Genomic DNA, 57877 nt, shown 5'->3' with positions numbered 1-57877 from the left:
CATGTGGCAGTCATAGCCAAGAGGGCTTTGGGCAGGAGGGGCATTTGGGTTGGCCTTTAAGAACTGAATAGGAGTTTGACAGATGGAGGGCAGTTTCTGCCTTAGCCTGTTTTCTGCTGCTATCCCAGAATACAACCGACTAAGTAAATTATAAAGAAAAGAAATTAAACCTTAGAGCTCTAGAGGCTGGAAGCTCAAGATCACGGTGCTGGCGTCCGCTGAGGCCTCCATGAGGCCTCCTCCGTCCATGTGAAGATGGTAGGGTGCACGCCTTTCTCTCCCTCTTGCATGGTGAGAGTGTGTGAGAGAGAACCTGCTTTTGCAGTCTGTCAGGCGCTGCATCCTGGGTGTCCCAGGTCTGTGGGGTGGATGAGCTCTGGTGGCCCTCGGCTTCCCATTGCCACAAACCCGAGTGGAGGTGGATTCTCAGAGGCCCTGCTCCTCTCTGCCTGGTGTGCGCTGTCTGTCCTGGCTCTGCTTGGCCTGTTGGTGGTGCAGCAGTCTGGGCTTCAGGTCACATGTCACTTTGCCCAAGCATCGGAAACCTCCACCTCGGCTGAATGACACGGCTCAGGTGCAATAGCCCTGTCAGCCACTGACTTGCCCAGCGGGACCATTTGGGTTCTCGCTCCCACCACTCTGGGGAGGAAGGACACCTGCACCAGGGCCCTGCCTTTGAGAAGGGTGTGCACAGGTATTGTAACTCAGGTCTTTGCTCTTTGTAAGTAAATTCGTGATTTTGTGGGTTTAGTGGACTCATTAGTTATGCTGCAAAACCTGCAGTGAGCAAAACCTGCTACTCCAGCACTGCTGGGCAGCAAGCCCGCCGCAGCCCCGCCAACCAGGCTGCTCAATGCAGACCTGGCGGGTTGGGTGCTGACCAGGTGAGGGTCCACTCTGCCTCTGTCCATGTGGAGATGTTAGAGCGCGCGCCTTTCTCTCCACTTGGCCCAGAAATTCCTCTTAAAGAACCAGAAGTGAAAATGAGAACGCAGACGTCCTTTTGGGCGAAGCCAAGAGGTTCAGAAAGAGAACAGAGAAGAAATTCTAGAAGAAATGGTGACAGAAACCTCAGGGCTCGGGACACAGTGTCAGGCGGAGAGGGCTGCCCCCAGGCTGCCCAGCGTGACGCTGAGGCCGACCTTCCAGGGTACTGTGGTGGAGTGGCACCTGGGGCCTCTGCCAGCCGCAAAGAGATCAGACTGGTGGCTGTGGGGACATCCAGAAGACGGACCTCCAGGTCCCTGTCAGCCAGGGAAGCTCCAGGGAGAATGTCCCCAGATCCAGGGAGTGGGCCCAGGAAAGGAGACCGTGGGCAGGAACAGGCCCACAGCTAGGAAGCTGCGGAGGATGTGGGAAGGCGGCCCTGCTGCCCCTGCTGCACAGCATCTGCAGGGCCTCTGCACACAGGCACAGCGTCCAGACCCACCCAGGCCCGCCGGCCGGCACAGGACGCAGGGCCCGCAGGAGACAGCTAAGCACACCCAGTACTGCGGCTTCCCTGTGCAGCAGGGCGTCATCGCATACGCACACCAGGCAGCATGCAGAACTATGCACCAGAACCAAGCCAGCCCGAAACAAGCAGCGGACTTCAGAGGTGGGCTGGAGACGTATGGCACACGTGTTGGTGCCCCAGAGGTTTTCAGAGTCACGCGTCCCACACTCTGACTTACCAGACCTGGGGGGATGCCAGGTGAGCATGCGAGCTCGTGTGTCCCGTGAACAAACGCTGGCTAAGGGGCAGCAGCAGAGGCCACAGGACAGCCAGAGAGCAGGCTGGAGATCTGACTGTGGGTCTGGGGGGGGAACAGGGGACCAAGCATCCCCAGCCCCATTCAGTTGAGTGTCAAGTCACCAAGAACCATGGGGGAATGGAGGCCTGAGGAGCAGTCTCGTCAAACTGGGGTCTGGCTGGTCACCATCTCCCAATGCTGTGAGGTCCTGGCATCGTTATTGCCCCAGGAGCCTCCAGTTCCCCTCGGGGGCCACCTGCCTGCAGGACTCACTCTTCCTCTTGCCATATGGTAGCTGCCGTTCCCTTGGTGTCCTCAGTCTTGAAGGGGGACAAGGTCAGTTAGGTCATCACTTAGGGTCAGTCCACCTGCAATGCCAGGTTTTAGACAGACCTCCGTAGTGGTGACCTCGTCTGTGTGCAGAGCTGAGCGGGCTCCGCCCCGCAGTTTGATGTGGGAGGACAGATACAAAAGGAAGGCACCTTGAGCAGTGTGCTGGGTGTCTGCAGGCCCAGCGAGGAGTCCACACCTTGAGCAGATGCAGTGCTCAGTCCCTGACTGTGGCAGAGGCCCACTGTCTGGTGCCCGCTGTAGTCTAGGACATGTGCAACAGGACTCTAGAGTGCCCACTCTGCTCTCCTGGGCCACCATGGTGACAGGGCCAGGTGGGGAAGCAGAGGCCAAGTAAGTGGTGTGCAGAGCGCTCTGTAGGCAGAGCGGCGCCCGACCTGCGGCCTGGGAACCTGTACCAGGCCTGCCACGCCCCTGGCAGCTGGGTCTGCCCTCCTCTGAAGCTGACGAGAAGGCCGGGGAAGAAAAGGTGAACCCCGGCCAAGAGCAGCGCAGGGCCGGGGCGACCCAGAAGTGAACCCTGTGAGGTGTGGGGAGCCCCTTCCTTTGGCGAGAAGAGGACACTGTGTGCCGGGGAATGAGGTCAGGAAGAGGGAAGCTACAGAATGGTCCATGCCAGGATCATGAGTTCCAGCTTCGTTGAGGGGGCAGCCAGGGTGATAGCTGGATTTTGCCCTGTGCCTACAGTGTTGAAAGTGTGCTGTCTACACCTGGACTGCCACAGTGGTTAGGTCGACCCAGGTGTGGCAGCACTGGAGGAGGAGGGAATATGGGGAGGAGGAGGCGGAGGACACCTGTGGCACTGATGGCCTAGAGTTTAAGCAGGGCCAAGGGACGCAGAGAGTCCAGTTAGCCTCTCGTGGTACAGAGGAGGAGACAGGCTGAGGGGGGCCATGACCAGCTCAGGTGCTTCACTTCTAGCACGTGGCAGTAGCAGGTGTGCCTGGGCTCTGGCCGCCAGTCCCCTTACAGCAGGACCCCAGAGCCCAGCTGAGGACTGTGGCTCCTCAGCTTGCCAGTCAGTGTGCCTGGGAAGTGCCCTCTGCCCGGGTATGTTCAGGGGCTGTCGTCCTGAGCAGAGTCTCTCAGATCTTGACCTTGGCCTGCAGCTATGCAGCACCCTCGGGACTGGGGTGTGCAGTGGCCTCTCAGAATGGCCGCAGAAGTCCTCTCTGCTTACCTGCTGACCTATCTCCTCTTTCAGAACTGTGTTGTGCATGTTTTTGAAGGTGGTTTGCTTGCTTCTTCCCTTAGTGATCCCTCCCTTCGTCTCTAGGCCTGTCACCACTGTGGGTGCCACGGAAGCTCCGGTGTGAGTAGTCACACAGGACATTTGCTTGAGGTCCACTCTTCCTGCCACACCAAGGGAGGCCCTGGTGTCCTGGCCTGTCCTGGTGCAGCGCACTTTAGACCTGGGCTGTAGGGGTCTCCCCTGGGGGCCGTGGGAGCCCTTGCTGGCCCCACGGAGTCCCATCAAAGTTCTGGATGGGGTCAGGGTTTACATTTCCAGGAAATTCCAGGCCACACTGGTCCTGCTGGCTCCTGGTTCGGGGTCCACACTGAGCACCGCTGGGGAGGCAGGACTGGTGGTCAGACGACAGACGCTCATGCTTTCCGTCTATTTTCCTCCCTTTTGTGTGCACCAGAGCATCCTGTGACCTCACTGTGGGGGTCCTGTGGGCCAGATGTGGGACTGGACTCCCCCTTCTCCATCGGCACGTGCGGGGCAGGGGAGGGTGCCATTTTCCTGAAGGCAGATGTGCTGTCCCTGCACGCTGCCCGGGGAGGCTGTGGTCTCTGTCTTGGGCTGCGAAGAGCTGTTCAGAGAGGCCACCCTTTGGGGACCAGGTTACTGAGAGTGTTGTCCCCAAAGCTGTTCGATGAGCGCCACATGAGAAGCGCCCGCCCTCCTGCTGTGTCTTGGAACTTCTCCTCCAGCAACTCAGCCAGGTGTCCTCTCCCTGCAGCTCTGCGGGGCACATGGAGGGCGGGGCTGTCTGAGGTGCAGGTCAGAGGCAGCTGCTGCCCCAGAAAGAGGCGGCCAGCCGGCCTCGGTGGACTCCGCGAGAACGAGTCCCTGCACTCTCTGCTCCAGTTCTCACATCATCAGGCTCTGTGCCCTGCTGGGGTCTGACTGCAACCCTGGGTGGCCTCCCGAGACCTGGTGTTCCCATTACAGAAGCTCCTGACCCAGGCAGAGCGGATGGGAGGGGAGGGTTCCTGTGGCAGGTGTGTGGGTCCTGAGGCCCAGTGCCACAGGGGCCGCCGTCAGAGCAGCCCCCAGCCCACCCGGCACATCTGCCTCCTTGTCTGTCATGGTTTGGATCTTAATGTCCCCTAAAACCTGTGTGTTAAAGGCGTGGTTCCAGCCAGCGGTGCTCATGCTTCACAGCTCTCTGTCGGTGTGCACATGCTCAGGGGGCCCTGTGCAGTGATGGGAGGGTACGCCGTGGCTGTCCCTGGCTTCTTACAGGAGACTTGGCAGCCCACCTCCTCAGCCTCATGTCCGTGTAGCTGATCCCTCTCATCATGGAGTGTTCTGCTCTGCTCCGTCCATGACCACACGTGTGCTCAGTGAACCCAAATGTGCGTCTGGGCTTCCTGTTGCCTGCTTTTCAATCTCCCAGCTGCTGGGGCCGGTGGGCGGAGGGAGAGTGGGGTCAGCATCGGGAACCAGCATGCACACTTTCCTGATAAGAGGCCCAGCAGAGGACCCAGAGGGAAGGTGGGAAGGGTGCAAGGCCATGGGGGGGGGCCTCACCCCGCTGCCCAGCATGGAGGTGGTTTTAAGGTGGCCCCCAAAGGATAGGTGGGAAACAGAAGGGGCCAATTTGACCAAGGTCTGTGTGGAGCAGGAGAGCCTCCACAATGTCATGTGTAGGGAGTTTATGGGACCCGAGGCACAAGGAGAGACAGGGAAACCAGCTGCATTAGACATGACTGCCCCTGGGAAGGAGGACGGAGGAGGGGCAGTGTGAAAGCTGGGAGCTGATGTCTGTGTCACCAGTGGACACTGAGGCCTAAGGTGACGAGGTGGAGTCTGAGTCACGAGGACTCCTAGTCACAGGCCCTTCCCATCCTCTGGGTTCATTAAAAACAGTGATATTTTAGTGAGGAAGTATCCCAGAGACCTCCCCTGAGCAGTGCTACCTGCTGTTCCTTGCAGCACACAGACGTCCCTGCATGGGTCAGGGGAGGCCTTGCTGGGCTCTGTGTTTAAAAACGCTCTTCTGGCTGGGCACAGTGGCACAGGCCTATAATCCCAGTGGCTTTGGAGGTGAGACAGGAGAGTTGCGTGTTCGAAGCCAGCCTCAGGAACTCAGTAAGCTGCTAAGCAGCTCAGTGAGACCCTGTCTCCAAATAAAGTACAAAATAGGGCTGGGATGGGGCTCAGTGGTCCAGTGCCCTGGGTTCAATCCATGAAACCAAAAAAAACCAAAACCAAAAATGCTGGGTGGGGGAGCACATCAGTAATTGGTTCTCTTGTGTCCTGACAGGTGTGGAGATGGCCGAAGATGGCAGCGAAGAGATCATGTTCATCTGTAAGTGACTCGCAGACCCATCTGGGCCAGGAACACAGAGGGCTGGACACTTGCTGTCTGGGCAAAACCACTTCCATTAAAAACAAAAACGCAGAAGTCTTTTCCTTTTAAACTGCTTGGAGGACGTGGCTCGCTGCACAGCAGTGCCCTGCCCGGGTGGGGTGTCCAGGGTCATCGTCCTCAGGACTCCTGGCAGGGTCGCGTTGCAGGGTAGCCCTCGATTCAGAAACAGAGTCCAGGGTTTAGAGGCAGGGACGCATGTTGGGTTGACAGGCAAGCTGGTGCTTGCCCGGCCTCCCACCATCCTCAGGACTTTCTGGCACCCTGCCCTTGGGAAGGTCCTGGTCTTGGCCTCCACGGAGGTGATGTGGGACTGGGATGCAGAGCTGGAGCTCTTCTGGGGAGGGGTGTGTCTGTGTAGGCTCTGTTTGGGGATTACAAAGGGGAGCCGTGCTCTGCAGGGTCCCTGCCTCCTGGGCTTGTGGCTTCAGATGTCTCCCTCCCTGTGCACTGTGCCCTCCGACACTCCGTGTCTATTTGCAGGGTGTGAAGACTGTAGCCAGTACCATGACTCCGAGTGTCCTGAGCTGGGCCCAGTGGTCATGGTCAAGGACTCCTTCGTGCTGAGCAGGGCAAGGTGAGTGATGGTCTTAAGTTGCCTCGTAGCCCTGTCTGTGGTGGGTCCTCTGTGGGGCGGATGTCTATAGATAGGAGTGGGGAGCCAGGGGAGTGAGTCTTGTGCAGTGTGAGCAGGGTGCTGGGCGAGCGCAGGAGATAGAGGCCACATCCCACGCAGTGGGAGGTTCTGGGGGCCGGGCCACCTCTGGGCAGGCTGCATTTTTTACGCCCCGAGCAGCAGTGGCCAAGCTGTGGGTCTGCTTCTGGCATTTCCCCCGGGTTCTGGATCCAGACCTGCCCATTGACAGGTGCACACCACAGGCAAGGTGGCTGGGTGGCGGCCCGGGCAGGGAGGCCAGGCAATGAGGCCAGGCCACGGCAGCCCCTGGAAAAGCACCTGCAGGTGTGTGGAGGTGTCTGTGGCCACGGCTGCTCCCCATCCCTCACTATGCAGGCCATGCCACGTGTAGCCCTGTGAACTTGGGCATGGTGTGTTCCTTCCCAAGACTCAGTCATCTCTGAAATGTAGAGAAGGTACTGCTAGGCTGTGGGCTTGTGGTCTCACCTGCGATGGTGCCAGGCACAGGTGAGGTTGAAACAATGGCTATTGGCACCTCAGTGCAGTTTCTGGAGCCCCCAGTAGCCCCACCCCAGCCCACTTATTTGTTTTGCTTCAGAGAGACTTAGTGTATTCAAAACAAAGAGGTGACTATTTTTTGCCCAAAGCAGAGAGCTGATCAACTCTCCTCTTCCCCAAACCCTCAGGGCATTGCCGGTTGTCCAGGAGCATCCATGGGGGACATTGGCCACACAGTCAGAGCCCCGGAGCTGGGCTCCTCATACCAGCGCAGTCCCCGCTTGCCCCCACGGGATCTGTGCTTCATTCACACCCTGACTCCACTTGTGCTTCTGGCCACATCTTGGTCCAACCCTGTCCCATGCCAAAGCCCCAGTTCATGTGGTCTTCTCCTCCAGCCCTGCCCTTGACCTTCTCGGTTAATTGAAAAGGCCACTTCAGTGTTCAGGAAGAGTACTGTTCTGTGGTGTGCATGTACCAATCCCGCCACCTCGTACAGCTGTGATGCACCAGTAAAAAACATGGTGGGGAAAAGGCCACATCTTCAGTGAGACAGCGGCCCGACCTCTTGGTACCCTATTCTGGTCCTTGGCATGCCCGACCCCTTTAAGTTCTTCCTCCCGTCCTTGAAGGCAACAACTCGTCTTAATTGGGCTCCCTGTCTTTGTGGGGTTCTTAACCATGTCCTTTGGTGAACATCATGGGCACGGGCACATCTGCCTGGCCTGGAGGTGGTCTCTGGGTGACCAGGCCTGGGGGTCATTACGATCTGGCCGCAGTGCTGTGGAGCGGCTGAGGAGAGCTCTCCTGCTGCTGTCTGGAGGGTCACCTCAGCGCCTGGTGGTGGTCAGGGAGGAGCTCCCAGGCCTGAGCTTGCTGCTGCCCGGGGGCAGGCAGGCAGAGCCTCCCAGGAGTCATGTCCTCTCGCTCCCAGGTCCTCCCTGCCTTCCAACCTGGAGATCCGACGTCTGGAAGATGGGGCGGAAGGCGTGTTCGCCGTCACGCAGCTGGTCAAGCGGACCCAGTTTGGCCCCTTCGAGTCCAGGAGGGTGGCCAAGTGGGAGAAGGAATCCGCGTTTCCCCTGAAGGTGAAGCTGCTGCAGGTTTCGGGACTGAGGGCTTGTGACCGTTCCTGAGGGCACGGCCAGCGAGGGCTGCTGAGTCCAGTGATTCCAGACCTTGGAAACAGCCGGGGGATGTTGTGTGGATTTGCAGGAAAAGCTCAGGCGAGGGGTGGGGTCTCCCTCAGTGAGGGACCATGGTCAACTAGAACGTAGGGGCCCTGCCCGTGGGATTGCCTGGAACCACAGAGCACGTGGGTTCCCCTGCCCGGCCTGCGTCCACTCACCAGGCTGTGGGCTGTTTCAGACCCGGGCCCTGAGCAGGAGGACCCTCGGGTCCCGAGTAGAACTCGGGTATCCTGATGACATAGGGGCCGCCCACTGTGTCTCCTGCTTCCTTTGCCTATGGCTGCCCATCCGCCCCTTCCACGCGGTCTCCCTTTGACTGCACACCTAGGCCCCTGCACGGGTCCTGTGGAGCCCCTAGGCCTTGGGCGCGATGCACCAGGCAGGCCCCTGAGAGCCGGCTCCTGGCCGCACCCCAGGTGTTCCAGCAGGACGGCCACCCTGTGTGCTTCGACACCTCCAACGAGGATGACTGCAACTGGATGATGCTGGTGCGGCCGGCAGTGGAGCCCGGGCACCAGAACCTGACGGCCTTCCAGCACGGCAGTGACGTGTACTTCACCACCTCGCGGGACATCCCTGCTGGCGCTGAGTTGCGCGTGTGGTATGCGGCCTTCTACGCCAAGAAGATGGACAAGCCCATGCTGAAGCAGGCCTGCTCCAGTGTCCACGGTGGGTCCCGTGACCGTCTCCCAGCTCCTATGGGCGGGGCGGGCCAGGCGGGTGGGGAGACAGAGGGCAGCACACACAGCGAGGCCTGCTCAGTGGGTCTGTGGTCCTGCTTGTTGAGCTCAGGTGACAGGCAGGTGGAAGCTTCCACTCCTTGGGATTCTTGCTGGTGAGGAGTGCCACCTCTGCCCCTCCAGGTAAATTGGGGCTCTTGGATAGGATAGGGGACAATGACCATGCGCTTGGACTCCCATGGTGACTTGTCCCCTTAGTGCTGTGTGGGGAATTTATCCCTGAGGTCAGAGTGGTTCAGGAACGGGCCCAAGGTCAGTGTAATAGGAAAGGAACCTCCACCGGAACCCCAAATTCAGCTGCAGTCTTGCTGCTCTGCCCCAAGTAGCAGCCTACACCCTGCCTCGGGGACTGTGTGTGTGCACATGCACATGTGTGTAGGTGTGAGTGCCATGCCTAGGCATGTGTCTTAGTGTGGGTGCATCTTAGGTGTGCGTGGTACACAGGCATGTGCACATCTGTGCAGGGGTGCCTAGGCATGAGCGTGTCTTAGTGTGTGTAGGTGCATAGGTGTGTGCATCTTAGGTGTACAGGGGTGCTTAGGCATGTATCTGTGTGTTGGTGCATACACAAGCATGTTTTGGTATTGTGCGTAGGTGCATAGGTACACAGGTGTGTGTACAAGTTTGTATGTGCAAGGAAAGACTCGGCAGGTGCCATGCAAGTAACCTGTCTGCCCCGTGTATCTGCTGGAGAAGCAGATCCACGGTTTTGGTGCTGGTCAGGTCTGGCACATCTCCACCCCAGAAGCAGGGTGGGTGGGATTCCAGGTTGTCCTCCCCACATTGTGGGCGTGGGACCTCGTCACGTAACTTTAAGAGACCGTGTGAGATTATGGGTATTGGACATTCTGACCTGCAAAGCAGTGGTCTCCTACGGCTCTCAGGACCCCTGCCCAGGGAGCTCAGGGTACCTGTTGTCATCGTGAGGAGTGGCTGCCCCCAGGAGTGGACGCCGACTCTCCTTCTTACTCTAAAGTGAAGGGAGTCTCACTTGAGAATGGTCTTTCTTAGCACAGTCATGGCGTGACATAAGCAGCCACATGGGACAGTCTTGTGCCCTGCTTGCTGGGGACGGCCGTGTGTCCTGCTGGCTGGCGTGGCAAAGGTTTCGTGGAATGTGGCCTGGCACACGGCAGAAGAGTCAGGAGAGGCCCATGGTTGTCCTGGGCTGCCCTGAGAGTGCCCATTCTGGGGAGCTGAAGGACGGAAGGGCACCCACTGCTCACTTTCTTCCTGAGGCCTCATAAGGGTGCGCCCGGTCCCACCAGCTGGCAGACCCTGCAGAGGGTGTCTGAGACTCTGCCTCTGCTCTCTGGTTCCTCACCTATGAAACGGGGTCTGTGTGCACAAAGCTGAGATTTGAGACTGCAGCCTGGGCTGCTGCTGCTGGCAAGTCACTGTCATGGTCACCCGCCAGGGTCTGTTCTCCCAGCTGGGGCTCCGTGGACCCTGGCCGCTCACCTCTGCTCCTCTGTCTCAGCTGCAGGCACCCCTGAGCACAGCGGCCCCGTGGAGTCGGAGCGCAGCCCGTGGGCTTGCAAGGTGTGCTCCAGCGCCTTCCTCGAGCTGCAGCTTCTCAACGGTAAGGGCAGCCGCTGGCGGGTGGGGGACGGCCGCCAGTGGGGGGGGGGGCATGTGCACACTACCTCTTCCCCGTGGCTCCCGGCCTGTCCCAGCTCTGTCCTGTCCGCCCCTCTTTCCCTCCTCAGGGCAGGTCAGCCCCCCACTGTCATGGCCACACAGCCGCCTGCTGAGGGGCTTGAGGTGGGCGTGGCCCCCCTGCTGTCCCTGCTCTGCTGCTTCCTCGCAGGGTGCTTGTCTGCTCAGGCTGCCTTACCCATCTAGTGGCCGTCCGGGGGCAGGATGGATTAGAGCCCACAGGATGGCTGTGCTTGCGCAGGTCATCTTCACTCTTCTGCTCGGGGAGGACTTTTCCCCTTGCCTCCCGGGGACTCTCAGGACCTTGTATTCTCTGTGGGATGTGGCCCAGGCGGCTGCTGGACTGGGGGTGCCGGATGACCCCTGCTCCATCACCTGTGGTTGGGACGTGCTGGAACCCGTGAGGGGCTTCCTCCCAGACCGGAAGGGGCCACTCTTTAGTGGCCATCTCTTAGAGACAGATGCTGCTGGCTTTGGTGCTCTGGTCCTGTGTCCTGGGATGGCCTTCTAACCGTGGCCATGGTGTATCGCACACTCGGCTTAGTGAGAAGCCTCTGTGTTTGTTGCAAGGTGGGAGCAGCCACTGCTTCTGAGCTTCCTAGGAGTGCCATCTGAGATGGACAAGGTCCAGCTGCAGGGACTCTAGCAAGCAGGGGCAGCGCACCTGAGTGGAATGTGGTCACTCAGTTCACGAGCACTTCTTGTTTTATGCCTCCACTTTGGCGGTAGAGTTCTACCAGCACGCATTGACTGAGGTCTCCAACAGTCTCTGTATGGCTCGGCACCCATTTGAGATGAGCATACTGAGGCCAGAGTGGACAGTGACCTGCCAGGTCATGCGTCAGCCCAGCCTGCCCCTGGCCCCTGCTGACCTCAGCCTACCCTACAGAACCCCCCACAGCATCACAGGCTTTCCTTTGTGCTGCAGCCTCTCTTGGGGTGTCCTGTGGACAACCTGATGGCCCAGGAGCTGAGGGTGGAGGGCCCTGTGTGTCACCGTGGACTGGCACTGAGGACAGGTCCAAGCCTGTGGTGAGCCAGTCTGCAGAGGATGGACCATGCGTTTGCAACAGCAGTGCTGCCTTCTTGTCACAAGGAGCACGAGGACTCCACGGTGCCACGTGGCACACGGCCACAGGGTGCCGAAGCTGCCCTCCACGGGGCAGTGTCTGGGAGGCTCACCTGTCTGACATGAGGAGGCTCAATTTCACAGCTTCAGGGTCCTGGAGGTTGGTTAACTTCCAAACCCACCTTGAACTTGAACTTCTGAGTTTCTCCTTCGCTGAACTTGGAGCAAGCGTGACTTCAGGCAGTTGGCTTGTGCACTGCAGGCCACCATGCAGAGGGCCGGGACCCAGAGGCAGTTGTTAACTGGGGAAGTAGATGCTCTCGTCCTTTCCCCTGAGGGCCAGCTGTCATGGGTGCCACGGAACCTGCTCATGCCTCAGAGTCCACCGAGGCCCTGGCTGGGTGGGAGCATCGGTGGGTGCACTAATTGAGTGCCCTCTGGAATCCTGCGGAAATGATGGGTCCATACAGAGTGGGGAGCGTGAGGCAGCAGGCCAGCCTGGAAGCTAGCAGGTGGGACGGTGACGACTACCAAGCCAGCAGGAGCCACTGACACCGGCCAGGACCCAGGAAGCACATCCATTCCTGCCACAGTGCTCCAGAAGTGTGGGCAGCTGGGAGTGCCACGTGCCTGGAGGAGAGGACAGGGCAGTCGCTGGGAGTCTGCCTGGCATGCTCAGGCCCTGGCTCGCTGCCCTATTCCTCAGCTGCATCACTGCCCTGTCGGCCCAGCAGAAGACCAAGGGTCCCCCTTCAGGAGGGGCCAGCACAGAGGAACAAAGACTGGGGACGCCAGGAGTGCAGCTGAGCCCCGGGGACTTGGCAGGTCTCAGTCCTGAAATGTGAGACCCTTTGCCTTCTCCCTCATGTCTTTCTCCAAAATAGAATCCTTCTCCCAGAACAGGGGCGGCCAGGGTTCATTCCAGGGAGGGAATCCCTAGGGAGAAACTGGCCAATCCGAAAGAAGAGATGGCGGTCCCCCACAACATGGCCACTCACCCCAACCATCCTGCAGGGAAGCGCAGCCACGCCCCCATGCACCCATCTGGAACATGAGTGTTGTGGACATTGAAGAAAGTCCAGTGCAAGAGAAGACCCCCCAACCACCCTTTGAGACAGCTTGTTCTGAGGAAACTGAAAACCCAGCCAAGCCCAGAACCCCCAGAGGTAGCAGTCGGTGAGTGCTGCACCTGGAAGCCAGGGCAGCATGCTGTCTCAGACTTCAGGACAGCAGGTAACAGGAGAGAACAGCTGTGGTGCAGAGGAGGCTTGATGGCCAGTGCTGGACAGCATGGGGAGTCTTCCAGGAGGAAGGGCATGAAGACAGCACGCCCTGAGAAGAGGTGAGAAGGCAGGAGGACCCTGAGCCGCCCTGCATGGCCAGGGGCGGTCAGGGGAAAGGGAGGGCAGAGGTCATGCCCAGAGCCTGAGGACTGGGTTCCACGCTGGAGGGGCCAGCGGCACCGGATGAATGAAAACTTGAGATGAGAAGAAGAGCCTAAGAGAGAGAGACAGAGGGCAAACGACACATGACACAAAATCCAAATGGCGTCACCCTGCTCTGCCCCAGATGAAAACACTTTCCTGGCCAGGTGTTGCTTACAGGTTAGGTTTGAACAAGGGCATTTTCACATGGGGCAGGGGCTTCAATTTGAGCCCCTATGTCATTTACCCCTGGAAGCTGGAGGATGGACCACTGGAAAAAGAGGGCCTCTGTCCAGACAGGAGGACACCTTCCCACGGGCTGCCGCTCCAGCAACAGACCTTGCTTGCGGGTGCTCGAATGGGAAGGGGCAGGTCCAGGCCGTTAAGGCAGCAGGGTCCCCAGGAAGGGTGAGAAGGAGTGACTCCAGCCAAACTCTGCAGCCCCGGACAGCAGACGCCTGCTCCGACCTGCCAGGAAACACGTCCCGGGGCTGCTGCTTCCTCACTGCCCTGGAGCAGGCCGCAGACCTGCAGAGGTCCGGGAGGGGGTTCCTGGGAAGGTGGGGCACAGATGGGGAGATGTAGCAGAGCATAGGGAAGGTGTCTGACAGATGGCCAGAAGATGTCACAAATGCCTCCCGCCCCTGGGTGCAAGGGGGAGAGGGAAGCCCTCATTTCCCAGCCCCCGGCCCTCTGCCAACTGAGCCTGCGTCTCCCAGTCCATGTGGAACTCATAGGTGCTTGACAATGAGCTTCACCCTCAGCCCTTTTTCATATTTTATCTAAAGACACGGTCTCACTGAATTGCTTAGGGCCTCACTAAGTTGCTAAGGTTGCCTTTGGACCCATGATCCTCCTGCCTCAGCCTCCTGAGTCACTGGGATCATAGGTGTGCCACGGTGCCCGTGTTACGGAGCTGAGTTCGCGTCTCCCGGCCCCTGGGCCGTGAGTGCACTCAGAGCCTGTCCCACAGCCACAGCCCGGCATGCCTCTGATTCAGCGTGTGTCCCCGCTCTGGCTGTCAGCTCCCTCTCTGTGTTGGGCAGAGGCCTCGTTTCCCTTGCTGGGCACCTGCCTCCCATGTTTTCAGTCAGGTGGGCTCGTCAACCACTTGTCCTGCTGGTTGGCTGTGTGACATTGGCTGTGTCTTTCTTATTGTCTTTCCTACACTGGACCCGGGTTTGGGGGCTGCTTCTCCCGCAAGGTTCCTCTAAATACTGAACCAATGAGGAGAAACAGCCTCTTGACGCCTGTGCCCATGGTGAATAGTTCAGGTTTTCCATGGGAAGAACTGGTCTTTGGCACGAGTTTGCAGAGGGGTCTCCATTCTGCATGTGCCTGGTCCCCTCGTCCCCTGGACACTCCCTCCTCCTCCTTTCTGTGCCCGGTAGCTCAGCTCCTCTGAGCCATTTGCCTTCCATTTGCCATGGTGACCGCCTTGGCCTTGAGTGCCATCCCTGCCTGCCGTTTCCTGTGCTCTCTGTGGTCTGCCCACTGCACTCTCCCAGGCTTTCCCAAGTTGAACACAGAGCAAAGCCCTTTTGCTTTGATGTAGTGTTTTTAAAGAAAATTTTATTATGGGTTGAGTTTTTCTTAATCGTCTTCTTCAGATGTTACCTTTTTAGTAAGTGCCACTTATTCACTGCAGAAAAACTAAAAATAAAAATAAGAAAATAAAACTAAAATAAATAGAAAATAAAAATGAGCTTAAAGGTGTCACCTGTAATTGCGTCACAGAAGAGGGCGCCCTGTGCGTGTGTTCTGTGCTGGTGTCTGCGTGTGCTTTCATGGTGTGCGAAGCTGCCTTTGTGGTGAACCTGCCCTGCCTTCCTCACGTGATTTATAAATTGGGCATCCCTCCTCTGAAAGGCTGTGAAGTCCTGAAACCCCAAGTCCACATCCTCCGGAGTCTGCAAAGCTCCGGCCGCGGGCACGTCGGAGAAGGGAGGCCTGGCTTGCTGTGTTGGGTGCAGTGGCGTGTGGTCTTTGTTTCCCGTGCGGAGGGCCCATTGTGGGAACAGGACGGGGCAGGGCGGGCACACTGCTCCTAACTGCTGCTCCCTCCTGCAGAGCATCTCCTGGGCCACCTGGAGCAAGCGAAAGGCCTTCCTGCTGGCAGCCAGCATGAGGCCGCCCCAGAGAAGGAGCCTCAGCCGCCCCGGGTGCAGCCCCCTGCAGTGCCGGAGAGTGCCAGTGTCCAGAGCAGGGCCACCAAAGAGCAGAAGAAAAAGCCTCGAAGGGGGAGAAAACCCAAAGCATCAAAGCCGGAGCAGCCTCTGGTCATCGTGGAGGACAAAGAGCCAGCAGGTGAGAACCATGCTGGCTGAGGGGTGGCCACGCTGGCCTGGGACCACTCACCTGTTCCCCTCTACACAGAGGCCACGAGGGGACTGCCATTGTGAGCCCGCCCTGACCCCTCAGCCCTGTGAAATGCAGTTTCTCCGTGACACATGGTACACAAAAGGCTTATGGAGCCTGGCAACCCCGCACACCGTGTGACCTATCCTGCCATCGGGACAGAGGACACTCCTGCCTCCCAGCACTCCCCTGTGGTCTTGGGCATGGATTAGGCTGCCCGTGCCAGGACTCCCAGCTTCTCACAGGAGCGTCCAGGCATGAGGCTTGTCCGTCAGGTCTGTCAGTGGCCGTCTCCTGAGCACTGACAGCATCTGGCCCATCGTGCAGATGCCCACAGTTTGCTCACCCACTCCTGTGCGTGGCCTCTGGGGCCGGCCCTGGTGGAGCTCATCATGCAGGCCTCACTTCCCGTGTGTGCAGCCTCCACAGAGCTCGGCCCTGCAGTCCTCGCGAGGCCTCTGCCCGAGCTGCTGGCTGCAGCAGAGTCCCAGTGGCCTCATGCCTGAGGACAGGGCATGTGGTCAGAGGCCAGCCCCTCCCACCCACACCACGGGATTGGACTTTCTTCTGACTCTGGGCGGCCCCGGGGTTTCTTGGGAACGAGGAAAGTCCTGGAGTTGGAGGAGCTCTGCGGGTGGTCCCCACTCTGCCTGTCCTCCCCACCCGGCCCAGCTGGTTTGGAAGAGACAGAGGAGGAACAGTTTGCTCTCCCGGGGGGTGGAGAAGGTGGGAAGGGGCAGAGGGGTGTCCCACTGTCACTCGTGGCTGGAGAGGTGTGCCGGCACGTTGGGCGTGGTCTTTCCAGGTTTCATCCATCCTGTCCTGGCCTGGGCCTGTCACTGTGGGTGTTTGACATTTGACTCTTTTACAGAATGGTTACTTGCTTTTTGAACACTCTCCAGGTGGTGTGTCTAATTCTAAAAGTTCTACGTTTGTCTGAACTAGTTTATAAATTAAAAGATTCCATTATCTGTACAGAATGTGTTGGAGAGGCAAGTAACGTTACAGCGATGTAGCTTGAAACAGAGCCACCATGACGAAGCTCCCTGGGTCCAGGAGCTGTTCTGTCTCTCTGTACTGGGAAGGCACAAGCGTGGGGCTCCGAGTGAGCCTACTTCTCTTCCTTTCTGAACTTCAACAAATGGTCCACCATTGCAGCCCTCTGCTGTCATAAAGAACACACGCTCCTGGAATGGACGGGCTTTGTCCCCGTCCAGGGAATGACATGGCTTGTCACGTCCCCTTTGCACAGAGCACGTGGCCGAGATCATCACCGAGGTCCCGCCAGACGAGCCTGTGAGTGCAACTCCAGATGAGCGGATGGTGGAGCTGGTTTTGGGAAAGCTGGCTCCTCACACACACGACGTCAGCTCGGTGCCAAAGTAAGTCCTGCCTGGACGCTGCAGCCTCTGGGGGAGCGCCCTGTGGCTACCCGCCCAGGGAGCCCCATGAGTGGGCACGGGCTGCCCTCAGAGCCCTGCATGCCTGGGAAGCATCAGAATGTTCTGGAGCTCAGGAGCTTACTGGTCATCCACTGTGGGAAGTTGAGGCTTTTTTTGTGGTGACAAAGTGCACGTGACATGAAACACACCACTCTGGCCACTTTAAGTGCTCAGCTGGAGGCACAGGTGTTCTGTGGCCATCACCGCCATCCATCTACAGAACCTCCTGCCCCCACAATGAAACCCTGTCCCCATCCAATGTGACTCCCGTCTCCCCCTGCTGCTGGCACCCGCAGTGCCCCGGTCCACATAAGTAGCCTGCAGTGGTCGTCCCCTGGACCTGGCCTGCTGTTCTGCAGGTCTGTCCATGATGTCGCATGTTGGCACGCCTCCTCTGTAGGCATGAGAGCATCCCAATGAGGATGCCTCACTCCATCTCTGCGTCTCTGGCTCCTGTGACTAGGACCAAGAGGGACACTGGAACACAGGTGGTACAGTCCAGGCTCCACCCGAGCTCCGGGCCGTCTGATGGCCCGAGTGGCAGCAGAGTAGGAAGTGTGTCTGTCACAGGGCACCTGGTGGGTGCTGCCTGAAGTCCAGGCCTTGCCTGTGAGCCACCGGGAGCTGCGGTGGCGCCGGCCCTGCCCTCCTCTCTGGCAGTCTCTGTCTCAGGCAGGTGTTGGTGGGAGGCCCCTCCAAGGTGACGGCAACCTGGACTCGTGCTCTCTGGGCGCTGAGTCTCCACCTATCTCGACCGGGCAGGTTCACTCACCATCAGAGCAGCACCATCGCCCTCAAGAGGAGCCTGGTTCTGTCCAGCAGACACGGCATCCGGCGGAAGCTGGCGCGGCAGCTGGGGGAGCACAAGCGGGTGCACCAGTGTGGCATCTGCAGCAAGGTCTTCCAGAACAGCAGCAACCTGAGCAGGCACGTGCGCTCCCACGGTGAGTGCCCGGCCGCGTCCCGACGCACAGGGGCACAGAGCTTCCCACGCACCTGGGCGTCAGCAGAGCAGGCGGCCTGCCTGGTGAGTGCCTGAAGCAGTGACCTGGTTCCTTCGGTTCCTCAGGTGACAAGCTGTTTAAGTGTGAAGAATGTGCAAAGCTGTTCAGCCGCAAGGAGAGCCTGAAGCAGCACGTCTCCTACAAGCACAGCAGGAACGAGGTGGGTGGACTGGTAGCCTGGGGAACAGGCTGTAAGGAGCTGAGGCTCCTGGAGTCCTGCTGCACCCTGTCCTCCGGCCCTGGCCTCCGCCAGCTGCCCAGCCTGGTAGATGTCGGCGGGGCATGGGGTGGAGTGATGGGTGCTTGGAGTTTGGTTTCCCAGCATGGTTCTCCCTCCAGGGCAGCTGGACAGCCCCTAGGTGGAGTAGGAGAGAAGGGCTGTGGCATAGCCAGCCCAGGAGGGAGTGGTCTGGCCCCACGTGTGGGCCTCCCTTGCTGACGTGTCTCCTCAACCAGGTGGACGGCGAGTACCGGTACCGTTGTGGCACCTGTGGGAAGACCTTCCGCATGGAGAGTGCACTGGAGTTTCACAACTGCCGCACAGGTGAGGCTGCGCAGGGCTGTCCCATCCCATGTGGCCCGTGCTCAGCAGGGCAGAGGCTGAGCCTCAGAAGCAAGGCCATGCTGAGCAGCGAGCAGCCAGCTGGACCTCCCGCTCCTTCTGCCTGGGTACAGTCTCCACTTACTCTGGAGATAGGTCAGAAGTGCTCGTGCCACAGAGGATGTGTGTCCTTTCCTGTGCTCCTGGGACCCCTGTCTAAGGCCACCGTGGAGCAGGGCCCCTGAGAGAAACGGGAAGGTGGGGACAGGGCTGGGGAAGAGAGGGCCCCGCACCTGGGGGACAGTTTTCCACCTGTTGTCTCACCTGCGTCCCTGCTGGCACCCAGCAGAGGGCTTTGCTGCCTCCCTGCCCAGGTCACTTGGTTCTGAGCCTGCTCTGTCCACCAGTCCCCAAAAGGAGAGCGAAACCGCGTAATTGTCGTGAGAGGCTGGAAGCTCTGTGCTCCGCGGAGCCTGTGCTGGGGAGGCGGCCTCCCTGGCGGGACACCTCAGGCTGTGCTCACAGCAGCCATGAAACGTGAACACAGAGGCACGTCCGTGAGGAGGGAAGCCAGGCTGTGGGACCAGCGGGCACCTGTCCTGCCTGGCTGCACCCCACTGGGTGGGGGAGCCCTGCTTCCCCCAGTTGCCCCAGTGGAGGCCCAAGTAGTGGGCAGTCCAGAGGGAGCGGAGGGAGGGTCACTGTTGCTTTGTGTTCTCCCTCTCTCTAGGACTCATAGCAAACCCGGGAGAGGGGGGGACCCGTGGCAATCGGCTTAGAGACCTACCAGGTTAGCCCTCAACCCCACCTGTTCTTGTTGGTCGTGCTGTCCGTCCGCGCCTCCGTGTGAGCCCTCGCTGGGGTGCTGGCCAGCCGCCGTGTCTCTGAGCCCTGTTGCCCCTGCTGCCCAACCGGGCTATCCTCCCTGTGTCTGCCACTCTTCCCCATTTGTCTGTCTGTGTGTTTCTTCTGTTTTGAAGACTCTGCTTTGAGACCGTGGCCTGTCCCCTCTGCCTGGGCCCAGGGCGCCTTCCTTGCTGCGTCAGGCTGAGCAGGGCAGCGGGGCCGTGTTCTCTGGGCCTTTGCACCTGGAGCATTCTTGTCTGGGGCAGGTGCAGCCTCCAGAAGCTTCCAGGTGAACGGCCAGCATGCTGCATCCTGACTCAAAGCCCCCTTCTCAGGTGTGCCAGGGCCTGGCAGGCAGACAGGCCAGCCTCACTCTGCTACTGGCCAGTCAGGCCTGGGAAAGAGACGCTGTCCTCTTCTAACTGTTTTTCTGCACCCAATGAAGCAAGGTGACCAGAGCAGTAGCAGATACCTGCCAGCTCAGAGTTCTGCTGAGCCCGACCTTGTCTCTGTGGGCTGTGTAGAAAGGACAGGGCAGGTGGGCAGTGGGCAGCTCTCCTCCTTGGAGGCTCTGTTTCCAAGGTTTGAGCCACGGCTGAAATGGAAGGCGGCCTGTGGTCTGCTCATCTGCACGACTCTGTGCCCTTGGCCTTCTGGGGTGCTGCCCTAGGGGAACGCACATCCCTACCACCATTGAGCTCAGATTTGTCCAGTGAGGGAAAGTCTGAAGACGTGGTTGGCAGGCTTTTCACCAGCTGCCCAGCAGACCCATCTTTGTGTCCTCCTGGGTCCCCTGGGTCCCTGTGTCCCTGTGCTGTGACTGGTGTTGCTGTCTTATCTGTGTTCACTGCTGTCTTTGACCTGAAGAGGGTGCTAGGGAGCGGCAGAGGAGCACTCCTGTCCTCAGGCACAGGGGGACCCTCATTCTCTGAGAGGGTGGCTCCTAGCAGTCCACGTCCCCTCAGGTGCACCCTTCCCAGGCCCCAGGCGTCTGTCCTCAGTGCTGCATTTATTACCTCCTCAATGTGGACCTCCCTGGCAGTGGGGTCGTTGGGACACGGAGCCTGTCTGGGTTCCATGTGTGGGGGTCAGGAGGCAGAGTCCAGACGGCCCTGCCCCAGCTCTGCCCTCACTGAGCACAGGACACTGTGGGCTCAGGGGATGGTTTGAAGTGGGAGTCTCTTTCCATAGCTGGGACAGAGAATGCCGTAACCCAGCGCAGCACTGTTGTGTCCCAGGGTGCCAGGCCCCCAGATTAGTGAGCCCTCCGCTGAAAGAGGCTTACCTGGGCTGCTCAGCACTACCATGAAGAAGGCTCCCCTGGGCTGCTCAGCAGGCCCAGGTGTGGGGGGGTCTTTGGTGATTTAATGGAACAACCTACCGATGTGACTCACAAAGTCTCACAGCAGCGGGTCCCTAGCGTACCCATTCCTGAGGATGCATATTTAGGAAGTGAGTGGAAGGTAACTTGCACCACTGAGGGGTGTGTTGCTGAGTCACCTGCAGTACCAGGTATCTCGGAGTCACGGTAGATGAACCAGGTAGAACTCCGAGCACCCTTGGAAACCATGGTGAAAATGCTGCGTGTCACTGGCACACGCGTCCTGCAGGGGGTGCATGAGTGTGCACGTGCAGCAGGCCCCGAAGGGGGCAAAGCTTTCCAGTACTGGGCCACAAAGAAACCGCGCATCGCCTCGAGAGGGACCAGCGTAACCATGAAAATGATGGCGGGGAAGGGAGGCTGCCTAGTGTCCTCCTGACAGCTTCTCCTGGCCCGGGTGGTGGAGGCCTCATGCAGGGCCTGCACCCTGCTGTCCTGCTGGGCATGGAGCCCACAGAGACATTGCTGTCCCCACTGCCCCCTCCCCTCGGCTCCCAAGCCAGAGGGCTTGTCCTCGTGCCTTTACCTGCTGGGGTGGGAGGGCGGCTGCGTGACCCTGGGTGCGTGTGGTCTTCCCTCCCTAGGTTCCCGCTGGAGCCACCTGAGTGAAGCTAAAGACGTCCTGGCCAGCAGGCCTCAACTGCAGGGGGCAGGGGCAGTGTCTGGGGCATCTCGGGCGTCACAGCTGCCTGGGGCCAGCGGGAATGCAGCGTCTAGTGGGTAGAGGCCAGGCTGTTACTCTGCATCCCCAGGGCCCAGGGCAGGTGACCCAGCTCAGACGTCAGCCCCGGAGCACCTGGGTCCATGGTGGCTCCAGTGTAGCAGGCAGGGCCAGCACAGGGGGCAGCAGAGCACAGCGGCTCTTCCTGTGGCCTCAGGGACGTGCCTGGCAACACATACTGTGTGGGAATTGGTCCGTGGGCTGGAGCCTGGTGCGTCACACACCTGTGTTACCTGCGTCAGGTCCACTGCACCGCAGCATGGGGAGGAGGGCAGCTCTGCAGCGCTCGCTGAGAGGAGCCGGGGCCCTGTATGTGGAGGGAGGGAGGGTGCCATGGGACAGAGATGGCATGGAGCAACTCGGGAGCTGAGGGGTAGGACCTGCTGCTTGATGGGCTACCTTCAAGAAGGGACTAGATTTAGGACCCAGGGCACAGGGTGTGGGTATCGCTGGGGGCTTGGAGAGTGTGGGAGTGTGTGTGGGTGTGATTTGTCCACTAAAGGGATACCGAGAACTAGGAGGCAGTTTGCGGACAGTGGAGAACTCTGAGGCGCTGTGTGGTGGGGAAGGAGCCTGTGGAGGGCGCCGTGGGGGGCAGGTGGGCTGAGCCTCGAGGGGGAGGACAGCCCCCTGGGGTCTGGGTGGTACAGGTGGACGAGCTGAGGGCGCAGGCTAGAGGGCTCGAGTTTTGGGAAGGAGGAGGGCTGTGGGGTGCACGTGCTCACCGTGTGCCCGGCATGGGGAGGCCCGCGTGCTGGGCAGGCTCCTGCCCCAGCTCTGCCCTTCTCTAGCACCAAGACACACGTGAGCCTGGGCCAGGAGATATTCACCCGGATCCTTGTGTGTGTGTTTGCTCTCCGGACAGATGACAAGACGTTCCAATGTGAGATGTGTTTCAGATTCTTCTCCACCAACAGCAACCTCTCCAAGCACAAGAAGAAGCACGGGGACAAGAAGTTCGCCTGCGAGGTCTGCAGCAAGATGTTCTACCGCAAGGACGTCATGCTGGACCACCAGAGGCGGCACCTGGAAGGTGGGCCCGCAGGCACCCAGGAAGGGAGGGCTGGGGGCCACGGCGTCGTCCTGCCGCCTCCATGGAAGCAGTTAGGCAGTGCCCGGAAATGCCCGCTGCCTGCCCCGTGGCTCCTCAGGCCCGGCCAGCATGTAGAGCCCAAGGGGTGGGGGTGGTATTGTGAGCGATCGGAGGAACCCTGGAGAGACTCCGAGGACCCTGGTGCGTAGGGTTTAAAGGTTTTATAACATGTATGACAGTAATTCCAGTGGGACAGCAGGTCAGAGGAGCTGGCCGTCAGGCGCACAGTGGGCTCTCAGCAGAGTGCAGCGCAGAGAGCTGCTAGGCGCTGTTGGGGGGCCACAACTGTCCCTCGTTCCTCACACTCTGTACCTTCGTGGTCACCAGCACAACTGGCCTGGGGCTGTCCGTCCTCACAGAGGGCTCGAAGAGCCAGAGAAGGGCCATCCACAGGGCCAGTCTGGACCCTGGAGGCAGCAGCAGGGTGAATGGGACCCAGGGAGCTGGGCTGGGGGCGAGCAGTGGCCCAGCCGCCGTAGACCTAGGAAGAGCCCTGTGCGCACCGTGCAGCTGCTGCTGGTTGGGGGACCCCGGGGTGATCCGAGGGCCTGTCTCAGGATGTCGCGTGTTTTCACTGTTTTCGCTCCGGCAGTCCCGGGGCAGCTGCCCTCGTGAGCTGAGCTCACTGACCCTTGGAGCGTCACGGAGAACCGCAGCCGCGCACTTGCGAGGGGGCCGGGGTGAAGCCGCGGCTGCTGTGCTCTGTGAGCACGCCTGTGTCCTCGTGTGCCCCGGGCTCTTACAGCCAAGGCTGGGCTGCAGCCCACGGGGTCTTCAGCAGACCCTCCCTGCACTGCTCCATAGAGACCCACAGCCAGCCTCCGGGGCGCTTCACAGCTGCATGGGCTCTCTGCACGGGGACAGTGGCCCCATCCCCAGGTCCCTGTCAGGCCACACCAGACCCTGCTCAACCAGCTCTCAGCAGGGCACAGCACGGAGCAAGTGCTGGTAGCCGCCTGCCACTGTGGTCCCTGTCAGAGGCCCCTTGTCCCCATGTCCAGGTGGCTGGGCGGCAGCCATAACTCACACCTCACCCAGACCCCTTTTCTGTGGCGTCTGCTCGTGGCCTTGAGGCCATTCCGCAGTGTTTCCTTCATCTAGACCACACCCTGCCTCAGACCCCGTGCGTGGCACCTTTGTGCCCTGGAGCCTTCTGGACTCTGCCTGATGCGTACGCGCTGGCTCTGCCCATGGCTCAAGACCTGAGGACCTAAAGACGTGTTTCTCTCTGGTTGAGAAATGACCTGTTTCACATGAGCTCTGACTTGAATTTCATGTTGTTTTGAACCCCTGGGCGCCAACTGCTCTCCTGCCCCAGCCTCCCAAATATTGGGATCTCAATTAAATGTCACAGTGCCTCTAAAAGTCTGTTTTGTTTATTCTTTAATACTAGGTATTGAATCTGGGTGTGCTTTACCATTGAGCTACATCCCCAGCCTTTTTTTATTTTTTATTTTGAGATAGGGTCTTGCTAAGTTGCCTAGGGCCTCACTAAGTTACTAAAGCTGGCCTCAAACTTAAATCCTCCTGCCTCAGCCTCCCAAATTGCTGAGGCATGTGCTACCATACCTGGCAAAAAAGTCTGTTTTAACCCAGGTCTTGAAAACTTTTCCTTAAAACCAGAGATTTTATTACCTGCTGTCTTTTTAATTCTGATCCTGATTTGACTGATTTTAGTTAGAAGACATGAAAATTAGTATCTTTTTCATAAAAAAATGAAAGTCTGCCTGCTTACAGCCATCTGCAGGACTCGCTCGGCCTCGAGCTTTCGGATCAGGTGCTGGCACAAGAGCACCGCAGCTGTGTGCTGAGGCCCGGTGCTGGGTGCCCAAGCTCTGCAGCCTTGTGTGCGAGGCCCTTGCCAGTCCTGCAGGCAGCACAACACTTTCCTTCCCCAGGAGCTGCTGTTTGCTGCTGGTGCCCCGGTGTGTAGGCAGCTGGTCCATCCTCTGAGGGCATTCCTGCCCGCTGTCCAGCTGGGAGGGCCGGCCATGCTCCACCCCACCTGCTCCTTGTGTGCTCACTCTGCCTGGTGGGGGTTTCGGGGATTTCAGGAGTGCGGCGGGTGAAGAGAGAGGACTTGGAGGCTGGCGGGGAAAGCCTGGTGCGCTACAAGAAGGAGCCCTCCGGATGCCCGGTGTGTGGCAAGGTAATGTCTGCGAGGGGCATGGAGCCTTGAGGGCGGGCGCGGCTTCCTGACTAAGGCCCCGGGCTGCCTGGCCCGAGTACCTCGGGGAGTTCTGAGGGCGGCGGCTGCTGCTGGGGTCTAACAGCTGTCCTCTCACCCCACACCTGCCGCTCGGTCTCTGCCTCCGAGGATGGGTTTCCAGTGAATGTGCGGAGGCCGCACTTGTTCCTCCGTAGCCCTTCCCCTCTGCTGTGAGCTTCGCCCTCGCTGCTCTGTGGCTCCCACTCCTTGGATCTCGTCCTTGTGGTCGGACCTGGCCCCAGGCACCAAAGGAAGTGGGAGGTCACAGAGCTGTATGTGGCCTGTCCTGCTGGTCTCCCCTGCCCAGAAAAGGCAGGCCACCTTTTCTAAGGGAGAGATGAGCCATTCTTGGTGACCACTCCTGAGGCAGGCCTACAGAGGACCCTCCATGGTGATGGCTGTGGTTAGCTTTTTGTTGCTGTGACCAAAATACCTGATAAGAACAACTTAGAAGAAGAAAGGTGGGTTTGGGGCTCACAGTTTCAGAGGTCTCAGCCCATAGATGCCAACTCCACTGCTAGGCCCAGGAGAGGCGGGACATCATGGGGAAGGGCCCAGTGGAGGAAAGCCGCTCGGGTCTTGGCAGGTTGGGAGCAGAGGGGCTGGGGAAGAGGCCCCCTTCCGGGGCTGCTAGTGACCCCCCAGCCACACCCCACCTGTTTGTAGTTGCCAGCGGTTCCAGGCTGGGCTGGACTTCTCGGGTCACAGCCTTCACAGTGCAGCCGCTTCACCTCTGCACTTTCCTGCATCAGCAGGAGCTTTGGGGACACCTGACATCCAGACAGCAAGTGACAGCCTCCATATGAGCAGTCCCCCCGTGCCCAGAGTGGCTGCTCTGGTGTGACCTGGTGTCTAGGGACGTGCGTCTGCTGCTCAGAACCCATCCTGCGGGCTGCCACCGCCGTGCGGGCTGCCGTGGAGGCACGGCCCATTTCTTGCAGATGAGAACCTGGTTTGGAGAAGGGTGCTGCTGCTTGTGTTGGCCGCAATGTCCACTCCCTGGGTGTTGCCGACTATTCCTCAGAGGACTCATGTCCTCGCAGCATCCAGGCAGGTGCCGCAGTGGAGCTGCCCAGAAAGGTTCCCACATGGCACTGCTGTCACCCAGTGGTCTTGGGAGTCACCAAGAGGAGGGGGCGTTCCTGGATCTGTCACAGCCACACGGCTCACGTAAAGCACCTGATGCTGGCTCCTGCGGCAGTCACATGCCAGGCGCCCCAGCCCGGGGACACAGGTCTCTTCACACTGGTGGTCCCTGCCTGCCAGCATGTGGCACCAATGCTAGATCTTTTGACCTTTTCAGGGAAAAATGGAAATCCATGTTTTTATATGAGATTTTCTGATTTTTTTTTTTTTTAAACCTCAGAGCAAGGCAAAGCTCATGGGACAACTGTGCAGTGTGGCCTCGGGGTCCCCATGAACCTGAACTACAGCAAAGATTTGGTGTCTGGTCCAGAGTGGGAGGTTGCAGAGCTAGGGGACAAGTACAAGCTGGGCAGGCAGGTGCCTCCAGACACCTGCACTGTTACCTACCCACCGGGAACGCCATCCAGGTGGAGACACCCAGCTGCCTGCCTTGTCTACCCCTCCGTCGGTGGGCAGAGGGGCTTCCACAGAGGTGACCCTGGGGACGAGTGTGCGATGGACATTACCACACTGGGAATGCCAGGACCGCAGGGATGTGGGGCGAGTGTGCAGGAGCCCCGCACACTCACTGAGGGTTGGCTCCTTCTCTGACATCCACCTTCCCAAAGCTGCACTGTTTCTGACTCGCTGGCCTCTTGTTTGGGACCATGCTAGCAAAACACTTAGTGCCCGTGGAAGCCCTCGAGCAGCTGTAGCCACAGTAAGGACAGGGCTGGGCCCTTTCTGGACTGTGGCGTGAGCAGGGATCCAAACAGTGGGTCACCCTGCTCCAGTGCCAGGGATGGCGTGCGGTTCTCACACTTGAGTTGTTGGGGCTTAGAGTCTAGGAGAAGTCGCCCTGTGTTTTGTGGGCCGAGGTGACAGTCTGCTCTGTGTGCCATGGGCACAGCCCTCACCTCCCCACGGTGCGGCCCCTCTGCCCCCAGGTATTCTCCTGCCGCAGCAACATGAACAAGCACCTGCTGACCCACGGCGACAAGAAGTACACCTGTGAGATCTGCGGGCGCAAGTTCTTCCGCGTGGACGTGCTCAGGGACCACATCCACGTCCACTTCAAGGTGTCAGGCATGCGCCAGCTTCCCAGTGACGCAGAGTGCCAGGCCCCGGGCCAGTATCTTAGCTAACAGAGTCGGTGGCGAGGGCCGAGGCTGCTGTCCGCTGTGTCCTTACCTGGTGGGGGGAGCTTTCCAGGGCCTTTTGCAGGAAACCAGTCCCAGTCACAAGGGACGTACCATGGTGGCCTTGCCACCTCGGAGGCCCAATTCCCGGCACCATAACCTTGGGGCTGAGGTTTCAGCACATGAATTTGAGGGGTGCAGACATTCAGACCTTCACTGTCCCCCAAAACGATTGTCAGCATGGCCACCGTGAATCTTTTCAGGCTGACTTCCATGCCTGCATGAGCTAGCGACACGGTCCAGCTGCGGCTTGAAGTGCGGCTCCTCGGTGTGGGCCTGACTGGGGAGAGTAGCATGTGGGTGGTGCTCTGTCCCTCCCTCCTTGGAGGGTGGCCTTGTTGTGATTCAGGCCACAGAAGTACTGACCCCAGAGAAAAAGGAGGAAATAGCAGTTGGAACCAAAGGCCCAACAGGCTGGGGAGCGCCCGGGCCAACTTGGGAAGCCTCCATCAGCTCTGCCCTGGGCACGAGGTGGCATTCTCTGGGCCTTGGAGAGGGGGTGAGAAGGCGGGGCAGGAGAGCATGGCACTCCAGGCCGTGAGCGGGTGGCCAGGGGGCCGGGAGGCCCGGGGTCCTCAGACACAGCAAGGTAGTGCCTTGGGCCTGGCTCATCAGCCTTGCACATGCCAGGCAGAGCTGGGCACGCATGAGGCAGGAATGTGGCTTCCCCAGGACATTGCGCTCATGGACGACCACCAGCGGGAGGAGTTCATCGGCAAGATCGGGATCTCCTCAGAGGAGAACGATGACAACTCCGACGAGAGCGCGGACTCGGAGCCCCACAAGTACAGCTGCAAGAGGTGCCAGGTACTCGGGCCAGCCACCCTTGAGATGCCAGGAGGTGACTCCCAGCTGTGACGCTGCAGGGACCCCAGGGCACCCGTGCAAGTATGGGAGGGGCCTGCCTCTAAAGGCCAGGTCTCCGGGGCCCAGGGAGGGGGACTGGGCTCACAGCCCTGCAGAGCCCAGCACCGGGTGCCCTGCACCTACACAGGCAGTGCTGAGCAGGGTAGGACAGGCGCTGGCCCAGGCAAGGCTCCCTCTGTCCCTCTCTCCGCTCCATCCTGAAGCCCTTCCAGGTCTCCCCTGTGCTCAGAGGAGGCGTCTTAAAGGGAGGCAACTCACTTCCGGGGACCCCGCCTGAGTTTTTGTCAGCTTGTGCGAGTGACAGCCACCCGGCAGGCACGCCTGCCAGGAATGTGCAGCTCCTGCCAGCCCCTGGGTGTCCTTGGCCCCGCACAGTATGGTCCCTATGGGGCCTGGTGACCTCTGGTGCAGCAGAGGCCCAGAGCCTGGGGTGTCAGCGGTTGGCTTGCCTCACAGCTCACCTTCGGCCGCGGGAAGGAATACCTGAAGCACATCATGGAGGTGCACAAGGAGAAGGGCTACGGCTGCAGCACCTGCCACCGGCGCTTCGCCCTCAAGGCCACCTACCACGCCCACATGGTCATCCACCGCGAGAACCTGCCCGACCCCAACGTGCAGAAGTGAGGCTCCCAGCTCGCAGCCCCGCAGTGCAGTGGGTGTGGGCAGCGAGGCAGGGCAGGGTGCTCGGCCCACAGGCCCGGGCTGCGCCAGGGCTCTGGGTGCCCATCCACCCAGACCTCACCCTCGCCTCCCCGGTGGGACTTTCGGAGAGAAGTAGCCCAGTTATCAGCCCAGCTGAAGGACATGAATCCGTTCCTCCCAGTGATTCGGTTTCCCTGGTGCCAGCCCCGGCTCTGGCACGTGGCACGTGATCAGGGCTGTGTGGCGAGCGGGTGACATGCTGCCTGCAGGCTAGCCTGGTCTCCCAGGGCACCTGTGACCCAGTGGAGATTGGGGGTCAACGCAGAAGACAGCCTCCGCTCTGCCCTGGAGGCCAAGGAGTCATGGGCTTGTCCCCTGGCCTCTCTCCTGGACTGGCCAGTGGTGTCCCCCAACCCCATTTCCTCACAGGGTCAGCCCCTGTGTGTGCCTGTGTCCCGATCGTTTCCTCTGGGGACACCCGTTAGATTGGATCAGGGCCATCCCAGTGACCTCATTTTACCTTCACATCTCCAAAGACCCCATCTCCAAAAACAGTCACTGTCTGAGGGCTGGGGCTGGGGCTACTCCCCGGGGATATGGGCACACGGTTTCGCCCATCATAGAGCTGAAGCATGTGCCACTTTGTCCACACGTGGCACCGTCTGCCTCACTTGTGCCTATAAAGGTGTTAGGAGCGTGCCCTCTCCCTGACGGGCCACTCAGCTTGTGCTGCGTCCTGAAGCTCCTCTTTGGTTTCAGATACATTCACCCCTGTGAGATCTGTGGGCGGATCTTCAACAGCATCGGGAACTTGGAGCGTCACAAGCTCATCCACACAGGTAGCCTGTTCCCACAGGAGTGGGGCCTGAGCAGGCAGTGCTGGGGTTGCCAGGGCTCGCAGCCCCTGGCCTCCCCCGAGTACATTCTGCTGTCCCCCAGCTTCTCCGACCCCTACCACCCTGTGCTCATGGCCCAGCCCCCTCCATGTCCTCGGGAATTTTCCAGGCCAGGGACCCTGGGGCGGCTCTGTGCAGGCTGGGGAGAGGTGGCCCATGCCAGCACCACCCTTGGAAATGCTGCCTGGTCTTGCAGGTGTGAAAAGCCACGCCTGCGAGCAGTGCGGGAAGTCGTTCGCCAGGAAGGACATGCTCAAGGAGCACATGCGCGTGCATGACAACATCCGCGAGTACCTGTGTGCCGAGTGTGGGAAAGGTGCGCGCCTCGCTCCAGATGGGGCCTCTCGGTCTCACTGCTTTCTCCAAGGAGGTGGGGCAGGAACTGGCAGGTCACAATGATACAGGTGCCACCCGTGCCCCAGGAGACCCATGGGCTTCAGTGGTGCCCTTAACAAGAAAGGGAAGGCGTGGTGAGTGGTCTGGAGCAGCTGCTTCGTGAGCCAGGAGCTGCGGCGGGACCTACAGGCAGCTCACTGATAAGAAGCCACTAAGGAGACATGCAGGTCGGGAGGGAGGAGGAGAACCTGGGGCATGCTGCAGTTGTGACCTGTTTCTACTAGAAAAATTCAGAGTCCTCCCAAGACGGGGTTGGGGGCGGGTATCGGGGTCAGGTCATTCTTGGGCCACTCTGGTGATGCCACAGGCTCTGCTGCTGGGCAGCCCATTCAGATGCCAGACAAACCAAGGTTACCTGCTTTGTGATTGGCACTTTCTAGCATTTCATAATCCATAAATGGTTTTACTGTTTTCTTTTTTTGGTTTTTACAAAAATTGAACAGAAGAAAACTCAAATGTCAGTAATTCTGTGCACCATATGGGCCCTAATAGTGCATATGAAAAACACTGATAGAGTAAGAAAGAATTCAGTGTAGAGAAACCAGGGAACGAGACATGATCCTCCCACCTCCTCTCCAGCACCTCTTATTGACCTCCAGTGTGGCAGGTCAAAATGGGAGGTTGTCCTCCATCCTCCTGGGTGGCTGTGGCAAGGTCACAGCTGCAGGATATTCTCTATCCTCCAGGGTGGCTGTGTACAAGGTCACAGCTGCAGAGAGATTGCCCTCCATCTCCCAGGGTGGCTGTGGGAAAGAATATCACACAGGTTTCTTTACTGAGAAAGCAACAGAGTGGTGCGCACCAATAGCCCCAGCAACTTTGGGTGCTGAGGCAGGAGAACTGCAAATTCATGGCCAGCCTCATCAACTTAGCAAGATACTCCAATACTTAGCAAGACCCTGTCAAAATAAAAAAAATACTAGTGGCTGGGATCTAGCTCAGTTGGTAGAGCGCTTGCCTCACATGCCCAAGGCCCTGGGATCAATCCCCAGCACCACAAAAGAAAAAAAAAGGTCTGGGGATGTAGCTCAGTGGTAAAGGCCCTATGTATGGGTTCAAGTCCCAGTACCCGCCCCCTCCCCAAGAAAAAACAAGAAAAAAGCAGCAAGGTACAGATTGGCCATAAGCTCTCCAGCCCCTTCACCTGCTGTCACCTCCCCTTCCCTCTCTAACCCCTCAAAAGTTGAAATTTTTAGAAAATTAGTCAGACCTGGCTGAAGGGGTCCTGCTTCAGGCAGCCAGGAGATGGGAAGGGTCAGCAGTAGACCATCATGGCAAGGGATACCTCCTGGGGACAGAGGACCACACCAGGTGGAGTCCACGAGCTACCTGGAGGTCTGGCGGGGGCCTGTGTGCCGGGGAGCCCAAGGCAAGAAGTGCCTGTGGTCAAAGCCGCAGTTGTAAGTTTTGATATTTGAAACATGGTGAATGCTGCGTTCCCTGATTTCCTTCCTGAACTCCAGGTGGCTTGGGTAGACTGCCATGTTAGTATTTGGCTCCCCACTTTTATGATGGTTTAAAATGACAGATTTGGTATTGTCATTTTGCCCTCTTTTCATTCAATGCAAACACAAGCATAATGTTGTGCTTGCTTGTTCTTTACCTAAAAATTCACCCTAGCAATCTTTCAGATCAAAACAGTTAAATATTGCCTGATTTCTTTTTTTTTTAATATTTATTGGTTTTTTAGGTGTAGATGAACACAACACAGTTCCTTTTATTTTTATGTGGTGCTGAGGATCGAACCCGGGTCCCCCCCCCCCCCCCCCCCCCCCCCCCCCGTGCTAGGCGAGCGCTCTGCTGCTGAGCACAATCCCAGCCCCACCTGATTTCTTCTAAAGCTTAGGGCCCGTGGGACTGGACAGTCTGCCCTGGTGCGTGAGCCAGCCGGGGCGTGTGCCTGCCCGCGGGCCCTTGCTGCTCCTGCTGGGGTTTCAGGCACAGCATTGTACACCCAGCTGGTCCTGGGCTGTTTGAGACTGTTCGCTCCCCCGACCCGCGCCTTGTTCAGGGGTGCCCCTCTCCCCATGAGCTCCCTCAGATGGGCTGTGTTGACCTGCACTAAAGGTAGATGAGGGTGCTTATTTCAGTCACGTGGTGTCCTGGCATCTTGACTAACATTCTGTCAAGATGGGCAGGAAGCCCTAGTCACCCCCTCCCTCCCTCTCCAACTTGTCCAGTTGGGTCACGGTGGTAAGTCATGGACGTCTGCAGCAGCTGGTGTCGTGGTTGGTCTCTAGTGGCTCTGGGGTGGTGCCAGTCCTGTGGCTGGTGGAGCCCAGATCTCTGAGGTCCCCGCACAGGCAGGCCGCATCAGGGCGCGGGCAGCTGGAGCGGGCTCTGGAGGGCCCAGCTGGCACAGCCTGGCCTCCTATGTCCCCAGGCATGAAGACGAAACACGCGCTGCGCCACCACATGAAGCTGCACAAGGGCATCAAGGAGTACGAGTGCAAGGAGTGCCACCGCAAGTTCGCGCAGAAGGTCAACATGCTGAAGCACTACAAGCGGCACACGGGTGAGGCCCGCCGCCCGCCTCTGCCCCCAGTGCCCCAGAGGCTCCCTGTCGTGAGCGCCAGGCCCCACCTGGCTCCGAGCCCACAGGCAGGAGCACCCAGGGCTGGTGGGCCTCTGATAGGTTTGGCCCGTGGTCCCAGGCCGCGTCACCCTCTGGGCACCCTGGAGACTGCAGAGGGCAGAGACGCGCCCACAGTGTAGGAGAGCCCCCTTTCCACATCCTCCCGCATTTGCCCATGTTCTCGGGGTGACAGCCTTTCCCACTGGCGTGGGGTTCTGTCTCGCTCTAGTTTTGGTTTGGCGTCCCTGTGGCTCGTGACATTGAGCATTTTTGCGTACATCCGTGTCTGTCAGCACACTGGTCTGTGTTTTAATTGGATGAACTAGTGTTTGGTCAAGTGTTTGAGTTCCTCGTGTATGTGGACGCCCACCCTTCGTCAGGTTCCTGTACAGTGTCTTGAAACATCTGCTGTGTTTTCTAGGAGTTTCAGCTTCGGGTCTTACATTTCGGCTTTGGATGGAGTTTGACTTGATTTTCGTGCAGGGTGAGAGTTGGGTTGAGTCTTCCCTATCCAGCTTTCCCAGCACTCTTGATTGAAGAGGCTGTCCTCTCTCTAATCAGGTTCTTGGCATCTCTGTTCAGAGTCAGTTGGCGTAGACTGTGGGTGTGTTTCTCTCGTGTTTCTGGCTGGTACCTGCTGTCTCTGTGGCTCAGGGCCAGGCCTCCAGCTTTGGTCTTTTGTTCGGGATGGCTTTGGTAGTCTTTCACACTTCCAAATGAAGTTTGGATTCTCTCTTCTAGTTCTAGATTCTCTCTTCAAGTCTGACGTGTCAATGGAGCTGCATTGAACACTTTGGATAGGATGGACATTTTGACAATGTTCATTCCTCCAGTCCATGAACATAGAATGTCTCTGTTTTTTGTGTGTATTCTTTAATTTCTTACATCAGTGTTTGTTAACGTTCTTTGTAGAGTTTTTTCTACTTCGTGGTTAAGTGTATTCCTGGGTTTTTGGTTGGTTGGTTGGTTGGTTGGTTGGCTTTCTTTTTCTTCTTCTCCCCCCACCTCCTCCCCTCCTCTTCCTCCTCCACCTCTTCCTCCTCCTTCTCCTTCTTCTCATAGCTGCTGTGAATGGGGTTGCTTTCATGGTTTCTGACCAAGTTTGTTGTTGGCTGTACATTTTTCGTATTGATTTCACACGCTGCATCCTCGCTGAACTCACTCGTCGGTTCTAGAGGTCTTTCAGTGGGTCTTTAGGTTTTCCTGCATAGGATTGTTTGATTTCCTCCTTTCCTGTTGGTGTGCCTTCTGTGTCTCATTTTGCCTGACCACCCTGGCTGAAACGTCCAGTGCTGTGTTGGATGAGAGCACTGAGAGAGGACACCCTGGTCTTGTTCCTGGTTTTAGAGAAATGCTTTCGGTTTCCACATTTGGTATGATGTTGGCTGTGGGTTGGTCGCAGGTGGCCTTTATTGTGCTGGGGTAGGGTCCTTTGACACTTAACTTTGCTCAAGGTTTCCATTTTGAAGGGACGTTGAATTCCATCAAATGTCTTTTCTGGTCTGTTAAGATGTCTATGTGCTTTTCACCCTTCCTTCCGTTGATGTGACGTATGACACGTATTGATTGGCATGTGTTGAATCGTCCTGCCTCCTTCACACTTGGTTGTGGTGAGTGGTCTTTCTGTGTGCACTGTTGGACAGTAGAGACAGTGGTTGGCCCAGCAGTCCTGTGGTCTCTTGGGCTCGGCGTATTTGTACCCTCCTTGCGTTTGGTCTGGGTTCCTCTGTTACTTTTCTCTCCTCTGTCTCGTGTGCTACCTGGACTCAGTGGGGTGACTAAACTAACCCCTAAAGCAACTGCCACTGCTTCATACTTGGTGCTGCTCTGCCTCTGTGTTTTCACATAGGCCTTTCTGCTTTTTATTTTTTAATATAAAATATCGCCCTAGAGGGATATTTTAAAGCCACAGTTTTCTGGGAGCGAGTTGAGTTTGAGAATGAGGACTTTTTGTTTACCACCTTCTGGCAATTTCCCTCCCCCCAGAGGCAGACGCTAGGCTGTGACACGGGCAAGACCTCCTTTATGTTCAGTGCTTCCTGCCTGTGAGACTCGGCGTGCTCTTCCCACAGGGATCAAAGACTTCATGTGTGAGCTGTGTGGGAAGACCTTCAGCGAGAGGAACACCATGGAGACCCACAAGCTCATCCACACAGGTGGGTGGTCTGCAGGAACGCACGCCCTCGGCTGCACCAGCTGTTGAGGCTGGCACGGCTGCTCTTAGGCCGGTGTCCCCAGAGTGCTCAGTGCGAGACCCCTGCAACTTGAGCCCAGTATTTATTGGTGGGGCAGTCAGGGGCCTTGAGCCGTCCGGTATTTGTGGGGCAGCCCTGTGGGGGAGAGGCCTCATGTGCTCCCCAGGGCTGACCTGGTGGGCAGCTCTTGCAAGAGGAGCAGTGAGCTGGCAGGCACAGGCTCTCCAGAGTGGGGTCAGGGGAAGGCCCCACCGGTGACCTGCACCTCTCTCTCCTCCTGCCTGTGTACACATGAGAAGTGGGCAAGCAGTGGACGTGCTCCGTGTGTGACAAGAAGTACGTCACCGAGTACATGCTGCAGAAGCACGTGCAGCTCACCCATGACAAGGTGGAGGCGCAGAGCTGTCAGCTGTGCGGGACCAAGGTGTCCACCCGGGCCTCCATGAGCAGGCACATGCGGCGCAAGCACCCCGAGGTGAGCCTGGTGACCGTCCCCCGCCCTCTGTGGCCTGGGGTGTGCCTCCCCTCTGCAGAACCCCACTGCGGTGCCTGGGTCTGTCTTGCTGGAGACCCTGAGTTCCTGGGGCAGGGCCTGACCGCATACCCTTGAGTTGTGCACCTGCGCAGGAGGAGGTGCCGGACGAACGGCCAGGACAGAGGAGGCCCAGGGTAACTCACACCAGTTCTAAACATTCTCTCCCTGGGGTCACACCAGGTGGACGCCCTGCCCGCCCTCTCCCTGCTTCCTCCCATTGAAGTGAATAGTGTGCAAAACAGGAACCATCAGAGTGCCAGGGTGGGGGCTCAGCCCAGAGGGAGAAACTGGAGAAGTGCGGCCTGGCCCCCCGAAAGCCCTCCTAGAGAAGGTCTGGGGGAGCCCGGCAGCGAGGTACACTTCAAAGAAGAAAATGCAGGTGAATGGTCATCACCTCCTGGAACGGGAGACTTTCCCACCCAAAGTGGCAGAAGAAGTCAATAAACTATTGACTGCACCCACCCGAGGTCCTCTGTAGGTCAGAGAGCGCAGAGGCCAGCGGCAGACGGGTGCACATTCCTGGTGATGATGCCTTGCGACGAAGCCGGGGGCCACGTGCAGAGGAGAGAGACCCTGAGGGAGGGAATCACGTGGCCCCAGAAGCACAGCACAGCCTCCCCTAGTCCTGAGCTGGAGGGCTGAGCGCAGGTGTCCCCAGCACCTGCTTGAGGCTCAAGGCCACAGGGTCCTGTGCGGAGGACAGGCCAGAGACGGCCTGCCCGCCCCCGGTCGTCAGCCACCCAGAGCCTCTGTTCCCTTTCCAGGGTTACTTCCCTCAGGGGCCTGCAGGGCTGCAGAACCCCCCAGACACTGTGGTTCCCACAGCCCGTCCCGTCTGACCGCGTACCTCGTCAGTCTCTGCCTTCCGTCCTATGTGCTGTGTCCCCTCCTTGTGACCTAATCAGTGCAGTCATCACAGAATGAGCCTGAGGAACGTGTGCAGGGGCAGGCTGGTGGTGAGGTGCTCACCCGCTGCTCACACCCAAGCTGTGGGAGAGCCATGGGCACAGGGGGCAAGTCCCAGTGCCAGCGTCACATGCTGAGGACATGGCTCAGCAGGGCAGATGGAGGGGAGGGGAGGGGCTGCACTCCGCTCGCCACCGAGAGACAGGTGGGGGTGAGGGTGCTCTAAGTGAGGAGCCGCTGTCCGGACCCGGCCCACTGCACCTCACTTGCTCAGTTGCTCTGCGGGGCGCCAGGGGCTCTGGGGTCTCACTGACTGAGAGCTCCTGTCACGGGGCAGCAGAGGGAGGATGCGGTGCCCGCCGCAGCTGTGCAGTCACTAGAGGAGAGAGCACCTTGGTGCCAGCAGCCCCGCTATGTGAGAGCCTGCAGGAACCTGGTCAGGGGCTGGGCCTGGGGACCCTCCTGGATGGGCTGCTGAGTCTCAGGCCAGCCCCCCGCAGAGGGACTTCTCTGAGGGCCCCTGCTTCAGGGCCCCCACCCCTGTGTCTGGGTTCCTCGGGTGTCACCAGGGCCGCTGTCATGGGGGCTGGCATCCCTGCTCACTGTCCCATGCCCCTGCAGGTCCTCGCAGTGAGGATCGACGACCTGGACCACCTGCCTGAGACCACCACCATTGACGCCTCCTCCATCGGCATCGTCCAGGTGAGCCGCACAAGGGCCCCCGCGGGCACAAGGGACTGAGGGTGCAGTGCATCGACGCCCGAGTGCCGTGCCACAGATCCTGAGTGCAGTGCAGACGCAGGCCGCTGGGTCCAGTGAGGGAGTGTGTGGTAGCCATGTCCAGACCAGAGACCCATGAGCCACTTGGCCTGAGCCGCGGGCAGCCAGTGGGAGGGAAGCCACTGTGACCACGCCTTGGCAGACTACTCTGGTCTGTCTGCCTTGGGGGCATGAGTCGCACGGGAGGGGCAGTGGGACCACGCGGAGAACCTCCCCAGGCCCCTTGCTGCCCGGGGAGGATTGACCTGGCAGGAGGATCTGGCCACGGCCCGTCTCTCCCTCTTCCCCTGCAGGGGGCACGTGGGATGGGTCCCCGGGAGCCGTCCACACAGTTGTCGTGGGCAGGCCCTTCGGACCACAGCCGTCCTACAGGGGTCTCTTTCTGCCCCGGGGAGAGTTGTTCTGGAAGCCTGCACCGTGGGCTGAGCCTCACCGCTGGCCTGCCGTGTGTCCAGGGCGGTGCAGGGCTGTCCTGGCCTGTTGTCGCTGAACCTGGTCTTCCCACAGCCTGAGCTGAACCTGGAGCAGGAAGAGCTGGCCGAGGGGAAGCCCGGGAAGACTGCCAAGCGTAGCCATCGGAGGAAGCAGAAACCTGAGGAGGGGGCAGGGGCACCGGCACCCGAGGACACCGCCTTCAGCGAGTACTCGGAAAAGGAGGCTGAGTTCACGGGCAGCGTGGGCGACGAGACCAGCTCCGCGGTGCAGAGCATTCAGCAGGTCTGCTGGTTTCTCTCTGTAAGATCGGGTGCCAGGCACTCTTATGGAGGCCGCTTCCCCGAGCACAGCGTCTGCACGCGCAGGACGCCAGCCCATCTGCAGCATGCGCCCCGCACACATGGACTCCTCCTGGGTCTGCCCTGAGTCCTGCGGTCCACACCGGCCTTGTTCCCTGTAGCACGCCAGGATTTGACCTCCACATCACACTGGTCACTGTCAGCAGTGACCTGACATCCCAGTGTGTGAAACGGACGTCACTCTGGCTGGGGTCCCAGTGTGGGGAGACCCCAGGCTGCCAGTGCGTCCCCTGGTTGTGGAGGGGTAGTCGTAGGCACTGCAGGCCAGGCGGGCCCTCTGCAGGGGGGAGGACAGGACGGGGCAGCTGAGCCCCTCCTCCCACAGATCTCTGGCTCAGGCTCATCATGTTTGCTCCTGAGGCCCCGCGTCTCTCGGGGCCCTGCCTCTGCGTGCCTTCCACTCTGGAGGGGACCCCTGCACTCGGCTGCCCTCTGTGCTGCTTAGGAAGGAGAGCCACCTCCTTGCCCGGCTGTGGGGACTGCGGTGTCGCGTTCTCCTCCTTACCCTGCCGTGAGGATATCGTGCCCGCTTCCCACCACTGTGGCAAAGTGCCCAGGAAAGTCGCTTAAAGGAGGGAAGCGTTATTTTGGCTTGTGGTCTGAGGTTTTAGTCTATGGTCACTTGGCCATCACTTTGGCCTGTGAGGAGGAAGAACGTTCCAGAAGAACATCATGATGTGGAGTTCAGGGGCAAGCTGTCAGCTCATGGCTGCAGGGAAGCTGAGATGGGGTGTGGGGACAAAAACCCCTTCTAAGGGGCAGACCCCGCAGTGACATGCTCCCTCCGACCAGGCCTCTCCTAAAGGTCCTACCACCCCAAATAGTGCCACCAGCCGGGCGCTCCTTGGTCCCGAGCCTGGGGTGTCTCTGGGGAGCATTTCAGACCTAACCAGGGCAGGTTCTCTGTGGCTTGCGGGCAGCAGGGCGGGAGGCAGTGCCTGCGGGAGGCTGGGCCTCCGTGTTCATGCTGGCTTCCTCTCCTGCCCACCCGGGCAGCCCCTCCCTGGAGTGTTCTGCCCCCTTGTGGCCTGGTTATTATTTGCATCTTGTTTCTCTTTTCCAATGGAAATGGTTTTTCCAGGACAAGATTAACTTGGTGTCTTCTTCACCAACAGCTGTTTGCCTCTTATCCTTAGCCAGGAGCATGTGACAGCCCCAGTGTGACTGTGACCCTGCAGCCAAGTGCACTCTCGGGAGCCTACTCCACCCTCCTCTGCAGCAAACCTCACTGTCTCTTGCTCTGTGTCACTCTTCCAGGTGGTGGTGACCCTGGGAGACCCCAATGTGACTGCCCCATCAAGTTCCGTTGGCCTGACCAACATCACCGTGACCCCCATCACCACTGCAGCTGGGACTCAGTTTACCAATCTGCAGCCAGTGGCCGTGGGGCACCTCACCACCCCTGAACGCCAGTTGCAGCTGGACAACTCCATCCTGACCGTGACCTTTGACACCGTCAGTGGCTCCGCCATGCTGCACAACCGCCAGCACGATGTCCAGGTCCACCCGCCGCCAGAGGCCTCCAGCCCCCAGTCTGTGGCCCACTTCATTAATCTGACCACCCTGGTCAACTCCATCACACCCCTGGGGAGCCAGCTCAGTGAGCAGCACCCACTCACATGGCGGGCGGTGCCCCAGACAGACGTGTTGCAGCCGCCACAGCCGCCAGCACCCCCACAGCAGGCAGCACAGCCCCAGGTCCAGGCCGAGCAGCAGCAGATGTACAGCTACTGAGCTGCTGCCGCCACCGGACAGAGCCAGGGACTGGGGGTGTCTTGAGATGTGTGTGCTGGATACCAAACAGAGCAAAGGTGCATACGGTGCGTGGTGCCTGAGGTGGACGTAGCTTTGCAGACCGCCTCCAGGTACCCCAGCAGCCGTGGGCGTGTTGGCTTAGCTCCAGAAACGACCCGGCAGGCAGGGTTTGAAACTCGGTCCGTGCCAGATATGCCTTACCAAGGTCGTGCAGCCGGCCTCGGAACGCTGAGGGCAGGGCTGGAGAAGGGGCGTAGAGGTAGAAGCAGGTCCCCAGAGCGATGGTCATGAGGAGCACGAGCCGTTCATTTCTGTTTTCTTTGGAGCTCATTACTGTACTGAACACACAGTAGCCCCGGGGCAGCACACAGCAGAGAACACGGTTTTCTCCTCACTCTTGGATTTTTTTGGCAAGTGAGCAGATAGAGGTTGAAGTAACTTCTCTTCAGAATAAGGTTTGAGTCCAGTTTGCTGCACGGCTGTGGACTGAGGCCACATGTGAGATGTGCCACAGTGACATGGGACTCTGCCTTTGAGTCCCTCACAGGCAAGGGGTCACGTGAGGCCACCCACCCAGGCACAAAAGACATGTTGGAAATGTCCATCAATCCATTTTCATACGGTTTTTCATTTTCTTTTTTATTTCAAACGTGTATTCAAGACCTTGTTGTGGCCAACATTGTTTTTCTAACTTTAAGATGATGAAGTCGATTGCACTGTAGGACTGTCCACGTCCGATTCTGCACTCCTGCCCGTGCAGAGGCGCTCTCCCACAGTGGAGAGGTCACTTCCAGAGGCTCCTTTGGAGTCGTCTCAGGATTCTCTGCCATCCAAAAGTATTTACTGTGGCTGAATCTCAGTCAGAGCCCTGAACAGAAGGACAGGGAAGAAATCCATGTCTTCTTTCTGTGTGAACCTCAATTCCAAAGGTGGGTGTGTCCAAAGACCCATTCCCTATAAAAAACGTTGAGCGATCAGGCTCTGGACAGGGAAGCGTGTGTGTTCCAGAAACACCGAGGACTCGGCTGCCTGCAGCTGGGAGTGGAGGCAGGCGAGGTTAGTCTAGCAGCAGATGCGTGGAATGCTCTTACAGCCAGCTCTGTAGGACACACGTCATGCCAGCGTGCCACCCGGGGGTGAAGGGCCTGGCTGGCCGACCCGCTGTGTGCAGCCAGCCGTGTGGGACGTGCAGGCGTGGGAGAGGAGCTGTCTTCAGCACTGCCTGTGAGGGTCAGCTGGCCTACTGTTACCAGGGAGGCCACCTGAAGGGACCCTGGTAACATGGGCAGTGGCTGAGTAAGGCAGGAGAGCCTGGCTCTGGGCGCAGGTATGTGGGGCAGCATGGGGCTTTCCTGGGCTTCAGTTCATTCCCAGCAGCAAGCTTCTGAGGATGGCTCCGGAGCTGGTTTTGTGCAATACGTGCCCTCTGAGCCCGGAGCGGGTGGGCATGCCGAGCCCTGGCCCCCCCTGCCGGGCCCACGCATGCCGTCTTGTCTCAGCAGACTCCACAGTGGGAGAGTGTTTGAATTCTTAATTTATGGTAGTTATTTTTTGTTATTTATATATATAAGGAACTGCTTCACGTGAGGTGGTTTCCCTCTTGGGCAAGGGTGGCTTGTTCTCCATTCTCCAGCCACAAGTCGTCCAGCCGCCCCTGGACTCGCCGGGTGAGCTTTCTCCCTAGACGTTAGTGCCAGTCTCTGCATTTGCAGAGTCTCCAGGGCAGAACAGCCTGGCAAAAAGCCTGTGCAGGCGAGGCTGGTGACTGACCTGCACAGGCATCTGTCCCTCATCCTGCTTCCTGGGAAAGAGAGGCCTTCTCAATTGTTCTGATTTTTTTTTTAAAGGAGTTGTGTCAGGTGTTTCTGAAGAACCTGATTCAGGTCATGTGGCGCGGGCGCTGCCACTGTTGCTGAAACACAGAGGCAGCTTCTCCCCGGGTGGCAGGTGGGCACTCACAGAGCCGGACTGTCTCCCGGGCTTCTGTGGACACATGATCTTGATAGGTCACGTCTGAGCAAGTGTGTTGTCCTAAAGCAATTGCTGTGAATCTCACAAGAAACTGGATAGTGAACAAAAGGCCCTTCTCAGCCCAAAGAGTCCTCAAGGGCCGCTGCTCTGCCCCACACCCTTGTTATCCAGAGTGCTTGACTCTACGAGACCAGGGTGCACAGGGGTGTCTCTAAAGGAAGAGGCCATGTGGCCAGCGAGCCCTGCTGCCCATCTCAGTGGTGACGACTTAAATCATGAGGACGTGTTTGACCGGTGAGCTGGTGGAGAGCACGGGCCCGCGGCCTGCCATGCGTCCTGTGCTCTGCAGGAGGGGCCCGGCCCCTGGCACAGCTGTAGCGTGTGACGTGTTCTCTCAGGAAAGTGCTGTGCGCGTGCCCCACCCTGTGTCCAGCTCAGAACCGCTGGGCGGGTTGGCGGGGGCAGATTCCAGTGCCTTGCCTGGTTCCACTGTCAGGGCCCACAGGCGGAGGCTCGTGGCTCCCGGCTGAAGGCAGCATGCGTGACCTTCTCGTTGGGTTTCAAAAGGCATTGACTGTCCTAGATGCTGAGTGTCCTTCATGTCACATCATTTGTATAATGGTAAATAAAGGTGCTGTGACCTGTGTTCTCCATCGCTAGCCCTCTGCCTGCCACCCACAGTGACATTCTGACCCCCACCAGGGGTGACATCTTAATTTTCCTCCAGTCCTGGGCCACCAGTGTCCAGATGGCTCAGAGCGTAAGTCGTGAGGTGCTCACTGAGGAGCCACCATGATTCCAGAAAGAGACGCCCAAGAGCCCGTGTGGCCTCTTCTGAAGCCTGGCTTGGAGAATGGGCACAGAAAGATCTGTAGGCAGAAGGGACCCTGACCAAGGCATTTCTGTGGCCCTGCTGTCCTGTTGATCAATATTAAGTTACGTGTTCCATGTTGTTAGTTTTGAAGCACCTCCACGTCTACCTTCCTCTAGGGAAGGAGGGAGTGGGCACCGTGGGTATTCTAGGTGGCTTCTGGCAGCTGTCCCATGGGCAGATTGGATGCCTGCCACTTAAGACGCTTCCTTGTGTGTGCCACGTGCACAGGGCTCTGTACACTGGGAACTTTCAGACCCTCCTGGGAGGAAACCAGTGATGTGTGTCCATCCCTGGCCACCGGCAGCCTGCATCTCTGCTTGGGGCATGGACTAGCAAGAGCCTGTGCTGCCTCCAGCCGAGGGGTGAGGAAGCACAACAGTCCCAGTCCGTGAGTGCCGTCCCCACACAGCAGGGCCAGAGCCCAGAGGGGAGCTGGTGGGGCCACGGCTCCTCTTGACCGTCTCCACGTCTGGTACAAGTGCACCGGCACAAAGGGGCCCTAGATCAGGACAGGGACTAACAAACTCACTGGTGGGAGGCAGTGCACCAGGCAGAATTATCCAGAGGTGGTCCTGGGTTTCCAGGATAAGGGACCACCCTTCCACCCAAGCCTGTGTCCCTTCCTTGACCAGAGACCATTCCCTCAGTCCCTGGGGGACCCCAGCTACAGGCAGCTGGCACCCATGAACTGGCTCCTCGACCCTGCAGCCTGCGCCCCCTCCCAGCTGGTGCCCTCCACAAGGAGGGGGACCAAGAGGGGGAGTGCCCCTCACTGCTGCGCAGACCCACCCTGCCTCTCAGATACGTCCTGGGCAGTGGGAGTTCCACTGGGAACTGGCTCCCTCCCACTGTGTGTGGTGTCAGGTCTCCTGAGAGCTGGTGGCCACGCGCAGCACGGCAGCCCGGAGCTTGGCCCAGGCTTGAGCTGCTTGCTTCTGAGTTTCAGACACAGACTGGTAGCACGGTCATAAGGGAAGGAGGAGCTGACTCCGAGAGCCACAGGCTGCTCAGGAGCATCGGGCCCTGGGCTCTGCCGCTCCTTTGTGAGCACCAGTGTCCCCCTGGTGCCTCCGAGAACAGCCCTGTTGGATACAGCCCACTCTCGGAGGGGACAATCTCACTCTGCATCTTGCTGCCCCGGTCTTGGCCCTGTGCTCCATCCCCACACTCAGCCACCAGCCTTGTCGTCCACCTGTGGGTGCAAGCCCAGCGTCCCCCTGCACCTTCTTTCCACACTAATGTCCTGAGCATTTCTGAAAGTGTCCAGTTCTAGCACCCTCCAGAACCCTCTGGTTCTGTGGTCAGCTGAAACCCCATAAGTGACTGTCCAGCTTCCCCTCCCCCCGGGATGCTTCATGCTTTGCCTCAGCCACCCTTGGACAGGCAAGCGTCCCGTATTGTCACCTACACGCCGGGCCAGATGATGGACTCCTGAGTGCCTTGCGGGCAGCACCAGGTCCTGCAGGCCCTAGGGCTGCAGAGAGGCTCTTCGGGAATGCTGGGTCCTGAGTACTCTGCAGCCCACCAGGACCCCTCCACAGCCCCGGGCTCTGCTGGGTCAGCCCACCTCCCGGCTCTGTACCTTCCCTTCCCCTGGGTGAATGGCTGCTGTCCCTCAAATCTCAGCCCAAACTCAGCGGCCTTCCAGAACCCTCTAGAAGCTCACAGTTCCTGTGCTGATGGCTGCCTGCACGCTCTGCTGTTTATCCAGGAGCTCACTGTCCTCTCTGCGTCCTCCCTGCTGTGAGCGAGCTGCAGGAGGGAGGGCTGTGTGGGCATTGTGTGGGCATTTCCCTGCACAGGGAGGGTGATCAGGCAATGGCAGGACCGACCAGGGGCCGCAGTCTCCCCTGTGTGGCCCTCACAGGCCGCACTGTCCTGCGCACTGTGCTGTCTGCTTCACACACACACACGTGTCTTCTCACACTGTGTCTCTGTTTCATCAGAGTAAAGTAGCTCATGTTTTTTCAGGAACAAACAACCCTAAAATCTTAGCAGCTTAAGACAATAAATATTTCTCTCTTGCTCAAACTATGTGACGACCAGGAGCTGTATCATGACAGCCGCTCAGGGTCGGACAGTGGGACCTGGGACCTGGAGCAACTCCAGTCACACTGCAGAGAGAAGCCCAGGCAGAGCACGGCAGCCTCAGCTGAGGGACCAAGGCAGAGTCCAGGGCCAGGCAGCCGAGCTCCAGGGCAGAGTGCTGGGGAGGATGGGGCTGCACAGGACCAGCAGAGGGCCCCGGACTCAGCTGAGGACTGACTGTGCGCTGGGAGGAGACCACCTATTCCCACCTTGCAGAGTCAGCCTCCTGAGCCTCCTAAGGTTGGATGGAGTTTTCAGGAAGTTTGCCTAAACGTCGGGGAAGTTAGCCCTGCACCCCATCTGACTCCACCTAATATGACAGGGTTACAAGGAGCTAAAAGGTCCCCAACACAGAGAGGCAAGGACGTGAAATGCTAATTATTCTGATTGGTCATTACACCCGGTACACAGGCATTGACTGATCACGGGGAAGCCCAGAAATATGTGCAATGTCAGGTGTTAATTAAAAATACGAAGTATTATTTATTTATTTAGATGTTGATGGATCTTTATTTTATTCATTATTTTATTTTTTGTCAAGTATTTTATTTATGTATTTATTTTTACTGATTTTTTAAAAAATACATGACAGTGGAATGCATTACAATTCTTGTTACACATATAGAACACAATTTTTCATATCACTGGTTGTATATAAAGTATGCTCACACCAATTCATGTCTTCTTCATACATGTACTTTGGATAATGATGACCATCGAATTCCACCATCATTGCTAACCTCCTACCCCCTTCCTTCCCCTCCCACTCTTCTGCCCTATCTAGAGTTCTTCTATTCCTCCCATGATCCCCCTCCCTACCCCACTATAAGTCAGTCACCTTATATCAGAGAAATATTTGACATTTTTTGTGGGGGGATTGTCTAACTTCGCTTGCATTAATTTTATTCATTATTTTATATGTGATGCTGAGAATCCAACCCAGTGCTTCTCACATGCTAGGCAAGCGCTTTACCACTGAGCCACAACCCCTGCCCATCACCATGTATTTCTAAGTGATGGAGAAAAGCATTCTTCCTTGGAGACCAAAGCTTTGAAGCTCCAAAGTAACTGAATTTATTGTACCCTCCAGGAATTAGCACTGGAAGTTTCTAGGTTATAACGAGACTTGGAAATTCTGATCCCCAAGGATTCAATTGTATTAACAAGATCATTAATGAATTCTTCCACTGCGTTCATTAGGTAATGAATTGTGTCCCTTGTTAGCAAAGGGGGGCGCGTGACCTTTCAGGTCTCTTACTGTCCACACTGTCTTAATGATGAATGGCATGTGACGTTCAGTAGAGAGTAGTTCTTTCATCTCCACCCAATCTCCTTCTGTTAAATGGTCAGACAATAGAAGTGGCAGATTAAAGAGACTTTATTTGGTCCCCATCATATGCCTTGCACCTAAGTTCATAGCACGCTCGGAAGGCCCTCAGATACACATTGCATTCTGACATACAGGTGGGGAAGTATTACTCTACCCTATTGGTTTTCAAAAACCATATTCCCTAGGCTGTCCCACACATCTCAGTCCTTCCTACGTAACTCTCTAGTGTCCTACCTGTTATAGTCTAACAAAGACCCTTGATGGGTGAAATACAAGAAGCAATGGAAATTCCAGCCAAGACTACAGTGTGTGTGGGCGGGGGGGGGGGGGTGCACACAGCCATGCCTCATTTGCTATAACAAAATACCTGAGGCTGGGTAATTTATAGAGAAAAGAGACTTATTTGGCATGTGATTCTGGTGGCTGGAAAGCCCACATGGCATGGCCCTTGCTGGCCAGGCCCCTCTCTGTGCAGCATCATGGCTGGAGCCTGAGACACACAGCAAGCGATGCAGCAGGAGACCAGGTAGGGTTGCGTGGGGCTCATAACAACCTCCCTCACAGGAGAGCCAAACCCCCTCACCAGGTCGGACCCTCACCAGGTCGGACCCTCATCAGGATGGCCTGACCTAGTTACCTCCCACCAGGCTCTGCCTCTTAAATGTGCACCTCTCAGCACCATCACGCCAGGGACTGGACTCCCCCAAGGGACCCTCTGGGGACGCAGTGAGTCGGGACCACAGCCTCCTGCCTTTGTCCTCACACCCCAAGCAAAGCCCTCTTCACGGCACATGGTTAATTTTGGGTGGGTTGGACATTAATGTTTTGCATTCTTTAAAAACTGAAGATGGAATTATGTTAGAGATTTTCAGTTATTGGGGACATCTCCTAAGCATCAGTAAAAACATGTGATTGAAATTGTTTATATTTGAACACCTCGCCCGTTAGCACAAGACATGATAAATTGTCCTAGCATGAACTGTCACTCAGCAGGCACTCCACCATGGTGGCTCAGCTAGCCCCATGGTGGTCCCCTGCATGGCTGTCATCTCATCGTGGATTATTAGGGCTCATTGTGAAAGAGGAGGCATCATTGCCAGTAAAATATCATCGCCACGATGCGCTGACTTAATGAATCTATGACTTCACACTGTGGAACTGCGTTTCCTCTCCTGTGTTTGGAAATCTATCAGTGCTTTTGGAGAAATTGTGAACTGGGAGAGGTTGCCAGCCCCTACTCAGGCCATGTAGCTCCCTTCAGGAAAAGAATAACATCACTGTTAGCTGGGTGGGGGCTTCTGCCTGTAATCCCAGCAGCTCTGGAGGCTGAGGCAGGAGGATTGTGAGTTCAAAGCCAGCAACTTAGAGGGTCCCTAAGCACTTAGCAAAAACTTGTCTCAAAATAAAAAGGATTGGGAATGAGCTTAGTGGTAAAGTGCCCCTGGGTTCAATCCCCAGCACCAAAAAGAAAAAAAAAAGATCAACAACAGTGTGAATTGTCCACATGGAGCTGAACTTCTTAGGCTCATGGTGAGGGATATCCACTAAGACCCTTCAAAATGTTCCCTAATTAACCAGCATGTGAACGTGGTACCAAACAGTACAGAGACTTAAAAAACAAAACAAAAACAAAGCCAGAGATCTGTGTTTTTCCTTTATAATTTAAAAGCTAACAACAAAAACCTAAATGCCCCTGCAGGCTTCAGCACTCACTGTCTCTGGGGAGCCCACCACCCTGAACCTGATCAGCCGCCCACCCCGCCTCCTTCAGGTGGAGTCAAGGCTAAGTAGGTACCTGATGATTCACCCGCCCAGGCCAGGCTCCCCAGCTCCAGGCTGGCACTGCCCGGGTTTGCCGTGCGCCCGCACTGTGAGAACTTCCGCTGGGTGGCCAGCTCACCCCGCTGCGGTGACTCACCTGAGCCTGGAGTCCTGTCCTCCACTTGGGACCACATCAAGTTTTATAGCCCTCGGCTGCAATTTGAGCACCATGGTTTCAAGCCAAAAACAGAAACGTGGCCAATCTACCCCAGACAGGATTTATTTTATTAAGGAAGCAAGTGAAAGAGATTTTGCAACTGCACACAATTACCTGGCATGCCCTGCCCCAAGCACCCTCATGTTGGATGATTGAGGTACCTGCTCTTGCTCTGTTCTTTGTCAAGCTCAAGCTCAAGAGGAGCTGAGGAGAGCCTCTCAGGCTCATGCCTTAGCGGCTATGATCTTCCAATGCTTTCTCCAGACACTTTCTCCTTCCTGGCTCTCTGAACCTCCAGGGATTTCAAATGTTGGCTCTAAGCCTCAAAGTGCTATTTTGCATATCTTCGTTGAAGGCTCTTTCTTGCAAGGGCTGTGTGCGTGATTGGAATCTAGTGACTTAAAAACTCCAAATCCTGGACCCCTAAAGCTCAGGAAATAATGCCAAGAGTTAATACGTGGGATGGTAACAAATAAAAACCTTCTGCACAGCAAAGGAAACATTTAGGAATGGGAAGAGAGAACCCATAGGATGGGAGAAAACCTGTGCTAGCTACTCTCTAACAGAGGATTTATATCTAGAATATAAAAAGAGCTCAAAAAAACTTATGCTAAAAAACAAATAACCCAATTAATAAACGTGAAAATGAATTAAGCAGGTATTTCTCAAAAGAAGAAATGCAAATGGCCAACAAATATATGAAAAAATATCCAACATCGGGGCTGGGATGTGGCTCAGTGGTAGAGCACTTGCCTAGCATGTTCGAGACCCAGGGTTTGATCCTCACCACCACATAAAAATAAATAAAATAAAGGTATTGTGTTAAAAAAAAATCCAACATCATTAGCAAGTAGAGAAATGCAGATCAAAACTACTACCTGAGATTCTACCTCACTCCAGCCAGAATGGCAGTCATCAAGAACACAACTAAAAATAAATGCCAGAGAGGATGTGGAGAAAAGGATCTCTTTTACACTGTTGGTGGGACTGTGAATTAGTATAGTCAATATGGAAGTCAGCATGGAGGTTCCTCCAAAGTCTAGGCCTGGAACTGCCATGTGACCCAGCTGTACCGCTCCTTGGTATTTATTCTGAAGAATGAAAGTCATCTCACCACGGTGACAGATGCATACACATGTTTACAGCAGCACAGTGCTGGTGCTCAGGGTCCCGAGGGCCTGAGCCCTGCCCATACCCAAGAGCCTTTAGGGCTTCCCAGGCCTGGAGGAAACTTCCAACAGGAGAGGCAGGGGTCAGGCCGGGGTGCAGAAGAAGGAGGGGCAGGAATCCGAGGGATCAAAACATGACAGCTAAAGCCCATTTGTATTTTATTATATATATATATATTGTGGTGCTGGGGATTGAACCCAGGGCCTTGTGCATGTGAGGCAAGACCTCTACCAACTGAGCTACATCCCCAGCCCAAAGCTAGACATTTTTAAAAGCCCAGGCAATCTTCCAGAAATTTCCTCAGACAGCAAAATGATAGGAAATTGAAGAAAAAAAGTAAAGTCAATTCACAGAGGAGGTTCCCACACCCTTGTCAGCAGAAACCCCAAAGGTGGGGAGCAGAGAGAATGCAAAGGGGGAATTGTCAGAGAAAGGACAGAGGGAGATGTCTGGGACACAGGTCCCTCCGCTCCTCTGTGGATGTGTCACCCTGATAAAACACACTGGTGCCGAGGCAGGGGGCAGTGTGGGCCATCGCTGGCACGCTGCCATCTCCCCTCGGTGCACCTACCAGGGGCCCAGAACCCCAGGGCAGCACCCAGCCCACTCCCCCTGCTCCAACACCACAGCCTCAGGCTCTCCAGGGAAAGCCCTGCAGGGCCCCTGTCTGTCCCCCACCACCGTCTGGGCTCCCTGTCCCCAGCCCCGCCTCCCCTGCTCCCCAGCTCCCTGTCTACCCTCCCTGCAGCTGGCCCCATGCACCTCCAACTCTTCCAGCGTTGTCTTCAGGGGGTGTTTTGATTTCAGAAATGAATGCCAGCAGTGAACCAGTGCTCCAAACCAAGGTGGGGGCGGACAGAGCTCTTCAACCCTCTCGGGAAAGGCGCAGACAAGGCCTGCCATGGACAACACCAGAAAGAGCAGCGTGGAGAGGCCCGAGCCTCCGTCAGGAAAGAGAAACTGGACAAGAGGTGCTTTGGCCACCACCAGGGGCAGGGACCAGCGGGTCCTACAGCCTTCCACTTCAGCCTGCGGTCTGTCTGGTTGGTCTGACCATGTGCATGCAGCGCCTCCAACACAGAGTCAGAGCGTCACTCTGCAGTGGGTACCAAGCTTTCAACTTATTTAAGAACAATAAGATGCCCAGACTTCCAGCGTATGGTGGGATTGGTCTTGACCCTTCATGCACCTGTGTAGCCGCCCTCTAATCTAAGCTATGGATGTTCCCAGGGCCCTCCTGGCCACTTCCCACTTTCTCACCCCTGTGGTGGAGACTCTTCCTGCTGGTCCTCATGGGTCATCTGGAGGCGATGCCACAGTGTGTGCCTTTCACTCCATGACTCAACCATTGCCTTATATTGCTGGGGAATATTCCATGCTCACCAATGTACACGGATATTTGTTTGGTCCACTCTCCCATTGATGGAAATCTGGGTTGTTTCCAGTTTTCTTACCATTATGAACTAAGCTGCAGCACACCCCTTTGTATAAGTCTCTGTGTGGACCTGTTTTCATTTCTCAAGGGCAAACCCAGGAGCAGAGCTGTTCCAGGGTAAGGGAGAGATGGGGCAGGACAGTTCTCCAGGAGGGCTGAAGCATTTCCACTTCACAACGATGAGTTTACAGACATACATCAAATTGTCTTTTTTAAAAAAAATATGAATAGGTTTTCTCTTTGAGAGCAGTTTTAGGTTTACAGAAAAATCAGGCAGGAAGTACAGAATCAATTTGCCTCTTCCCCGCCCTCCCGTATCTCATTATTCACTTCTTCTGTGAAAGTGGCACATTTTCTACCATTGATGAACCAACACTAGACATTTTATTAATTAATGGTTTAAAAGATAATGTTTAAATGAACCAAACTAACGTCAGCTTTTTCTTTTTTTTTTGGTACTGAGGACTGAACTCAGGGGCACTTAACCACTGAGTCACATCCCCAGCCCTTTTTTTTTAAAATTTTTTTTGTTTTTTTGAGAGAGAGAGAGAAAACTTTATTTTTTTAATTTTTTAATATTTATTTTCTAGTTCTCGGCAGACACGACATCTTTGTTGGTACGTGGTGCTGAGGATCGAACCCGGGCCGCACGCCTGCCAGGCGAGTGCGCTACCGCTTGAGCCACATCCCCAGGCCCCAGCCCTTTTTTGTATTTAATTTAGAGATTTAAAGACAGGGTCTCACTAAGTTGCTGAGGCTGGCTTTGAACTTGAGATCCTCCTGCCTTAGCTTCCTAAGCCCCTGGGATTCTAGGTAGGAGCCACGGCTCCTGGCACGTTAATATTTATATTAACTAAACGTTTTAAACATGCGGATGATTAATACAAAAATCCTTCCTATTTTTCCATGTCTTTAGGTACATTTTTCAAACATGCTTTCGGTGGACGTAGCTTGCCTGCTGCCGGCCAGTTTCCACCGGCAAAGCTGCAGAATGAAGGCGCGCAGAGGGGTGTGCGTGGGCGGCAAGGCCTGGGCCCAGGCGCCACCTGGGGAGGAAGAGGCCCATCCGAGGCTCACGCCCTGAGAGTCAGGTGCCCCTGGGTCTGAGTCGGGGGAGAGGAACTGGCCCTTAAACAACACCCTCAGTATATAGGGCTCCTGGGTGGGGGCAAGACACAGTGCCGTCCAGAGGGAGCGCTCTCAGGTGCTCTGGCTGCCCCCACCTCCCTGCGAGTCCAAGGACAGCACCTGAGATGGGACATGGTCCTGCATATGCTGAAGGCATTACTGTTTACAAGCATTTTAGAAGTGAAAGAAAGATCATGAACTAAGCCTACGTGCAGCCTTTGCAGCCTTTATCTAGGGAGAACTCACTCGGCTTAGCCAACTTCAGGATGAGAATGCAGAGCCCGCGTGAGCCACGGCAGGACTGGAGCCCCGAGCCCCCAGGCTGCATTCCTCAGCTCGCTCCAGGCAGTGAAGGACAAGCCGGGCTCCACTTAGAGACCCGGCAGCCACGGAGCAGCCCTCCACGCGGCAAGCCCCGTTCATACTTAAAGTTCTAAAACATGTTCAGACTTGAGGCCACAGCCAGCCAGGGGCGACTGCAATTCCAAATTCCCCTGGGAAACTGAGAAACCGATCCTCCCGGAAATGAAGTTGAAAGTTGATATGGAGGGACGTTCTCAGACCATAAAACCACAGGAAAACACAAGGAGAGAGCTGTCTGACGGAGCCCGTGTTCAGTCCGTGTTCATAAACTGGACACACTATTTCTGAAGATTAGAATAGTAGACCCTATAGCAGCAGCGGGTACCCCTGTCCTCCGCCTTGGCGTTGTGTTCTTAAGAAGCGTGAGCGGGAACGTAAGCGGGAGAGGGGGTGCCCACCTGTCATCCCAGCAGTTTGGGAGGCTGAGGCAGGAGGACTGCAAGGTCAAAGGCAGCCTCAGCAAAAGCGAGGCGCTAAGCAACTCAGTGAGATCCTCTAAATAAAATGCAAAATAGGGCTGGGGATGTGGCTCACTGGTCAGGTGCACCTGAGTTCAATCCCAGGTAGCCGCCCCCCAAAAAATGAAGCAGGTAAGGGCTCTATTTTTGAACTCTTTGCCATCAAGTCATGGGAAAGGGGTTCAGACATCTCAGTGATGTTCTGCAAATTTTATTGCTGAGGGTGGTCTCATTATTTTTTTTTTTAAACTGGGAATTGCTCATTCCATCACTGAGCCACATCCCCAGCCCTTTTTAATTTTTTTTCTTTTTAAGTTGAGTCTTGCTAAATTGTGAAGGCTGGCCTTGAACTTGTAATCCTCCTGCCTTATCCTCTCCAGAGCGACTGGGATTACAGGTGTGGTTGGTCCACTGCACCTGGCGATTGCTGATCATGGAACAGTCAACACACTCCACAATGTCTCGGTGGACGTAAGTGGTGCAAATGAGGTAGAATAATCTGGAGGGTTTTGTCCTCTCTCCCATTTTTTATTGGTGTTTTGTAGTGTACATAGTGCTGGGGTCTGTTATCACGTTCACACAGACCCACAATTTTATAAAATATAATTTGTCCAGTATCTATCCCTCCCCAGCACTTCTCTCCTCCCTTCTGTCTCCTGCCTCCTGGTGCCATTTCTCTACTGATCTCCCTCTGATTTTCACGAGGTCCACCTTTCCTTTTCCTCTCCAGCTTCCACAGATGAGAGAAAACATGTGACCCCTGACCTTCTGAGTTTGACTGATTTCACTTAACCTATTGCTCTCAAGTTCCATCCCTTTTTCCTGCAAATGACATGATTTCATTTTTCTTTGTGGCTGAATAAAACTCCATTGTGTATCTAGACCACATTTTCTCTGTCCACTGGTCCACTGATGGACACCGAGGCTGGTTCCATTGTTTGGCTGTTGTGAATTGTGTTGCTCCTTCCTGGTGGGTGGGTAGGCAGAATGCCTCCACCCACAGTGTTCTGGGAGGTGGATGAGGTGGAGCTGGAGCGGAGCGTGGAGCTTTCTAGGTTCCTTCACGTGTGCGAGAATTATATGTATCTACCCATGCACACGCCTGCACACACACACACACGGGAGCACAGCGCCACACCACATGCACGCGTGGACCATGCACAAGCACACCGCGTAAAGGCGGCCGGCTGGAGCGGGAACCCTCTGAGGACGAAGCTTTATTAAAACATCACGGTCCTCCCCTGCTCCACAGCCAGACCTTTTCTCCCCGCCACCCACTGTGCAGGTCTCACACTGAGCCACGTTCTCATGAAGAATGTTGACTTTTCTTTCAACAAGTTATACATGCATTTACATAATGCTGTGTTTTGCTTAGAAGTTACAGATGGGCGGTCACAAAGCAGAGGTGTACTTGAACAAAATCTAAAGATTCCATTAGTCAGAGCCCCCTTCATCTGAGCTCCGGCTGCTGTCAAGTGGTGTCCGTGAGTGGTAGGGGGTGGCCCTCTGAGGGGGCATCCTGGCCTTCATCTTGAGTCAGAATGTGCAGTGGTGCACACCTGTCATCCCAGTGGCTCAGGAGGCTGAGGCAGGAGGATCGTGAGCTCAAAGCCAGCCTCGGCAACTTAGCGAGGCCCTAAGCAACTCAGTAAGACCCTGTCTCTAAATAAAAAATAAAAAGGGCTGGGGATGTGGCTCAGTGGGTAAGATCCCCTAGGTTCAATCCCTGGTACCACGAGTGGGTGGGGGGGCGTGGTAACCCTGATTTTGAAGGACTTGTTTGATCTGGCTGCGTGTGCACTCTGACCTACTCTTTGTCTCCTAACTTCTATTTCTTTTTAAATTTGTGTTCCTTTTTTTCTTCCAAATATAGTTATTTTAACTATTTGTGATCCTTTCTATTTTTATCAGCAAAGGGCTTATATTACTTTTCAGATAAAAATGTCATGTTGTGTTTAAGGTGTGTAATGTGATGTTTCCACATACACATCCAATTAGCATGACCTTCTCACGTGGTCACTGTGCGTGGCGTGCTGTATGTGGTGTGTGTGTGAGAGGTGAGGGTGCCCCTGACCTGCTCTTCCAGCAAGTCCCCAGCACGCAGCGTAGCCCCATCACCGCAGCCCTGCTGGCCCTCAGAGCCCTGGGCTCGCTCACACGACATAGCCTCAACTTCGTCCCCTTTGAATGGCATGCTGTTATAGAAAAGCCACTGTCTCTCTGGCCCCTAAGACCAGCAGTGATAGCTGCAGCAATCACGAAAACCTGTCCATTGCCGTGGGTGGGTGGGTGGCTGGCCAGTGTGGGGAAGGGAGCAGGCCTCCAAGGAGTGGTGCGTTCTGAAGGAGTGTTTGCCTTTGTTCTCAGGACGGCCCTCTCCCCCCTCGGGCAGCTCGCTGTGTCTGTATGAAGTTCACCTCCATGAAGCCAAAGAGGGAACAGGGAGCACCCCGTGGGTGTCGGGCCAGGCGGGCCAGGGGCCCCCTCAGCCCCCTGACCAGGGCTCCCCACTGGCTGTGCTGCTCATCCGAGCAGAGCTCCAGAATCGCCCTTCTCCCATATGCGGTCCCCACGTTCTGTGACCCAGGTAACAGCAGTGTCCAGGGCCACACGTGCCTTTCCCTCCGTGCACTCACAGTCCCACCAGGAGCACCAGCGCGGCCACCGCCCGCCAGGGAGGCCTGAGCCTTCTTTCTCATCTCCTGTTCTTCTTGCCCTTGGTGTTTTGTCCAGAGGACCGACTTTCACGTTCCCACGGTTTCAACCCAAACAGCCCCTCTGCTGGTCAGACCACCAGGGTACACATGTGGTTCCTTTGCCTAACCTTATTTTGGTTTTTAGGGATTGCTTCTTGAAATTGCATTTGTTTTAAAAGGTCTATAACAAATGCATGATTCCAAATTCGAATCTATAGATCAAGGAACCTTCAAAGAAGTTGTGCTTCCATCCCAGACCTTCCCCCTGCTGCCCCGTATGACCCTGTAGAGTGTACCATGGTGTCGTCTTCCACGCTTATTGTTAAAACACAGGCAGACACAGAGAGATGGAGAGATGACAGATGATTGATGATAGATGGATGGATGATGGATGGATGGTGTACATAGAAGATAGAAGATAGATGGAAGGTAGATCATAGATAATGAAAGGTGGATGATGGATGGATGACGATAGATGATAGACAGACAGGCAGGCAGGCAGGCAGATGGACTTCTGTTTCCTGCCTGTCCTCTGTACATGCTAACACATTCTGTGCCATTCCTTCTGCTCTGTTCAGAGAGGTCTCCAAGTCCCTCCAGAGCTGAGTGCAGACACCGTTCCCCTCCTGTTTGGCACAACTGAATGGTGCCCCACCCTGGGAATGAGCACTGATAATCCAACCCGTGCCCCTCAACAGGGATTTAGGATGTTTCAGATCTTTTGCTTTTAAAAACTATATAATGTATTAACGGAAACGGGTCTCCTTATGCCTTTCTTCTCTTGGGGTCTGTAACCCGACTCCATGGCATTGCCCACTTGTTCCCATTCTCGAAGGTGCTTTGTGCGACAGGATCACCAACGGAGATGCTCTTTGGATTTGTTTTTCCTTTGTCTTCCTTTCCCAGAGTGCTTCCATCTCAAGGTCTTTGCAGGACCCAAGCAGCACAGGCAGAAGGGGTGGGCTCTCGGCCTCAGGGGCTGAAGTTTGCAGCTGGTGCAGGAGGGCCCTGGAGAGTGAGTGCCCAGGCTGTTCCCAGGGCCCCGGAAGCCTGGTGTTGGGTGGGTAGACCACGTGGGTGTGTTTGTGTGCAGGGTTGTGAGGTAGCAGTGGAAGGGTATATTGAGAACCATGAATATTCTTTTTGAGGATAGGATAATTTTATTGGAACTTGTAAGAAATTCAGAAGAACTCCAACAAATTATCATTTCCAGTGATCTCAATGATAACTGCTCAGAGAGTTATCATTAAAGTTTGGTACAAAGGCTAGGTGCAGTGGCACACTCCTATAATCCCAGCTACTTTGGACACTGAGACAGGAGGGTTGCAAGTTCAAAGCCACTCTCAGCAACCTGCCTGTTCTTGCCCTCACAGTCTACGCCCTCCAGCACGATCAGTGTCCCACGAGGGCCCACCATGTCATCCTGAGTCATGCGTATCTTCATGGATAATTCTCAAAAGCAAAATCTAAGTAACAGAGGCCAGTACGGCACGATATTCTCTGTTGCTAGTCGTAGGGCGTATGAATGTGGCTTTTATATGATGGAACAATCACAAAACAGTCAGAAGACTGAGAATTGCTGTGGCTTTGAAACAATTCCCTAAACTGCCAGAGGTGGTGGCACACACCTGTCATCCCAGTGACTTGGGAGGCTGAGGCAGGAGGATCGCAAGTTCAAGGCCAGCCTCGGCAACTCAGTGAGACCCTGTCTCAAAAACAAAAGGGCGTGGGGATCAGCTCAGTGATAGAGTGGCCCTGAGTTCAGCCCCCAGTAGTACAGAAAAAAGAAATTTCGATGGAATAAACAAAGAATAAAATTGATTGGAAAGAAGAACACAAACAGAGACAACAGATCACAGGGTAAATGAAACAGGAATTTCTCAGAGATTCCTAACAACTCCTGTCTGCCGAGTCCCCGCCTGTGGAGGACACTGTGGGCGGTGGTGGTAGTCAGCACGGAGCCATGCAGCCCTGGGCCCTGGGCAGAAACTAACCCAGAGCTGGCAGAGAGGCTAGAGCTACCAAAGGGAGAGATTTAAAAGCTATCGTCATTGCATCTTGTATGTTCCAGAAGTCAGAGACGTCGAGGAAGGCAAACTTCCCCGTCTCTACTTAGCTTCCTGTATCTCTAGAATTCTAGAGATAAAAACTGTCTGATGGGACGATTCCCTGGGGGGGTTCGTGGCTGAGGAAGCATTTCCAGGCATCTCTGAGGGCTGAAGGAGGATCACACCAGAGGCCCGTGGCCTCACTCAGGGCAGGCCACGCTGCCCCGTAGACTTGGAGAAGCCAGCTTCCACGGAGATCTCTTTCCTGGCCCTACAGAGGGAGAAACGGAGAGCACAGGCCAGGGGACGGGAGTGTCAGGCAGCCCCGGAGCATAGCCTGCCTGCTGCTCCACCAGCTGCAAGGCTGGGTCCTGGGTTTCGCAGGCATAGACAAAGACCCAGCGGGGCACACGCCTGTCCCCTGTCCCCTGTGCCTTCAGCAGTGCTGGCCCTGCACCTGTGTTGGGCTTGGTGCTACATTGGGTCAGTCCTGGGCTGCAGTTCCCAATGTGGCCCACAGGTGGCAGGTGACACCTGGGGAAGAGCTCCCGGAGGACTTGGCCAAGGGGCGCGGGTGTGTGTGAGAAACAGAACCCTAGGAGTCCCTTTTCCAAACCAGGGGCTGAAGGAGAAAAGCTTGGCTGTCGGTGTCTGATCTGGAGCGCGATAGAGACCCTGCTGGCAGAGCAGCGGGCGTCCTGGAGCCAGCCTGGCGTGACTCACCGCGGCGGGAGGGGGAGGCTGCCCTGGGCCTCTGGAGCTGGGCGCCCCTGGGAGCAGCCCTGGAGGCAGGAAGCAGGAGGAGCTGGCCGTCCACACTCCAGCAGTCCAGGGCAGCCAGCCTCGACCCCGGCGTGCACCCTGTCCTAGGAAGGAGCAGGTGTGTCAGGGCCACTTGGGCCTCAGAGGCAGCGTTAATCTTGCCATTCTCTGCCTCTTTTTGTCAGGGGACCTGCCCGGGCAAGCAGCCTCCCTGTTCACCCGATGACCCTGCACAGGAGCAGCGGGCGTTATCACTGTGGCTGAGAAATGGCTTTTATAAAAAATGAAAGAAAATTCAAAAACACAAGACAGTCTGCAAAACTGGGAGTCTGGCAGTGTGGCCGGTCAAGATTGGTCTAAGTGAAAGAGGGAGACTTCAGAGAAATGCAGCACCTGTGCCTACACCTAGCCCT

The 57877-nt window shown here is 56.9% G+C and overlaps 1 protein-coding gene across 1 annotated transcript; it reads left to right on the top strand.

Moving 5' to 3' along the window:
* The first annotated feature begins 1070 nt into the window (after positions 1 to 1070).
* Positions 1071 to 41763, top strand: Prdm15 (PR/SET domain 15). Its single transcript, XM_026379427.2, has 25 exons — positions 1071 to 1693; positions 5582 to 5626; positions 6170 to 6263; positions 7756 to 7909; positions 8428 to 8680; positions 10232 to 10333; positions 14974 to 15210; positions 16514 to 16643; positions 17466 to 17647; positions 17773 to 17867; positions 18164 to 18251; positions 18979 to 19038; positions 22062 to 22229; positions 24344 to 24438; positions 26571 to 26702; positions 27495 to 27629; positions 28146 to 28309; positions 29091 to 29170; positions 29424 to 29543; positions 32007 to 32138; positions 34271 to 34354; positions 34693 to 34868; positions 36456 to 36536; positions 37122 to 37331; positions 38666 to 41763. The coding sequence occupies exons 1-25, from the start codon at positions 1687 to 1689 to the stop codon at positions 39140 to 39142; spliced, it is 3501 nt and encodes a 1166-aa protein (XP_026235212.2). The 5' UTR covers positions 1071 to 1686; the 3' UTR covers positions 39143 to 41763.
* Positions 41764 to 57877: the final 16114 nt, after the last annotated feature.

This window comes from Urocitellus parryii, chromosome 2 (genome assembly GCF_045843805.1).
Source record: "Urocitellus parryii isolate mUroPar1 chromosome 2, mUroPar1.hap1, whole genome shotgun sequence".
Taxonomy (NCBI): domain Eukaryota; kingdom Metazoa; phylum Chordata; class Mammalia; order Rodentia; family Sciuridae; genus Urocitellus; species Urocitellus parryii.
The sequence above is the reverse complement of the archived record's forward strand: the minus strand, read 5'-3'. Positions and strand labels throughout refer to the sequence as shown.

Coding starts and splice junctions, on each gene's coding strand:
- Prdm15 (XM_026379427.2), top strand. Junction 6,264..7,755: donor TTCGTGCTGAGCAGGGCAAG/GTGAGTGATGGT, acceptor TCTCGCTCCCAG/GTCCTCCCTGCCTTCCAACC. Junction 16,644..17,465: donor GACGTCAGCTCGGTGCCAAA/GTAAGTCCTGCC, acceptor TCGACCGGGCAG/GTTCACTCACCATCAGAGCA.